Source organism: Haliaeetus leucocephalus, unplaced genomic scaffold (genome assembly GCF_000737465.1).
Source record: "Haliaeetus leucocephalus isolate CR32 unplaced genomic scaffold, Haliaeetus_leucocephalus-4.0 Scaffold556, whole genome shotgun sequence".
NCBI classification, from domain to species: domain Eukaryota; kingdom Metazoa; phylum Chordata; class Aves; order Accipitriformes; family Accipitridae; genus Haliaeetus; species Haliaeetus leucocephalus.
Genome location: NW_010972992.1, coordinates 3,143,704 through 3,211,412, shown reverse-complemented (window position 1 = coordinate 3,211,412; position 67,709 = coordinate 3,143,704). Strand labels below are relative to the sequence as shown.

Below are 67,709 nucleotides of genomic sequence, written 5' to 3'. Positions count from 1 at the left end.
GTGCGGCTCGAGCCGCGGTGCCCCGCCCCCCCGGCCCCCAACGGCCGTTAAGGGCCGCGCGGAAGGGAGCTCGCGGAGCCCGTAGCCCTGACAGGACGCGCCTGAGGGAGGCTGCCAGCGCCGGCAGGTCCTGCGCGAACCCTGAGGGGCTTCGCTGGCAGGACAGCGCGGTGCCGAAGGGTGTTTTGACAGTGATCTCAGGCGTCGGCGGGAGATGGAGGGACGGGCACCGGGCAGCGGCCGCTCGGCGGGAGCGGGAGTCTATCCCCCGGCGAGGCAACGTCCGAGGGCTGCGGCCAAGACCAACCGTCCCACAGGCGGGGTTGTTACCTACTGAGCAACCAAAATATTAAAAATTGCTAACATGTGGAATCTATTAGGACATTTAGAAGGAATTCACGTTCATTGTTTCACTTGAAATATAAAGGTTATAAAACTTAACGGCCACATGACAAAGAAGCTATATGAAACACTCCGAGATTTACAGAGCAACTGTTATGCTCTTTAGGCATGTGGGCTGAAAATTGCTTTACAATAGGCAACGCAACCTGTGGTTTGAGCGCTGAGGTTTTCTGGCAGTTTTCTTTTTTTTTGACCTTGCAGACTGGTATTCAGTTACCACAGCAGCTCCAAAGTAAAACAGAAACACAGCTTGTATCTTCTTTCAAGTATTTATTTCTTTTGTCCTGTTAACATCAAATAATGAAAGGAATTGTAAGGATTTTGAAGGGAGGATAAAAAGAATGAAAGCAGGAGAAAGGAAAAAAAAACCAACATAATGGCTTAATTTCTCACAGCATGTGCAGCGCAAATGAACAGTAAACACATACCACAGAAAAATGCAAACAAAGGCTACGTTTGCTAAAAGTTCCAAGGAAAAAACCATCGTGAGTGCCCCGAAGCAAACATTTCAGCGATTAAATCCTCAGAGCCTTTGCATTTCTAGGCCAATTTAGCACAGCAGATATCTTCCCCCTTCCCCCAAAACACACCTCGGCAAGCTAGCAGGGAGGAGCTAAAGGGCCAGGTTTTCAAGCCTTGTTTTGTTTTAAGGCATGGAAATGTTGCAATTGTGGCATTCAGAGGAAACTGTAATCTAATCTAACGGGTCAAGTACGAGTGTGAAAACCCGATTACAAATTTGCCACTAGGGTTTGTTAAGTAAGCAACAGTTCATGGGCAAACAGGGTATTTTGCTGTGCTTGTCAAATCTGGATCTTAGCAATGGCAGCACTTGCCTCTGAACCCTAGGCCAGGAACTTATGATCTAGGCTGCTATCATGCAAAGGCTTTAGGGTGACCCGAAGGGTTATAGCATCAGTGCAATCGTATATTGTCTCATTCTGTGACACCGAGCAAGACTGTACAAGTCTCTGTTTCACCCTTGCCCTATGTATATAATAGAAACTGAAATGCTCTGGTAGGGCAAGGTTTGCAAAGGTCTATGTCAAAATACTGTGCTTGCAGTTTTGATACGGGAGTTTCAAATCTATACTCCCAAGTCAGAGTGAAGAGGGAGAACATGAACATCAGGTGAGTTGAATTATGCTCAGCAGCAAGCACAACCTTTCTGCTAATGCACCTGTGTTCTCAGTGCATTCAGACATTCTGCTCTTTTTCTACGTTTGCTCACTTTCCAAATTTAAGTGGCAGTACAACTTTATTCCACTTGTGGTTTTATTTTCTTAAATGAAGTAGGGCTGAGTTTTGCAGCAAAACAAATCCCCAAAAATCATAATGCCACTCCCCTCATATGGAAGTATGCCATGCCCTGATGTCAGGAGGTCACTTTTATATTAATTAACTATTTCCAGGATCAGCACAGTGTGATTTTTTTCCCCTGATGATCTGAGGCTAAGAGAGAGGAATCCAGTGAAAGAAGCAAAACCAAACTGTGACAATTTTCTGCTATAAGTAAAAGCAAATGCACTTCTCAAGTACCCCAAGTTAGTTTTTTTCCCTTGAAAATGTTTATAAGCACGTTTTTGATCACAAGATTGGAATATGTCATGAGAACACATTCAAATATGCATTTGCATTAATATTGTTGCCAGAAGCCATCTCACAGTCATCATCAGACATACTGGAGCCCCTAGAAAGCTTTCTGTGGGATTGGAAGGCATCCAGCCAGGGGAAAGCAAAGCCACCATGTGATCTGGATGCCCAGTTCCACAGGAAAACTATACATTAATGAATGGCAAGCACTCAAAGTGGTAGTTATAGTGAATAGCTTGCAAGCAAATCATTGGCCGAGAACCATTAAGTATATAAAGTATTTGATAAATGAAAATTTGTAAGAAGTCTGTTTAAAAATAATCCACTGAAAGAAACCAGGCTAATTTTACAGCAAGAATTGCCCCTGTCAAACAGTACTGCTAGCTGTAATGAAGATCACTAGAACATGAGTTGCCCATCCAGCCTTAAAGCATATCCAACATGGTATGTACTTTATACTGCAAAAGGACCCTTTTAGGTATCATTAGAACAATCTATTTTAATATTCCTGAACGGTAAATTATCAGAAGAAATCAAACAGCAGTGCTGGGTACCCTGCAATTCAGGGTTTGCACCCTATTTCCATTTTTCAGACAGATGGAAAGGGTTCATGTGCTTTACTGTGTGTTTATTTTCTTTTTCAGTACTGATCTGTAAATGCCAGATCTACAGTTCAGTTCTTTGTCCCAGAAAGCAGGGATGTTGCACCTAAACCTACCATTGGCACTCTCTGGACTTTTCATGCATACACTGCCCATTTCAGCAAACCTTCCTTCTTTCATGGCTTGACTTCTAGCTTATGATTCTCTCCCCTTTAACCATGAAGTGACATTCTGGCCAACCACCACCTAACAGTCCTTCCCAGTTCAAATTCAAATCCTGTAGGTGTTAAAAAGAAAATGCAGTTATCAACTCGTTAGGCAGAACTAATGCTAGCTCTCTGGGCTTTTGGTACACTTAATGCTTTAAAGGAAGCTAATCTCTAAAATACTTAGGGCAGTTTGCAGTGTTAATGTTTAAGAAGGTGTGGACACAGGCAGGCACAGGTGAGAGACTGCCTGAAGGGAAGGCGCAGAGATGAATCAATCTGCATGCACAGCATTCTGGCTCAGAAACTCTCAAAACAGTCCTCCCCAACAGGAACAACTGGAAGACAGACAAAATGATGAAAAATGAAGGGATCAGCAAAAATCAGACCTAATATAAACCTAACTAAAATAAACTCAGCATGGCTCCTGTGGCTCATTCAAAAGAAGGTCTCCTCTGAGAGTTCATTTGCAAGAACTCAGTCCACTGAAGATAGAATATACCTTCCTCTATTGTGTGCTCTTAGGAGCCATTGGCAAATCTAACTGACAATATGAAGAGGTTTTTAAAGGGAAATACTGAAGATTGCAATGCTACCTACCAGATTGCATCATAGGAAATGTGACATCTCCAGCCAGAAAGTGTCAGTGCTCCTAAATACAGGGGTTAAGAGTTCCAAAGAGTTAAGATTATTTTCTTAATTGATGTAGGGAATGAGAGCTGTGGGAAGTACTTGTCTGAATTAAGAAACAAATTATAGTTTTTACATAAGAAATCTTACAATTCTGTAATTTGTTTGAACAGAGGGGCCGTGTATCAGGAAACCTATTTTTAAAACTGCAATGAAGATGCATTGACTCTGTATGCTTAAAACAATCAAAATGGGGTCAGAAGGCTCAATGCTATAGCCCTGTAAGGATGGAAGCAGTGCATTCTATTGAATGATTAAATGTAGTTGTTTGTACGTGACTACTTTGTTTTTTAATGTGTGTAGCAACTGTTGCTGCAGGACATCAAGACTTTTTTTAATAATTGTTTTTCTGTGTCAGCATCAGATCCCTCCTAAAGAAATTCAAGGCTATATTTCATTTGATTAATGTGCTTGTTAAACCTCAGCTATGCCAACAGGACAACAGAGAAGCTGAATTTTAGGGTTCAAAACTATTATAATAGTTGATGCGGGTGAAGAAGTTTTTTTGCAATAGCAGACAGTTGAGAAACATGGCAGGTCGCTAATACTGAATATTCAAGAATAGTAGAGTATTGAAAGTTATAGACTATTCAGCAACCAAAGCACACACAATATTGCTTGCTGGTGTCTCTCTTTACTGTCTTTTGCATAGCCCTTACAACAGTAACAAAATATTGCCCAGCTCTGCCAGTATTCTCCATGAATTTGCAGGCCTGATGGGAGTCCAGAAGAGACCCCAAGGTATTTTATTGCTCAGGAAAAGCAAGCCAGGCAATAGCTCACAAACCGATTTGTGATTCTGTTTAATCCTATTGCTGCTTTGAGTCAATCATATTCTTCCCATCTTATTTATTATTAACAAGGGGAAATGTGGCCTGAGACCTCAAGGAATCAGCCAGGAGATGCTGTGGCTTCTCTCTCTGGTACCTGAGGGAGTCTTCTCCATTCTCTAAGACTGACACTGAACCAAAGAATTGCTTTACTCTCTGATGGATGGATTTTTTTAAAAAAGTACTTATTTTACTACATTCAACAGTTGAGAGAGCTGAGACAATGAGCTTGTCACCTCTGCTATCACTTGTAATAGGCAAAGTTGCAGGGGGTAAAATGACCATGCAAGTGAACTGACTTTGCTATGGCATGTTTGCATGAAATCAGCATTCCCAGCAGACTTCAGGAAAAGAAACTGTGTGTTCAGATATCACTTGTTTTCCATTATGACCTTTTCCATCTTCTGTTAACGTTCTTCTGAGATGAGCCCTTTTTATTATAAACCTTATTCCATATGACAGCATTTTTCATATAGCCAAAATATTCCAGAGACCATATCACCCCTTCTCTCTCTGCATAAAGGCGCTAATAGTTGACTTGACTGGAAAAGAGAGCAATGAATTGCCTCCTTTTCTTACAGCTAATGTTAATACTGCAGTGTGCCAGAACAGTATCTGGGAATGCTTATCAGATCAATAGCAATGCCCAAAGCAGAAGCAGCAGTTGGTGGCTATGCTCCAAAGTGCCTAATGCTAAAAAACAAAGATGAAGAAGCATTTCAGTTCATGTATTCACGGTGCCCAATGTTTGCACATGGTGGCTTAAGGGAAGGAACCAGTCAGGGTTCAAATCTAAGGCAGGACTTCTGGGAGTCATGTAGGCTACTCTCAGGCACCTAAGGGCAACTACAGACCTCGCTGCAGTACTTGGTTTTGTACCAGCTATCACATGTCATCTCATTCTTTAATCTATTTTTTTCAAACCAGAAGTTTCAATCAGTTTGGTTAGTGATTATATGTACCACAGCTTTCCATGCAGTCTTCCTCTGTACTAGCGCACCGCAATAGTGATTTACTCAGGTAACCAATCTCAGTGGCAAACTGCCTCAGAAGACATAGAAAGTAGGAAGTAAATTTTGGAAGCCAGGGTCATTTTCATACAGAAGTCAGCAGGCTTCTGAGATGTCTAGATTTAAGGCATTGATATTTCAACAGTGTTCCTCTACATTAATTCCACATTGCTTGGGGAAGAAGATGCTTGGGGGAGATGTCAAACAGCAACTTTTCACTTTTGTATTCTTTTCATTACCATTTGACTAACATAAGACAGGGAAATGTCATGCCTAGGATGCCTGTCTGTGAAAAGCCTGTACAATACAGAAGCAACTTTTTCAGATAAACAAAATTCAAGTAAAAAAAATGCTTTTGCATAAATAAAAACCAGGAAATGGAACCACATCTACCTAGTAGCACTAGGTCAGCACGATTACTAACACTAGCCGGAGAACCACATGTCCTTGTAATACCTAGGCATGACGGACGACCTTTGTAGCTGGCTAGGAAAAAGTGAGCGGTGATTCAAACTGGCCCTTCCTTGTTTTTACATGCAGGGGTTGTTTTCCTTTCCTCTAAAAACAAGAGACAGCAAACAGAACTGGCGTATTGGGGTGTTCCGAGCCAGCAAGCTACAAAGTTAATGGACAGCTTTTTAGGGCATGGTGACCCATAGCAACGAGCAGAAGTAACAATACACTTCTTTTATCGACTTTGTATTTGGGTGGAAATCACATGCCTCTATTATTGTATAACTTCAGGAATATAAATAAGGTAGCATCTCGCCCATCTGTTTACGGCCACCACACTCCCCCTAACATTGCATTTATCCTCTATTTTGTTTTCTCATATACTTACTCTTCGGTCACTCTCAAGCTCAAATTAGAGTGCTTTCTTCCCTCATTTAAGGAGGAATTGTTCTTTTCTAGATCTATGCAGAAAAATCAGCATATACATTTGCCTTGATTTTTGTTCTGTATTAATATGTCACAATGCTCATAGCAAAGGTGAGCTTAAGGAACTAGTAATTTTGGACTCTGGGAAGGTGTGAAGATATAAATTGTCTCCTCAGAGGTCTACGCTTTTCAGTTGTATCCAGTCCACACAGGCTGGATCAGTATGTGTTTCTGCTGAAGCACCAGCTTGAGGGATCTGTTACAGAAACTCAAGAGGGTGTTATGTTTCAAGAAAAGATGACAGGAGCAGGGGGAACTCACTACCTTCTATGGTACCGGCAACATTCAAGTTGTGTCCTGTGTCTTCCATCTGTAGTCTCCAGGCTGGGGTACCTCAAACCCATCAAAACAGAGTCTGGTCTTCTGTCTTAACACATACCTTGCTGATCTGACTCTCCTCTAGAATACAGAAACAGTTGTTTCTGCTGAAGCTGTCAACTCCCTGAAGGTATAGAAGAAAGGTAGTGAGGTGATCTTAGTAGAATGGAGGGTGGGAAGAGGGGCAGTTTATCAGTCAGAAAAGTGACTGAATTGCCAGCTTCCCATAGGAAACACTGGATAAAAGAGAATGAGTAGCAGGGAGAAGGTGAAGGTCTGCTTTTCTTCATGTCTTTCTCTAAGTTAGTTGCTGAAATCTGTGAGAGGTGCCTGCCACTACTCACATCTCAAAATCTCCTTCAGAACAGCACTCTAACAAAGAGGATTCTATTCACTAGAAAATGTAACTGGTGCTTGTGACTGACTGGTTTCGCTTAGTCTCCAAACTCCAGCAGGCTGAGAAGCAGTACCAGCCTGAAGGATCTTAGCACCAGGGAGGTGAGAGCTACAAAGACAGTGCAGAACGTCCTGATTCTCAGGGGTGTTGGTTGTTCGGTGAAAAATGCAAAAGATTACATTTGACATAATCTTGCTTTACCCCCAAATTTATGAACAAGTGTTGTCAAAAAAGTGGCTGTCAGCTAGATTAAGTTTATTAAAGCCACATGAAGAAATAAAAACAAAATAGATGATCCAAGGTCACCCTGTATTCTTTTCTCAACAGTTGCATTTCAGCTAGAGGACAACGCTAGGCCAAATTAATGTCTGTAACAAACAAACAGATGTGTTCTCTTTGAAATAAATGCATGCACTTATGCTCTGCCTCCATTAAGTCTGTTACCAGGTTTTTATGAGATTTGGCAAGTGCAGTGTTATCTGTTAATATCTGAAGGTGGGAGTGTTCAGGGAGTTGTCTGGAAGGCTTGCAAGACTAGATCTGATCATATCCACCCACACTAATTAACACATTACATAAAAGTACAAGTTTCTCTTTGCAAACATCAGAATCACTTGCCCAGGCACTTTCTATGAAGTTCTAGAAGAACCATAGGGATGGACTCCGTCACTTTTTAACAACAGAACAATGGATGAGTAGGCAGGGCATAGTTCCCACTTTCAGGGCTCACTCCTTTTCTTCATCCTGCTGAAAGATTGCCATCAGCAGGGATATGGCTGGAAGGACCTTCTTAAAGTTCACTAAGGTTGCATGAGGGAACATGATTTTTTTTTTCCTCATCAAAAACAAACTGCAAAATCAAATACTGAACATAAGGAATCAGATTTACTTACAAAGGACTCCTCCTCTCCCTGCCCTGCCTCACTAATTCTGAAAATTACTTTGTGTGAACACCGGCCTCTGAAAACACCCGGTACTTAAAAATCCTCCCATTTAAATAGGGTTTTTTTCTGTCAGGAGAACCTATGTCCCAAAACAGCTAACACTTCTGTATCATTCAAGTTTTAAAACAGCAGCCATCTCCTGTATCAAAACAATAGTAAGGGATCTTCTACTTCTTCATAGATTGGAGCAAGTAAAACTAATTTCATATGAAACTTCTGTGACCTGCTCCTACAGCTTCACCTAGATTCCTCCAGCAGGATAATAAATATATACCCTGATTTCGATTTACTCCAGACCCTTTGTATGACATCTGGCTTCAAGATGGTGGCACTGAAAAGTGCAGTAATGACATTGGAAAACAGAAGGAAAAAAAATAATTGGGCAGTAGAAAGCAGGAGGTAGTGGAGAGAGCAGGGAAAACCAAAATTAAAATAAGTCAAAGGGCGGAAATTCCTTTGAGAAGGCCTTAGGCTTCAACAAAGCTTGTCGACATTTGCAGCACTTTAAGATTACCCAATACTAACCTTATGTGAAAAGGGACAGTAGACCTCAGCAGGCATTCCAGAGGAGCCCTTCTATAAAAAAAAAAGTCTTCAAATGTATCCATCCAAATTTGCAAGTAGCTCACTGGATGGAGAGCGCTCTAATCTCGCAACACTCACAAGAGAAGAAACTCTCTTACCCAACTCTTCTTACTATCTGAAAGGCAAAGTCAATGTTTTCCTCATTATTTTCTGTTTGCTGCATACCTCTCCCCCACTGTGACTGCTATTTGACCTGCTGTCCGCTCAGAGACCCTGAGGGAAAGAGAGAGGGAAGTTTGTGTGTGTGTGTGTGTGTACGAGAGGAGTGAGATGATGAGAGTCTCAGCTATGTTCTGACTTTTTTATATTCATTAGAAAGAAATCAACAGCACTTAGTATGTAAGACAACCTCTGAAGACAGGCAACATCTTTTATGCAGTGCAGGAAAAGAGCAGATTCATCTAAGCAACAGGATTGGGGGATGAGTGGGGACTTAGTTTCAATGTGTGTACTAGATTTTACCTCCCTTTTGCATTAGCATGTTATCAATTAATAGAGTCTCAACATAAAGGTTTAAATTAAGGGGGACACTGCAGGGTGCTCTCTTTCACCAATTCTGTTTGCCCTTGCATTTACAAGCCTGGCATGCGTGACTGTGATTAATGAGAAACTAGACAGGATTAGAGTGCATAAGGGGATGTACGTATAATCATCTCTTCCCCTCCCAAGCGTCTCTCGATAAATATTGTACCTTCAGTATTCCTGGCAGATCCTGGAAGGGGTTCTCCCCTCATTGCACTTGTGTTTTCAATGAACTGGGTTTCTTCTCAAAAAATTGACAAAAAATAAAGCTGAAAGCATCTATTAGGGTGGGCGTCAAAATCACAGAGATCAAAGTTTCTTTTCATCCTCTCCAGAGAGCCTCAGACATCTAGGAATTCAAAACAAAACTCCATTGTAAGAAACCTTTTCAAAGCTGGCACAGTGCTACAGCTTATATGTTCTGCACTCAGAAGGAAAGCACTGACCCAGATAGGAGAGCTCCTCAAAATACCCATGCAGGCAGAGGGGCTTGCATCAATGGCACTTTTGGCAATATCTTCCTCTTGAACTGCTCAAGAAGAGATTTATCTGCTAACTGCAGTATGGTTCAGACCTTCAGATTTTAACATTCACATCATTCCACCTAAGTAGTTGGTCTCCATTCTACATGGCAGAACCAAAGGGGTATTTCAAATACAGCTCACAGCTTTTCTGCTGTAACTCAGATCTCTTTTAGGAAATGATGTATTTCAGCATATGTTTTTTTTCCTCTTCTAAATTTTTGTATAGAACCTCTTGGTTTATGAACAAATACTGCTTTTCATTTCTATAGCATGTTCCATTTGAATTTACTGAGCTTTTGACAAACATTTAGGTAGTCAGACTTAAAACTTTTGAGGTAGGGAAACACTAGAAATATCTGCTTTGCAGGTCAGGGTGCACCTTGAAATTATGCAGTTTGCCCCAGGTCACACAGGACATCTATGGAAAAGCTCGCAATTCAAGTCAGAAGCCTTAAATTCACTCCTTTACTTTAACCACATGGCCTTCCTTGAGGCGCTTCATTCAGGAGGTGTTCTCCAGTTAGGCTTGCTACTTTCCTGTATTGCAATTATATTAATTCCTCTTTTAGTAGTGTTCCAATATGTTTCAACTACATTACTATGCCTAGTGCTGCACACTGCATCTGGCATAGGAATGCAGTGTTGCTCTTACTGGGCTGTCAAAGAGAGTATATCATTACAAAAATAAATAATGTCTAGCTGCTTCTGGCATTTCAGTCCAAGCAGTATTTATCACTTTTGGCTGATGAGTGCCTGATTCAATGCCCCTAAAAAACAATGGGTGTATCCCCAGTTGAATTCAACGTGCATTTAATCAGGTCTTTGCTAACTGTGCTTCCAAACTTCACATTTCATGAGCACTACAGCAATGTGTCTTCTATTTTTAGAGCATTATTTCACTTACTTCACTGTGCAGATAGATACAATGGATTTTCTCTGCATGGATTATGTCAGTGAATGTATGTTTGTACAAACAGGCTCTAGTTTTAGTTCTAGATTTAGTTCATCCCCAGTGTGATGCTGCCTACATGCGTGGCAATCTGGGATTAATGCTAAAAATATATATATATATTTTATCATAAATGAACAAAAATACTCAGAAAGACAATTAAATTTCATATATGAGTTCAGTGACAGAAACAATCTTCCACTATTCAAACTGTCTGCTCTTCTGACTGAGCATTCCTCTCCAGACTTCACAGGTGAAGTAAGACAGCTTTCTTGGGCCTAGCACAGTCCTTCCAGACAGAAGTCCTGGGTGGCCTTTAACAAAGAAAACACTGCTCCACAGTTGCTCCTTCCCTGATGTGAGTTGGGAGTAGCTTCATCAAGGGATGTAAAGTGAAGAAAGGGAAGGAAGCTTCCATTAAATGTCCATAACTTCTAGTTCTTCAAAGTATTTGTTGAGTTCCCCATTCAAAAAGATGAAATGAAACCAGTAGCAGTTTGTAATTGCATTCCTCTGAAGAGAGGGGATAAAGCAAGTATGGGGTGTGATGTACTGCCTCTCAGCTGAAACAGCCTACAGACACTTTAGAAACAAAAATTACATCTTAAAACTATGAGTAGATTTAACAATTGAACTCTAAAGAATTAAACATCATATAAACATTTCACACTTTTTGTTTTTCTTTCCAAGAGTCCATAGTCTAGTCATTCAATCCTGTGCAAAGGTCATGTTACTATGGATATGACCTGCAAGAAATGTGTTGCCTCAGAGCAGTGCAAGTCACATGAACAGGCTAAAAGCCAAGCCTGCTGATTCACAGTCTTGTCAGGATTTTCATACTTGTGTTGGTTTCACTGAAGAATAGTCCTTGCACCATCATCAAGTCTATGTTCGTCCTTTAAAAGTGTTCATGCAAGTGTAGCTTCCAGAAAACTTGTGGATTTCTTCAAGTGCTGCCTGAGGGAGAATGCTGCAGGAGAAGCAGAAAGAAAATAAGCAGATCAGACAAACCTCTTAGTCTATTCTAATAAGAGGATGTGTAAATATGTGTTTATGTACACACATACGTAAGTATACATATTCTCCAAAATCGTCTAGTGAGAGTGCACAGACAAAACATGTGTCAGTATCCTGCTGTGAGTAGGCCTAAAAGAAGAAAGTTATATCAAGTCACTCTTTACAGAAATATTTATCCAAAAAGGTCTGTAAAAACTGTAACTTGGAAGATACCATCTTGGTTTATTCCTCCCAAATATTGTGCAGAATCTTGTACTCTGAAATACACAAACTGAGTTCTCTGGTTAACTTGCCATGTATTTGTGCTAGGCATGTGGCCTCCTTATCATAAGGTATGGATATAGATCAATTTCCTGACAGCTACTGTAATGGAAAATAAATTATTAATTCTTACAATAACGCAGAAGGAGAACAGCCCTTTTTCAGTCTGTAGAATTTCTGGGAACTTTTGAGAGCATCCCAAATTTTACATACAGAGTGAAGCATTTATTGTGAACTATTTTTTCTTGTTCGAGATGCAGTATTGTAATTATTTTCCACAGAAATCTCATGGCCTTATTTCAGTACTTGACTGAAGTAGGTTTTCCAAAGGCTTTAGTGCAAACTCTCATGGAAACACAATTTCAAATGTCCCTTCTCTTTAGTTGTTTCAGGATATGAAGTTAGGACTTTCTTTTCTTAGGGACTTTAAAATTCCTGTCCTAATCATATGCAAAAATATTTTTTTAATAGTTTCATTGCTTTAACACAAGCAATGCTCTCTAAATACAGCTGTGATACCTTATTGTACAGTAATCCTTTATAATACAAAGCCCAGAGTCCAAAGAGTACTAAATCAAAATCAACTACACGCATATGTTAATTGTTAAGAAATTTTGTAGATACAAATACCAGTTCAGACCTCAGGAATCCAAATTTTGGGAGTGAAACTGGTTTCATAAAGGGGTTATACCCAGGGAAAGCACCTACAAAGGTAATCTCAGAAAGCTTTCTCCCTGTTGCTTCTATGACTATCTTTCACGGGAAGGAATGAACCAATCTGATCTTGGATATCGGGTTACAGTCAAACTGAGGTTCGCCTTGGTGGTCAGACACAGAGTACTGTAAGCCAGTCTTGCCTAACTGGCTAGGCTATTGCTGGGCAAAGGAAATACTTACCTTTTTAGGATGACAAGAACATGCATTGTCCATGGAAGGAGCAGGAAGGCTTGATTCATCTGAACAGCTTCTACGGTCCTCCTAGCCACTGTCTCTGGCTTGAGAGGAGGAAAAAGATTAGGGAACCTGAATAAATAAAGTAAAAAAATAAAATAATTATTTGTTAACCAAACTCCTTCTTTAAGATATCACTGTCCAAGTCCTGTTACTCACTAAGCTATCGCTGGTTACTGGCATTCAAACATGCCTCAAAGCAGGCTGGAAGAAGCAGAAAGCCCAGTTCCAACTAGTACTATTGGGTTAGCTAAATGGTTAAGAATGTACATGTTGGTGCCTTTAGGGGGAAGTGGCAGAGTGTATTCAGAACCTCCTTTGAGGGATTTTCTTAAACTGTATGCAAACCAATACCAAAATGCTGTCTTTTCCAGTGTTGGTGTTTCTCTTCTTCTTCTCTGTTGCTCTTTGCTTGATTCAAATTCTTGACAGGTGAAAGACAAGTATTTTCCCCCATTGCTTTTAATCCCAAACATAAGGCTTTTCCCAGCTCCAGCAATAGCTTGACACTGCATATTTTCTTGACTAAGAGAGCACAAACTATATTAATAGGTTATTTAGTCCATTGTAAAAGATTAATTTCGTCAGCCATTAGTCTTTGAATTTAGCTTGTTCTCTTAGACAGAGGCAAAAAGGAGGTACTGGTAGCTTTACTTCTGTAAGTGGCTGTCATTCCTTTCAGTGGGAAAAAATTAAGTATTGCAACAAATAAAGAAGGAATTTGTACTGTTAATTCTCAAGTAATTTGTAGACTGCTCCTTTTGAATGACCTCAATTTTTAGATTGCCTCCCTTCCCTCTCTGGTGGCTGCATATGGCCCAAATACACTCAGGGAAAAAATAGCTTTCAGTTTTCTCTGTAGAAGCAAATGTCTCACCCAGTACAGGCAGGCTGGATGAATATGCCAGCAAAGTGAGGGAACCAGTCTGATGAGTCCCAGGTGGCCTAGAGTGACCTTCTGTTCCCAGGCAGCCAAATGAGACATCAAATTCTCTTAACTAAATGAAGCATTAATTAGGAGTGTATTCTGATGATTCATTTAAAATGAGATGCTTTATTCTAGTTCCCCTGGACTGACCTGATTCTCATGCCCTGAAACATCTCTGTGCTCGTGTGGAAGGGCAGGACTGTTGTGGCATTCACTCCAGGACAGTCTAGCAGCCCCAAGGTCAGGCTCTCCATAAAGGCAAAGGACGAGGCTTTGGAGGTGCAATAGTCAATGGCACCAGGGATGGCTGACAAGGCCAGGACAGAGTTCAGGCAAACAATGTGTCCATTCTGCAACTCCAGCATCCTTGGCAGGAATGCTTTGGTGGTCTGAAGAACAACAGAGTTAAAAAAAAAAAAAGTTTGCTCAGCAGAGATATAGCAAAAACAATAGTAACTGAAAAAAATAAGGTGACGCAGAGACAACAAGCCAAACTGTGCTGTTCATTATGCAAGGAAAGAAATGGGAGAGTACCTTGTTGCTTTGTTATTTTCTGAAAGATTCTAAACAGGCCAGAAAAAAAAGTTTCTACTTTTTGGGTAAAAACAAAACAAAATCTTTCCTAGCACGTAAGTAAGCAGTACCCATGGATAAAGGCCATGAACAGAATGCTTTGTATGTTCTTAACCATGAAGCGGATAAAGTTCAACAAAGTGATAAAATCACAAGAAGTTATTTTTTTATTACTATTATCTAATTCAAAATGGAATGAGTTTCACACTAGCTTCCTTTCCTGAGCAAGGTGGTCTCATGCTCCTCTGATGTTCCATACACATCACTGTACAAAAAACTATCCTCTGTGAGCTCAGGCTTTCTCAAAAGAAATCAAGTGTTTTACTGGAAATCACAGAATGGGGATACAAGAGCGTCAAATACTGTGTTACTACTGGAAAAATGAGATTTTTTTAGACTTCCTTCCTCCGGCCTTTGCCCCTCACATTGTTTTTTCTGCCTCCTTTTCATGTCAGACTGATTTTACCAAGCATCATGTAGAAGGACCTACTAGCAGCCAAGTGTTTACTGGCTGTAATCTGTCACTCTCATTTCCAATTCTGAATACATGTGATACAAGAGCTTCTCTTACCCAGAACTGTCCCAGGGTGTTTATATGTTGTGATTTGAGCAGTGCATCATCATCGCTGTCCATCAGACTCTTACCATGGACCACAGCAGCATTGTTCACCAGGATAGTGATATCACCCACCTGCAAAAAAAGCAAATTACTTGTTACCACTAGTATCTCTCCTCACAAATCAGCAGTCACCACTGTATCTGAATATCTATTATTGCCTAAATACATTATTATTTTCATAGCTTTAGACATTTTTGCCTATAGGCCTTGTAATCCTTCCAGATCACTTAAAACAGGTAGCTAGGCTTTGTACAACATAATCTGGATGGTCACCCTTCTTTTTTCCCAATTTGCCAATGTAGTTTTTTTCTCATCAAATATGAGCTGTTGCTAAATTCTGCCCACAAACAGTGTTTCCACAGACACTAACCTTTTCCCTCACAGCTTTGGCTTGCTGATAGACCTCCTCTCGATTTCCTACATCACAAATGAAATAATAGCATTCCGTCCCCATCATCCTGATTTCCTCTGTGGTCTCCTTCAGGCATTTCTCAGTTCGACCCCACAGGATGATCTGCAGCAAGAAACTTTTGTTAGAGTCAAACCGCTTCTGCTTCAAATCTAAAATAATTAAAACATGCTTCTAACTTCAACAATTTGATGAATATCTTTGATGTGTTTTCACTGCCAGCCCTGTTGGATTGTTTCATTTAAGACTAACAATGATTTTTCTATTACATGAGGATGGGACTTGAGTATCATGGTGGTAGCTGTATCCCACTGCTGATACTCTCTTTACAGGTTCTTTACAAGCAACACAATAGCTAACACAAAAAAAATCAGATCTTTAGCCTAACATGACAAATATATGAAACACTTGTTTCATTAAATTTCAAATCTATCCCTGCTTTTGCTATACATACACACAGAGAAAGATAAATTTATTCTAAAATCACAGACCTTCCTGTATATCTGGTATGTTATCTACTTCTTGTTCTGTATTTGGAGATAGTATCTGCTCTGCAGTAAAACATTTTTTTTCAGCATATCATATGTAACTATTTACAATGCTGTTTGCAGGCCGGTGTCCTATGTGCATTTCAAACAAATGCTTCATCCTAATACAGACATTTAATGTTAGAAATTTCAAGCAAGAATTTATTTTGCAACTACTATATGCAAGATTTCACTTGCCACTCTCATTTAACACAGTAAAAATGATACAATAGTTCTTGTACAAAGAATAATTCTGAATTTCCATGGAAACAAAACATTCAAATCATAGAGCATGGATTTGATATATAATGAAGACATAACCAGCGCAACCCTATCTGTATTTCTACACCATCATGGAGGTCAGAAATAGAAATAAGTTGTAAAGTTACCAGGTTCATTAACTTTCATTGTGGGGCTTTATCCAGTATGATTCTTCCGAGTAAGCCAACAATATTTGTCTCAAATATGAAATGGGTGCTTCCACCACTGTCTTTCAAACATTAATCTACAGCTAAACAGATGAAATAAAAATATTTTTTTCCTAGTATATAACCTTATTTTCTATTTCTTTTAAGGCTACTGGAAGGAATATAATTTCATCTCTCTGTTACCTAAGACATCTATATATGAATCAATCTATCCTTTTTGCTCTTCAAGCTAAGTCTTCTCAGCATTCATCATGTTATGAATGGTGAGTCCCTTGTCATTCTATTCAAAAAATAAATTACTGAATGGAGCATGTTACTGAAATCAGCTGTCTGCTCTGTGAGTCAAACAGCAAGATCCAAAAGAGAAAGGAGAAAAGGTTGCTACTGCTCACAATTGCAACTGTGAGCACTGAAAATGCAAAATTACTATTTAGTACTAAAAAATAAATGAGGACATTCACATAGTCAAATGCAGGTTTACTCTGATCAGGGGACTGGGAAAATGGGCTTTGAAAATGGAAACAGCTTTGTTGCCCTCAGAACGGTGCTATTTCCAAGCAGTGGCCTTATCACTTGTGATCCAGGATTACGGTTGCTTCCCATACCACCGTATACTGAGTATGAATCTGACTGGTATAGTGATTTTTTAACGGTTAAAAATAAGTACACTTAAACTTCAAAGATTTAATAATCTTTGAGTTTTCCAAAAGTTGAAAGAACAGGAAAGAAAGGTCTAAATTATATCACTCAATTAACTTAGTAACAGCAAGATAAACATAAAAATTTAAGAGCTGCTGTATTCCCTCCCCACAACAAATCCCTTGCAGAGAGCTTTAACATGCTTATATTTAAGAAGTAGTTAAGCTTATCTCATAACTGGTACTAAAACTAATCTCTGGCAGGGTCAGAGAGCTCTTCCAGTGCGACTAAGCAAGGCTAAAATACAGAAGTACCTGGGTCCTCAACCATTTCCTAAATGAGTTAAATTTACAATTAATCCCATTTATAAATCATTGGCACATCTGTGAACATAAACACACACAGACTGACAGACTTATATTCTCAAAATCACCAAAGGACTAATGAGTTGGTTAACCAGAAACTTCAGAGCATGTATAAATATGCCAGAGCCATTTCATGGGAAATCTTATCTCAGGGGAAGTAATTTTCAAGGAAAAAGCTGTGACCAGACCTAAAAACTGTAAGAAAGCATATGGTTAAAAATGCGGCTTATATATTGGTCTGTCTTCAAAAGTCTCAGCATATCACCCTTGGCCATCAGGCTTTGGCATCTACACAAAGCTTGTAAAACTGATGGCTATTTACTCGCTTCTGAACTCAGAGCTAGACTGGATGATATTTCTTATGCCTACTCTGCAGACTTGAAGAGAAATCAAGAACATGTGAGAAATTTCACAAGCTTTCAGGAAATATTTACAAAATACCGTTCAACTATAAGCACACACACTTACTTGCTCCCTCTTTCACAACCTACATCTCTGTGGATAGGGGAGAAAAAAACACTACAAAATGTCAACTGTAAGCATCAAGTCTGATGCCCACAGAGTTTGTATCAGTGTGAACTTCAACCTCTTAGGAGGATTGGATCAGTCAAAAGCAGACACTAAAAAATTAACTGACAAGTTGAAGAGTGAGGGAAGGTAGGAGAGGAAGAGGAGAGAAAGAGAAATAAGGTGTCAGACAAGGGGAGTAAGGCAAGAGACTGACCTCACATACCTAGCACTCCAGGGTTTCGCACTGCTATTGCAAAATAAAAAGTAGATCCCCCACTCTTCACTTTAATCTGTTTCAAACATCCATACTCAACTGGGCAACTCATCCAACTCCTATTCCCAAGAGTTGCCACTGATGCATTGAATGTCAGGAAATATACATGGAAGAATAGTTAAGCAGAGGACGACCTGTCAAAGGAACATCTGTCTGTGATGCAACTCTTGGACATAACATTTTTTATGCCCCAACAGTTACTTTGGGACCTTTAATATCCTACAGGCAAGTCTTGCAAGGTGACCCCATTAAAATCTGGGCCATCTGGGGAAGACAGAATTTGCTGGTTATCCTGCTGACAGCATTAACTTCAGTACTGATTTTTTTCCATGGGAAGTTTTCATGTCCTTGATACTGTTCACACTCAGGTGAAGGCTTCAGCCTGCGTAAGAGAAAAGCAGTAAATAAAAGACCATTCTTTTGTGAGAGGTGAAAGTTCCCTAACGACACAGTGGGAAGTGAGGTTTCCTGCCATCATTTCTGCTACTTTTTACAGATGGATAAAACTCAAAACTCAATACAACATGCTTTTGGTCCAAATTCAAGCTTGACTGCTCCTACAAGATCATATGAGACTTTCAATTTCTCTCTTGCATCTGGCCAAATTAAATTGGCACAGGCTTCCCTCTGGCCTCCTAGGATATCAGATCTTACAAAGAGACAAGACTTTTAGTTGCTGCATTAGCCTCATAGTTGAGGCTTCTGTTGCTCCTGAACTCTGTCTTTACAGAGGGCTTTGGCTTTGTGTTTCTGTGTAGGCATTACTTCTCTCTTCTTGCTTGCAGCAGTTTCACCAATGTTTTTCTAGGTCCTTACTCTACTATTGCCTCCTGAGATGTCCTACAAACCTACGCATCAGTCCTCTGCTCTCCTGAATTCACCTCCTTCTGCAAAATCTGCGATTTGACAATTTGCTGCTTGGCACTTAAAAGGTTGTGTTATTTATAACATTCTCACTAAACCATTCAACTAGAGAGCTTAAGAGTCAGGGATAATCATGCATGTTCTCGATGCTCCTGAACAAAAACTTTTGCTCACTGTTGAACTGATAAACGATTGTGGGCCTGGGCCTGTGTTTTGCTGATGCCCCCTAAGCTCCAGTTAGTCTAAAGCTATGCAGTTGGCACTTCACTTCCCTTTATATGCAAACAAGCATGTAAGGAACTCTCATTTTGTTCTTCGCCTACTCAACATCAAGAAAGGCATCATTTAGCTTTGTCATTTAGCTTTCTCACGCCCTAGTTAGGATTTGAGGGCTCTGCATTTGTAAGGAGTCTAGATCTGCAGGTTAAGAAATGGTCTATTTCATTAGGAAGCACAATTTTCAAAAGGTAGACATGGGCCTCAGAGTCTGGTCTGTGTCCCTTTTCCTTTTTAAGTTTAATTCTAAATTGGCAATAAGTGTGTCCCAACTGGAGGCTAAGTACTGGAAGAATGACTCTTACAGACACAGAAGTTCCTGTCTGGGACAGAGGAAAATGCAGAGGAATAAAGGAGAAAAGAGACACGGTGTTCCTTATTACACAGCCTGTCAGGATGTTGCACAGCCACCTATTCACAGTAATTTAATGGTGGACAGAGGAATATTTAATTTGCGTTTTGGATCAGTTCTTGGACAGACAGTTTTCCATCCTGGAAAGAATCCAGCCCCTATTTCTTCTCCCCCTTCACCTCTCGTCATCCTCTCCAGCCTGTCCCTCCCTACTGCACTAGACACGCTCTCCTTTCAAAAAGTTACTGACCAGAAAATTGTCGAGGGCAACAGCCCAGTGAGGCGGTTAATCCCCGCTGTGGCAAGCCCGCTCCTGGAGGCTTCCTGCCCTGCGGTTACCTCTGGGTGACCCCAGTGGTTGGCAGTCAGGGAGGCAGGTGGAATGTTAAAGCAATCGCTGATGCTCCAGGCGGCTAGCGAGAGGAGGGGAGAGCCCGACAGCAGCAGGGTAGGAGTCTTCCTACCATGGGACATACAAAAGACTAGATTTATGATGACAGAGGAACTTTGCACGCCCTCCTCTTAATTAACTTTACAGTAGGCAAGGGCTGTGACATCACAGCTTAGTGCAGATTTTCCCAGGATTTATTCATGAGCAGATTTTTGCAAAACAAACTGTATCTCTAGATCTTCTCCCCTCTGGCAAGTCACAGAACTCCTTATCTGGCCTCAGGAAAATCATTTCAGCTAGAGTGGCAGGCTCAGTAAACGCTGCATCCTCCACTCCCAGAGGACTCATTTAACTCCGGACTTAATCTGCTAATGAGACATGCCCTGAGGTCGGAGGGGAGTCAAAAGGAAGGTTTTAGCTGCTGTTGCACTAAGGCAAGACTTTCTAACAGAGGCCTGCACTGGCTACTTGCCAAAAGCCCCAAACCTGCCTGCAGGTTTAAATCCTGATTTTCACCGTAACACAAGTGAGTAAGAGTTAGGCTTCTGACCACCACAAAATCAGATAAAGCCACTAATTTATATAAACTGGTTTAGATTGAAGCTGCTATCTACCAGAATATACACACATGAGCTATGCCTCCAGAGTCTTAGGTATATTACTGGTGCAGGAGATGAGGTTAGAGCTAATTTTACATCATTTACAAGGCTATTTAACTTGTTTGGCCCGATTTTATTGCTAGCACAATTCAAGAACAGCAGCAAAGGAATGTTGCCACTTTACATCGTCAATTAGTTTGGCACTATATCTTCAGCAAACCTGCTGTGCTAGACTTTATCCCTCTAGTGAACGAGACCAGTACTGGAAAGGTGTCCCACAACAAAAGCTTTCCCGAGACTGAACATGTGCCATTTCTTGACACTCCTCTTGGATTATCTGAGTTGTATTTTAGTACAGACTTGCTCACTCTTAGTCTTTTCCACCATGACAACATGCATTGTGATTAGCTTACATACAACTTCCATTCCAAAAGTTTCTGCACTTTACCATTCAGGAAGCAATTCTCTGTATCAATTTGAAGACACTGAAAGATTAAAGTGTTGCAGAGAGACACCAAAGTGCCCTTCCTGCCAGATCTCATTATTGCTGCCTCCACAAATCAACCACAACTCCTCGCCACAGATCAGCAGAGATAGGAAGTAGTTGGTAGGTCAACACATTTCATTCCCCCTTTCAACCTCCCTCCTAGTCCAGTGAAACAAAAGTTGCTCTGTTTGAGTTGGCATCTGTAATTGCACAGACTGCTACCTTTGTTCAAACAGAGAAAGCCTTTCTGCACCCAATACTGAAAGTTTCTGCATACTTTTAGGAAGTACAAAGTGTAGATAATCCACTGAAGTATGTCAGTCTTATCCCCGTATATTTACAAAGCCTGGTAGTACTAACAGTTGGTCCTCCGAAGAAACACATTCCAGTGTATCCCATAATCCTGGCAGTTTTGCATATCATGAGAACAGCAGGCTAAATCCTACAGCCTCAAAAGTGTTCATGTATTTTGCTTGTCAATGGCATAAGGGTTTTCTGCTCCACCCCTTCCCCTCTCTTGCCCCCAGGGCAAAGTCAGACAAGTTCTTTCAGGAGTTCTTCATGGGAGAGGCATGCTAAAGACAGATTACTGGAAGAGTGAAAGGTGTGGCCGTTCAGTGTGAAAAGGCAATCTTTGCGTTAGAAAGGAAAAAAGAACCTTTTGATGCCTGAAGTAGGTCAAAATACTTAACCCAGCCCCTTAGTGACACTTATATAAAAGTAAGCAAACAAAGCAGGCCAGTGGCAAAATCCTCTCAATTCCCACAGTGGAAGGCGAATAGCAAAGCTGCAAGGGATGGGTATAATGGGGGAATCAAGAAAGTAAGCCCATTTACCTATTTTACACACAAGCTTTTCTAGATTAGTATTCAGAAGTTATAAAGACATTAGACTGTAGGAATTTAATTTAAATTTAGTCCTGCCACCATGGTAAACACAAACACAGACTTCATTATAAACTGGTTTGAGTTAAGGCCAGGAGTAATAAACAGTTATGAGACTAAAAGTTAGGTCTAAAGCAACTTCAGAAGGAGACTAAAAGAGTGAATTCCAATTCCTTTAGTCTAGAGTCAGAACTTTTATTACTTTATATATTGACTTAGCACTCAATGGGATTAACATTATTCACCTAAACCACAGTCAATTCCAATTGTACCCCAATCGCCCCTTTTTTCCTCTGAAGGAAACAAAACAGCACCTAAAAAATCATAGAGTAGTATGTAAACACCTGTCTCCTCTTCAATAGAGGCCTTCCTTGGAAAGAAAATCTGTAATTTTCTGTCTGCATACAGGCATTTAAGACCAGCTCCCTCTAAAGAAGTGAACAAATGCCTACTGTTCTCACAGTCAGGACTATTTAAGGACAGGTGGCCCCATGCTGACTTTTTTCCAGTGGTTTTTCCAATTGCTTTCGTCTGCAACATGTACTGCGACTCCAGACTGCCTTGGGAGCAACACTTTTCAGCTCTGTTGTACAGAACAGTTGAGGAAGGGGAAGGGTTAGGGTTGTTTGCAAGAAGAGGTCACGCAGGAGTCAGCCTTTACAATCCTATTAACGCTGGGACAGGGTCAAATGGAGTGCACGTTCCAACAAAAGCACCAAGTGGCCACAAGCTGTCACCCTGCAAAGGTTCATGGAAGCATTTGTGGGGGAAAAACCGACAGATTTTTAATGGTGAATGTCTGCCACACCATGTGTTAGAACCGGCCTCTGCTCCAGGGAACCAAAGCACACAAAGAAATATCCAGCAATAAAATTCTCAGGCTGCAAAGCAGAAAAAAGTGGCATATCTGGGGGGTGGGGAGAGGGGTAAGTTTTTTAAAGTTACGTATTTGAGGTAAGGCTTTGTAGATATCTACCAACAGAAATATAATACTCCATCCTGTAAAAATAACTAGTGTGCTGCCGCCTCCACTTGCTTGGCATGCCACCCCTATAATCCAGATTCATATAAAAATGTGCGCAGAGATCTCAGGAAATTGTGGGGAGGGTAAATATGCAGGTGCAGAAAGCCCTTTCGTACTGCAAGCACAGCAGACAGGATGAAGGGATAGAAAGTCAGTAAACAACATTTCAAAGGAAAAAAAGAAATTACTGGATCTGCTTGACAGAAATGCCATGGTCCAACAGGGCAGTTCAACATAGTTGAAGGTTTGCTGTTTGCACGTTTTCCTTCCAAAATGCTGCATTATTAGTGGCAGGTTAAATGTTCATGTAACATAGTTAAACATTTACTGTGACAGAAAGTTATGTTGACACTGAACGGTAAGAGTGTTTGGTTTTGTAAAGCTAAAAACAATCAAAAGATTACAGGCTAATGTTAGAAGTAAGGGCCATGTGAAATTAAAAACATGGAGCCAACACAGTATTATTTCCATCACCTGAGTGGGTGAAAGTAACTCCTAAAATTGCCTGGTTCAACCAATAGTTTACTGAAAAGTCTGCTACTTCTTAACTAACGAAGTGGGAAAATCAGACCTAACATAAATTTTTGGAAAAGAAGAATTAAAGAACTACAAACGGGGTGCCAATAGAACTGGATTATTTTTTAGAGTTTTCCTTTATATTTATGAGATTAATTCTGTAACAGAGTGTGTAATCTTGAAATGCTGAGCAGATTTAACTTCTAGTGGAGAAGGCTAGCCCCTGCATCACCACCACCTTTGAGACAGCACTCAAGAGACTCCTAGGGCTAGACCCCTGCATAGTTTACAAAAGTATCAATTATGCTGGATTACCAGTTTAGAGTAAAAAATTGTCATCTTTAATTCAGAACATCTTCAGTTTTGCTTTAAGCTAAATCACTGAGTACTTCATCAGCACTTTACTTATTTTGGGGAATATATAAAATTCCACTACAAGCTCTATGAAAAATAATAAATACAATTTTATCAATCAGATGCTATACTCAAAAGGTAACTTAATTAGCCTTCTGACGCTGGACCGCTTCTGAACTTTGGCAGTAATCTATGATCACTGCTATGTGAACTGGAGCTAAGTTTACTCCACATTGTTATGTAGATCTGTGATATGTCATTATAGTCCTGTTACTAGTCAAGGGGACTTTGCATTTTGCTGTACTGTCACATTAGCAGAATCAAAAAAATAAGGCGGACAAAATGGGAAAAGTATTAGAAGCTCTGATGAATGAGGAAAGCCACAAGGAATGTTTACAAGCCAGAGGAAGACATAGGCAGACAGACAACCCCAGCTCTTGTAGGAACATCACAGAGAAGGAAGACTAGGGGAAGTGTTTAAATTTGTTAAACTGGAAGAAGGCTTGCAACAAAAACAGGCATGGAAACCTAAGGATAAATAATGTTTCTAACACTGTCATTACAAACTACCCTCCAGAAAGGCCTAAAATATGCTTCAGATCATCCATGTGCATAATATGAAGCAGCTCTTGACTGAAAAAATAATTTCTCCCATGAGGCTGCTGGAGAAGTACTGGGAATTAAAACAGCCTACATTAAATTCATATATAAACTGAACACTAGCAACAGCTCCAGACAAGCTCCCCTACAAGCCTCCTTTCTTTGCCTCCAGAAAAAGAGAACTGCTACCATTTTAAAACCATCTAAAAGCTGCCAAAAGGAGCTTTATTTGTAAGTATTTTAGTCAAAGAAATAAAGGATACTGCTTAGAAGAAATCTTTAATATTTAAATGCTTAACTGTTTTTTTATCTTTTAATGTACATTTCAAAACGTTATTTTTTAATGGTGGCTGTTGCTATGCAACAGGGCAGAATTTCTAAAATCTATTCATCTGTTGTACAAATGACAGTTTTCAGGACATATTTAACTCTCCCAGCCTATTAAGTCAAAGAAGGAGGATGGGAATCGGTGGATTGTAAACTCTCAGAGCATGCATCCCCCAAAGGGGTACAGCGTGGCTAAAAAGGGTCTTTCACCGATTATATCAATTTTTTCAATACACTGTTAAGATGAAGTAGCTACTCTGCCTATAAAAAAATGTGAAAACCAGCACAGCTCTAGTTAAATAAAATGATATCTAAATATAGAAACAAAAGTTAAGATCATTACTTTTATCCAGAAATGATCAAAGCAATTCTAATCAGATTCTGCTACAATGATACTTATTTAAACTAAAGGGACTGGTCAGGCAACCACAGATCAAACTCTAGCATATTAATATAAGTTACAGCTCCCTGGAAGTTACCATCCTTTGGATGTGATTGCCTATCACATGCATGCTTTTTAGGCCACTGCAATGCAAAATGAAGTTAGTTCACTTCAACATGAACATAAAAATCAATTAAGCTATCACAGAACATGAGATAAGCTTTACTTTCCAGTAAAATAAACTATATAAAGTAACCTGGTCAGTAACTAAGACTTAGCAGGGGCGACAGTAATATAATATTGAGGCACAATAATTCCTTAATATGTTCAAAGTCAGTAACAAGCACAGCTCTATGCCATAAGGGTTTTCTACCTACCAGTAGACTGCAGAGCATTGGGGATCTGTAAACTACTTCTGTGAAGTGTGTAATCTAGCCCTATAAAACAGGCCTATTTTTGGTTGACTCACATTCACTGTAGAACAATCTTTACTTCCACTGAAAAATATTTACAGGTACACAAAAAGACAAAAACAATTGAACTGATTGACATCATCTGCGGGAGTGCTGACTGACAGTCATCTCCATGTGCATCAGTAGGAAAAATGTAATGTATTGTTATTGCTGAAATCACACTTAGAAGCCTAGATCCTGAAACAAATAACATGACTTGGCCTAAATCTGTGAGTCAAAAGCACACCAGAAGTATTTTAACTGGTTTTACTGATTCTAGTGGCTAAAGAAGCCATTCTGACTTCATGTATGGCAGAATAGTCCATCCCAATTATACTGACTCCCTTTGAGATGGACCTTTTTTTCAATCTATAACCAGCATTCTGATTTAGTTGCACTAACAATTTCAATGACAACATAAAATACTATTCTTGTAATATTATTTCAATGGTTAAGAATTTTCTGTCTTTTATTTTCCCTTTTTACTCAGTCAGGAAGAGAAACTAAAATCACTTTATAGAAGCGAGATGCTTTTCTAAATTTCTGATTTTGCAAAAATGCTGGACTAAAATAAGATAATGACAGTGGTCAAACCCATCAGCATAGCACTTCCTCTGTGTGAGCAGTAAACAAGTGTAATGATGTCATTAGGGCTGGCTGACCCACTGATGAACTCTAGGCTGTAAAGGAGATGCAAGGTGCCAGATCACTACGCACACACTTCCCCCCCCCCCCCCGTTTGCATACATACACACAGGTCCTTACAGCATAAAAGGTGTCATAGAGCAATCTGCAACAGTTGCACATCATCATCTAGGGAAATGAAACCCTGAAAAGCTCCTTTGATGGCGAAACATTTTGCTTTTAAAGAGGCAAACCCTCTTGCTTCCATAAAGCACACATTCAAATATAAACACAACATAGACAATAGTCTCTAAGGGGCATGGATTAAAATCAAATAACAAGCAACACAAAGAACACTCTACAACATTGCACAATCAGCATATCTCAAAACCCAAAATCAATCAACTCAGCGCAGTGAGACAGGACTCCCATGTTTCCCAAGAGTCTTGGAAATGTTCTTACATCATTTCTGACAGCTCACTGTGGTCAGAGCCAGCCCTGTTCTATTACCACTTTGGGAAAGAAGTACTTGTACCAGCTGGATGTCTTTAATATTCTACTTGGAAGCATGACCTCTTCTCTTTAAGGCAGTAAGTTGAGTTTTGTCCTCACTGGTAAGTTTTTTTTTTAGGAGGTAGGGCACAGGGAATTTGAGTTTGTAGTCAACATAAAGCCAGGCTGCTGAAAGTGGATGTCAGGATTTCCCATTCCCTCTCCAAACTACCACAGCCCAGTCTCGCGCAGCAAGTGTACTGATCAGAGAGACAAGGTGTCTTTGTTTACTACTGGCAAGGAGATTAAAATGACAGATCTAAGACAAACACTAATTTAATCTTCATGTAGAAAATACCTGATTGTCCACTATTATTGTTGATCCGTTCTTTTTAAGGGCACGGAAAGGTGAACTGCACAGTGTCTTTACAACATCTTCCACTCCCATTAACTTATTTTAAGTCTAGTATATTTGAGGTTTTTCTTAAGGTCCAGTTAAAAGATTGTCTAACAATTTCTGCTTTCAGTTAAAGTGGTGCAAGTTTGTCCACTCGTCAGACATGGAGAATATCTTGAAAATGTAACTTGGGTGTATCCAGTGACTCAAAGGGCAAGAAGACAGAAAAAAAAATTATACTTACTTAAAATACCATGCTTTCTTTGAGTGGTAACTCCTGATTTCTTAACATAGGCCTAGCTTTACAGGAGATATTTGCTGCTCAGTGAAGCTTCTAAGAAAAATGAAATAAGATTTTGTTCCATGTCTGAAGTTTTCACTTTCTGATACAAGTCAGCACTCACAGAAACTTAGCTAGCAGTTTCAGTCCAGGAGTTACTGGGAAAGAGGACATATCTAAAAGACAAATACTACCTATCGATACAGCTACTGCAAGCTGATACCTGTGCTGACCGAGAGAAGGAACACTGACCGAATGAGAAGTAAGCTTGAACTCCATTTGCAGCTATTTTAAATGGCTGTTTCATTTAGATAAGGGATGAAATGTATTAGCCAGGTCATACCAACTGCCACCCCACCTTTACATAGACTCTAACTTTTGGCTAAAAATATGTCATACTACAGGATAATCACAGCCCAGAATCCTTCCTGGCATCATTTTTATACCATCTCAAAACATATATAATTTTATGTTGCTTAAGTGTACTTAGAGGTACAACTGCCACTGATTGCATACTGAGAGCCAGATCTATCTCATAGTCACATACATAAAGTATAACTGACTTAAGCAGGGCTGCATTTGTGCTTTCAAACGTATTTTATTGCCGTAAGTGGAGCACTGACACATTTGCTCAGGCAGTGTTAGACAACAGAAATCCCTACGTTAATCAAAACAAGTAAGCTCTGTAGCACTGTATTCAATAAATTGTAATTAAGAAGGTGGCAACATAAGGGTGGCTGTCCACAAAATCCTTTTGTAATTATGCATAGTTTATGGCTAAGCTAATAGGATGAACAATTTAGATTAGTTACAAACTCTGCCAAGGTACCCATCTATTCCCAAGTCTATTAATTAGAATCAATTTAATCCCCACTGGGATAAAGGTCAAACAACATGTATTTGACCCTTTTCTACTGGCGTCAGTGTTATCAGCCAATGGATCTGGCAGTGCCTGGGTCTGACTTGTTTGACTCTTCAGCATGCTGACATGATGCTTTGAAGAACAGTCTGGGCCCAGCTAAAAAGATATCTCTAATAATTTCTGCTTTATATTCCTGATAAGCACACAGGTTTAAAAATTCCCATGTTTGTTCTCTCTCGGTGGTCAGCTCTGAGGTTGTTGTTCTCCGTCTTTAAGATTTTTCCTTTTCAGTCTCCCTTTCCTACACAATACCAATGGTATTAGATTTGCATCTTCAATTCAGTCCAGAAATCAAAGTGAAAAATGAACATTAAAAACTAACTGACATTTGTTAATGGATTTTAAAACAAACACTCAAAATCAATAATCATTAGCCGACATTCCAAACTGTCCAGAAGGAAGGATACAGAATTTCTAAACACATGTCCAATTTTATGGGAAGGAAATAAAGAGAAATGTTGTCTTTTTTTCTTCTGCCCACAGTTCCTGTAGAATTAACTGGCTACTTCTGTGGAGTTCATCATCATCATCTATTTGTCCTAGTTCTTTTCTTGGAAAAATTATAATACCTTCATATCTCTCAGGTTACTATAAGGCTAAGTTCCTGGTCTTGGCTATGGTAGTATGATGTAAAATCAGCTTGTTCTTGATGTACTAACTTTGTGTATGTTCTCTTTGAATGTTGCTGATCTGTTTGAGGAATGTAATTCAGGGTCTATTCAGAGTTTTCTAAGTTCCACCTTCATATTTTTACTATCCACTGCATAGTATCACCCTATCAAGACAGGTTTAAATAAATCTTTGATTCCTTCTAAACTTTTTAGTCGGAATGCTTAGAAACGTATGCAGGGCTTATGGTCACTCTTAAGGCAAATTGCTGTGCCAGACTAATTAGACATCAGCTCAACAGCATCTTTAATTCATTTTGTAATGCAGTATAAACTGCCTATACATATAAGTGCTTCAGATGGAAATAGTTCTACAAATCTGAGACAACTTTTTCCTAGCTGGTGCCAAACTCATGACATAAATGCGACAGAAATACACAGCAGCACATTTACAAGTCACTGTAGGTGATGAAACCACGCAAATAAAATAGGGACGAAACACTTCAGATAAGTAAGGTGAAACATCATAGACCAAAACCATCTTGTCAGCCATGAAATTCAGAAAAGCAGCCTTTTTCTTTCTTTAGTACAAATAAGACTAAGATCACAGAATCACAGAACGGTTGAGGCTGGATGGGACCTCTGGAGGTCATCTGGTCCAACCCCCCTGCTCAAGATCATATACCTAGACTACTGCTTTGACCAGGTCAACTCTCATTTTGAATTTCACTGCCTCATCTTCAAGCTTTTCAGATCTAAGTTTCTGTATTCACTTTCAAGGCCGCTATCCCCATGTTCACATTTCATTTAGCATCAGATCTCCTATTGCAGCCCTTACCTCCCAGCATTAATTTTTAAAAAAACCTCTGTGTTTTCTACCACAGTCTGCACCTCTGTAAACATTCCCCAAAACTCTTTAGTGTTGCTCTTCAGATGCCACCTTAAAACCTCCATTGCTGTGATGCCTTTCCAAAAACTCAAAAATGGCTAAATGAGTGGTGCTGAAATCCCTTGCTCTACAATCCCCATCAGTACAGACTTCTGCTTGTCTTCAGCTGTTGCCTTTTGTTTTATATCTGCATTGTAAACCCTGAGGGTTTTTTCTGGTTTTTTTTTTCTGTTGTCCTTATACGGCATTAGTATCTTTATGTTAAATAATTTATGGTGCATGAGCGGGTTTCTGAGGCACTACAGCAATATTAATATATAACCTCATCTTTAAAACACCTCAAGATTTCTTACAGCATTAACACAGTCCTTATATTTTGTGGGAAGCCTCATTTAACTGTCTTGATGCTAGTCCTTAAGCATTTTAAAGCTGGATTTTGGTGTGCCAACAGAGCACAGTCTCACTGGGACAATATTTTCACATGACATCACTGTATCCTGATGTGAGATGTCTGCAAGTTTCACTTCTTGTTAACATTATTTATTCTCCTTACAACATACTCAGTAACAAAAGACAGGTATGTTCTAAATTATAAGCTAAAACAGCTCCAGCCAGAATGCTGCTTCACAGACATCAACAGATCTGATATCTGAAAAATTCTGGCTGGGCTTGCCAACCAGAGACACTTACTCAGCATGTTATTCAAACTGCTGGCCTTGGCACTAGCACACATAACAGGCTTAATGCCATCTAAGCCTGGGACTTGAAACAAGGGTTCTTCTGCCCATCCTTAAATTCAATCAACAAGGAAGTGAGTTGCCAACAGGAAGCCATTAAATAAAGTTGCTGTCAGTATATAATCTTTATAGAAAGAAAGCCTTTCTAGAGACCATAAAGCAACTCAATCAAATCTATGCTCTCATAGTTTACCAAAAGTTCAAAATTAATGTATTATTTTGCATGACATGGAAAAACATTCACTCCCCAACTCTTTTCACAGACTTCTGGTTACTGGTAAGTTATGACATGCTCTAATAGTTCACTGTAAGATTAACTGCTTAAATTTAAATAAGATTAAAGTAAGCATCACTAAATATATGCCTGAAATTGTTCAGTTCCTATGCTGGCTTTTTTTCAACCACGCACAACAGGAGAGATTAACTACCTAGAACCTGACATTTGCACTATGGGTAAATATTCTCATTGTACTGCAATATCTACAACACAGAAAATGCAAAATTTCCTTTTAAATTACATTATCTTTGTCACTTTGAGACATGTCAGATTGCCTTTTCAAAATGGCTAGTTACTTATTTGCATTTCTAAATTACTACACAGATATCCATTAGACCCATGGACTATATGTCATTCTGGTATCTCCGTAGGGCATAAAAAGCATTCAGGATGTGGACAGATGCCCTCTTGACAACATTGTCTTAGTACTGGAATCTAAAAATATATATGTAAATTTTACACTGAGCCTTTTAAAAATCACTATATACCAGGCCAACTCAACATCTGTTTGTGCAGTACATTTGCATACTGCATTTGCATTGGGTAAAGTACATCAGAACTGTGTCCATTCTTTTATAAACATAATTTGAAAGGCTTTATGATTTCATTATGTTAGATCATGGTGCCTGTTAAAAACAAGTACATGGTGATTAATCACATTCTATGGAAAACCAGTTCCTCTCAGCTCTGAAATTATGTAAATTTAAGTTAGCTCTTTGCCTTATATCAGAACTAATCTCCTCTGGGGTGACCAGATCAGGTCTATTCATGTTAAGAAAGAATTGCAAGATACATGTCAGAAATCAGTTATTACTTGCAGAATACAAGTGTCTTCCTGATGACTGGCCCAGCTGCAGTGGATTTAAAACCTGACAGACAGCAAGCAGAAGGACTTACTGAGTTTACTTCAGGTATGCTATTTCATCCCCTCCCCACTCCTCCAGCACATTATCAGAAATTACACGCCTTTGTACATGACAAAAGAAATGTTTTCAGGTTTGGAATACTACAGCCCATCTGGATGGAACTTTGTGGCAGATGAAAATTCCTGTGCGTTAAGAATTTGACGTCAGGTTCTTCTTTAGGGAAGAGCTAACTCTCAAATACAGTTTAATGAGAGTATTCTACAGGTTCTGAAAGTGAAATCAGAGATGAATGTTTGAGAATGATGAATATTTTAAAAGACATTTTAGATTAAGAACTCTTACTGAAATCCATGTGAGATATTAATAGGTTTTGCCCTACAACTTAAAAAAGGTCACAGCTCTGAATGACTTTTAGCATCAGTCTCAGTATTTTTCCCTCACTTCAGGAGATGAGTATTAATTTCATTTCCAGCTCTAGTCACAATGCAGTTATTCTTTTATCACATAGCATTGGTATATGTTATAAAGAAGTTTTTAAATGGTATATCCTAATTCATACAAACCAGGACAGTAATATGTCAACATGATTCATAAAGACCAAAGTGAAATATTCATGGAACTACAGATGCAGTTTGTGTGGATTATGTGGCAGGAGCATGCCATTGTAAAAACTCATTTCAAAACTTGCCAAATTTTCCATTACTGGGAATACAAGGCTAAATTCTAAGACCTGATACCATTTTTTACATAACTTCTCTGCAATACTCGCATCCTAAACACAATTTATAGCCTAAAGTCTCACGCAGCTAAAACTCTCCAATTACACAAGGCTCTCAAGCAGTCACTGGAACACTGAAGGAAACTGGCTCCAGATTTCAGCAGCAGAGTGGGCTTGCACAGCTCTCAACCCTTCCTCGGTGCTCCTTCCTCCACTGACTTCTTATTACCATCACAACTGTAACTGAACTGAAAGAGGATAGCATGCTCAGATGATAAGGTATCCCTAAATGAAGACATTGAGCTCTGAGTCTGAAAACGTTGTCAAAGTAGTGATGGAAAGAACAGTTGAGATTTCAGGGTTTGTTTTTTTCTTTGTAGCCTGAACAAAACCAGGAGTGATATAAGCAAAATGCAAACCAAAACAACAACAAAGAAAATCTCTGCTCAGTCTTCAAAACAAAATTTTTCAAGTAGTGCCTTCAGGATCTTTGTTCACTATCCCATAACAATCACTGTATTATTGTGTTTGTGGCATTCTATAGCTGCCCATCACATTGCCATCCTGTTAGAAGTACCTTGCAGACTTGCAGACATAATTGTCTAGACTCCACTGCTGACAGAGCGAGGTCATGGCTATCAAGCAGTACATTCCATGCAAGAGCAAAGTTTCCATTTCTTGTTTTTGTTGGTGATACCAGCTCCTTACCATCTAGTAAGGGCTCTTGTCTGTTCTGATATTCCAGACTGCTTACCTCATCCACTGCACAAGCATGCAAACCCTTTGAGTCGCAGTCTCCTGCAATACAGGAAGTGAATGTCCAGAGGACAAAACAGTGAAAGGAGAGATCTTTCAGTGTATTTACCAGGTCATTTCTTGCACAGTGATGAATGTGAAGAACTCTCAACAAGGTTAATAGGAATTGTTCAACTCTTCTCTGCAGTACTGTCACACTAGCACAAGGCCAGGGCTGCCCCTAACCCATTTGGTGTTTTGGGGACATCTCTCATGCCAAAACACCCTAATTCCCTGGAAGCCCTCTTGTTCATTCATCAATAGCTACAGTTACCAAAAAGGCAAACATATCACAGCTGGGAAGTGTGTGTGTGGAGCAAAATACAACAAAATATACATTGAAAGAAACTGAGATCACAGAAATTATCACAAAGGAACAATAGAAAAGCACTGCTGCCTAAGATTCCCTGTAGATATGCTACTGAAGATCCATACTGCTGAATTCTGAGCCCAGAGCCCTCAGTGTAAATAAAAAAACTAATGAAAATCAATGGCTTTTGACCAGCCTCCCAACAGAAAAGGCCTAAGAAACTCTTCCAAAGTCACTATCAGATAACCTTGAATACTAAAATACATACTAAAGTTGGGGATCTGTTTCTATCCTATAATTACATCTTTTTCAGTAACGTTTTTTAGGTTTTGGTGACTTTTAATAATGCAGAACGACTAAGAACCAAGCATCTCTTTCCTGTTCAATCAGACCTTAGATTAAATAATCTGTGAACAAAGTAAATACAAATTACAAGGAAAATTTTTAGACATCAAGGAAATGCCCTAAAAGAAAACCTAACAAAGAGCAAGACATAAAAATTACATACAAGAGACATACAAATCAAAACTTCATCACTGGAGATCATCAAAACCAGGGCTGGCAACTCTCTGGCAAAGGCACTATAATAGAAAATGCTGTAGGAAAAGCAAATGGCTTAGAGGAAACCAGAAGCATTTTCCAACTCTAACCACCGGTGAATGAACCCATTCAGCCCCTGCATCCCTTTGACTACTCACATCTGTATTTCCACACAAGAAATATTGTTCAAAGGGGCCAGTCTTCCCAATATTAACTTGATTATAGAGTATATTCTTTGCAAAACACCATTAAGCTTTGGAAGTGGATTTTTATTTCATAAGCATTAAATCATAAACTCATAAAAATCTCTCCTTCTCCTGTTTCATTAACACAGATATACTCTGCCATTTTGGCTAACCACAGAATATCAAAAGCTAAGAGCCTTAACAAAACTACCAATGTGTGAGACTGAGGCAGAGGTGATGCTCTACTGGTCAAATACTTTTAAGGTGTAGTCAAAATTCTCAAGAGTTAAAGCCAACAATAGTGAAAATTTTGAATTTTGCAAGCAACCAAGAAGGAACTAAAGCAAAAAAGTATGTTTCTCCAGCAATTCAGCTGCAGCAAAGTAACTCCTCAGCCAGCACTTCTGAATCTGGACACATCTCTGGGGAACAGCATGAAAGTTGAATTACAATACTTCAGTACTTCCGGGGAAAATTCAATGCTAGTCATCCCTCATAATAACACTAACATGTCCTGTATCATCTGTAAATCACTCTTTCTCTGCATACAAAATTTACATGCTTTTGGTTTTTTCCAGAAGTTCTACAGGAAGCATTTAAATACACAGTGCCTCCCATGACCAAGTAGTTTTTGAAAACTTCTACCCGAAAGTAAAATACAGTATGGATCCTTTGACCTCTTAGTATACACCTGAACAGGGATGATCTAATGATTCAAGTCTTTCATTGCCTAAAAATCACTGGTAGTCTTAATTAAAAAAAAAATAGAAGATACACACTTCCATAACTAAAAATACAACTGACACTTTGTCCCCTTATTGGCCGTTTCATCAGAGAAGCTAATGAACAACCATGAGAAAAGAAACATCACCTTAGAAGGAAATGTCTCCTAGACATTTACCTGTCCAAGTCATATTTGACGCACAATGGCAGAGCAATGGACTTAAAAGAATGGGGGGTAGAGGATGGGAATCAGGATGGATTTACATGATCATGCCCAAGAGACTTCCATTCTGTTGGATTGAGAATTTCAGTCTCCATACTCATCTATCAAGCAAAAGATGCTGTATTTCTATTTGCACAAACCCTTTTTTATTTCTTGCCATCTTCATAGCTTTAAATGCAAGATGAAATTTTACAGTAAAAAAGTTGCAGATGTGACAATTCGTAATCTTAGTGAGATACAACACTTGTCATCTTACGTGAAAACTGCTCAAATACATCTCATTTGTGATAAACAAAACCAAAACTGAAAATATAGAGTGTAAGATTATAAATCCAACCCAGTCTAATTATCAGAGGAAACTTCTTATGCTAAGTCTCAACTAACCTATCATTCAGAAGATTCTAATCTCAAAAATATGGTTATATATCGCCGCCTACCTCCAAAACTCTGCCACTATGTCTGTGTGCGCAAGCGCTGTGATGACTTTTTCAAGATATACTGCACACCCACTATTAGACTCTGAATCTGTATGTTATTGTTTCTGTTCACCTCTATGTAACACAGTGCTTGGCCTCAGAATTTCACGCCTTTAGTGGAAGTGCTTTTCTAAACTTGGAATATTGTGACCACGCCATCTAATAATCAGAATCTGTTAGAAATTATTAATTATGATCAATAATTAAAGCTTTGCATATAATTGTAAAAGAGTTAACTGTGTAAGAAGACAACAGAAAAGTAGAATAGTTAGTTTTCACAAGCCTTATTGAAAGATGACTTTCTAGCCACTTCAAGTCTTTTTTGTTTCTTTTTGATTGTCTACAGCAAAACATAAAATTGAAGAGTAGTGCCAAACAGAGATCTGGTATTCTACATGGAGACTGCATTACATTCACAAAGTTAGGGTTGAGCACAGAAGGCAGGAAAGAAATGAAATCTCAGAGCACAGGAAATGGAAACTACCACATCTAGGTAAAACTGTCATTAAGAATGTCAAGGCAGAAAAGAATAAGCCTACTTCAGAGTTGCAGGGAACATGTGCCAGTCCTGAAGGTAGAAAGGCAGTGCCACTACAGAGAGGATCAAAACTTGCTGAGTGCCATATTTGACTTACCGGATAGCAATGATATAACTGAAAGGAGAATCTAATTCAAATTCAGTAAAAGCAAAAACTGAAACACTTTGATGACAAACATGAAAAAAACCCATAAGGCAACCCCCCCCCCAAGTTCAAAATAATAACTAGCAACCACACAGCATTTCACAACATCATATGAGACAAGTACAAAGGTACCCACCAATTATTCTCATTTATTCTTTCCTTCTAAGATACATAGAGAGTTTATAGATAAGACATACAAATGAACTACAGTTTGTATCTGTTTACAGTAATTTCACCCTCAGCTCTATATCCTAAATAGCTCGCTCTCCTTTTGGCCCATGTCACCTGGTTCATTAGGGCTGACTGCCATTGTTCAGCTTCTAGCTTAACTGCAGCTGAGCAGCTCTTGAATTACTTGCAGAAGTGGTGGTACTTTAATACCAGAGCTTAGCATACAACCAGCCGGACTAAATAAATAATGAAGCATGGTATTCCAACAGATAATATAAATACACTTTCAGCAAATTGCTTGGGTCCAAAGGTCAGTCAACTTGTTTGCTCCGTCTCCAAGAATTTGTAAATCTCAACATGGTGTTTAAACACAAGCATATACAAACATCAAAGTTCAATGCTGACATATTTTACACCTCGAAGTTGTATGCCAAAATAGCTCTATACCACACATAGAAAACTGTAATGCATGTGTCAGGAAGTGACAAAACACTATCCCAAACTAAATGCAAATTTTTCTTTAAATATCCTCTCACTCTGTATTTTTCCTCTTCTTTATTCTCTATTTACTCTCATTCATCCTCTCTCACACAGGGAAGTATTTATGCAGCTGTCTAATTTCATGATTCCTCCCTCTCATTACCCATAAAGTGGGAGTTGAAACTTTAAATCTCAAGCCTCAGTTCAGGGTATGTGTGTTTGTATTGCAGACTGATTCACACATATCAAGATATGTGTACTTATGAAAACACAGCATTTCAAGGTAAACCACCAGTTCCTGAGCTAGAGAATGGACACACCAGCTACACTGGCATTTCTAGGATGTTGTGCAGACAGACAAGCCTCTCAGCCTCTCCCTCCTAAAGGAAACATGTGAACAATCCCACAGCTCCTATTCGTGTGGTGCTTTTCTTCCTTGCTGGGTTCTCATTCATCCTACCGTTGAACTGCTCTGGGCTGGCCAAAAGCAAAATACAAGGGACTTCAGAAGGCACAAGAAATTAATTTCGTGAATGGAAAACCATCGGGGTGAAAGTGAACTCTTCTCTCCACTTTCCCGAGAGAATGCATTATCAGCACCGAGAGCCAGAACCCTCCTGCACACACCATTTGCCCCTTTCTGAGTCAAGCCCCTCTCCTCAGGGGTGACACGAGTGGCAGCGGCACTCTGGCTGTCCCTAAGGAGAGCTACAGATGTGCTCAGCCGGGAAGGCTGGAGCCGGCAGTCAGCTGCCCCCCTCTCTTGTTTGTACGCAGTCCCAGCAACCAGAACTGCCAGGAAGCAGCCTAGTAAACAGAAAAGCAAGTGAGCACTAGCTTCAGGCATGGGAACCACATCGCTCTCCTCTCCCTGCCACAGGAAACCTGGGCTGGAGCAAAAACCTCTCCTTTGTCAGCAGAGGAGGATTCACGAGGGGCCCCCTTTCTCACTGTCACGTTTTCTCAGATGAGATGGGGACAGACAGGACGCAGGGAAGGAGTGGGCAACTTCTGAAATGTAAGTCAACGTAATGGCGCAGCACACCAGGGTTTGGCAAAATTAGTGCCCCTTCTCCGCTCTCACCTTTTCAAAGCGATCCCATCAATCCCACCTAGAGGCGAGGGAAAAGGCTTTTAAGTCTCCGAGTCGGAGGACTCCCCAGTAGAGCAGCAGGTGGGAGCTTCCTCCCCCCCTTCCCCTTCGTGCCGATGCTCACCTTTCTGGCTCCTCGTTTAGCAAACTCCCTGGCCAGATGGCGGCCGATCCCTCTGCCCCCTCCGGTGATGAGCACGTTCTCCCCGGACAGGTCTCGGAGCTTGGGCGGCAGCACCATGCACACGGCAGCTTTCACCACCAAATAAACCATCTGCACGGGGAAAAGCAGCAAAGCGCCCAGCCACTTCCAAATCATCCTCTTGTTCCAGGCAAGTCAGGAAGGCAAAATTCTCTTCCAACCCTTCACAGAGCCAAGTTAACAGAGAAAGAAAACCAATACCCTTCATGCACCCCCAGATGGGTGACAAGTCTTCAACCCCCTTCCAGAACTTGGGGGCAAAGAGATTCTTGGACTGGAAAAATCCTTCTCTCCCCCTAAAAAAAATTGGGGTAGGAGTAAAGTAGTGCAGAAGACCAAGTCACTCCCCTGTTTCTTGATCGGTGTCCTCTGGGATTGTCACATGCAGGTAAAACGGTTTCCTTGCTTTTTAACTGGAAAACAGTTTTTTTAAATTAAAAGAGAGAGAGAAAAAAGTAGAATTAAAAGTAACCATACATCCCTCTGCTTCAAAAACCGACATAAAAATCCAGTATCCAAATGGAAGGTTTTTATACTTGGAGAAATAAAATAAAGCAGCCTATGTCTCCAAATTTCAGCCTGCAGTGCCTTCCAGGCAGCTTATTTCTATTCTTAGACTCAGGAAATTGCTTAAATAAGACAGAATTGCCAGGACCTTCTTTTTAAGAAAGGCTCTATTCAGGGCAAGGTTGTTGTTTTTGTTTTAATATCTATAAATATCTATAGACGTTCTGTCCTGAGCCGGTTGCAAAGGTTGAGCTGATAACCGCCTCCTTCTGCCCCCTCTCCTGTTTTTTTCACTTGGAGTATCTGTGATCACAGAGCAGGAATTATGCCGTACACTATTTCAGCTCTGGCTCTTACTCATTTCTCCCTATTGCTCTCTCTGCCTATCACAGCCGCGGCGCTGGGGAGTTTTTATACCCCATTAAGCCTGATTGACAGTTAAAGTGTTGGGGAGATTTCACTACTGTTTCTGTGAGTGGCTGGCTTGGCTCTCCCCTCCCCCAGAGCTATCTCGGAGCCACCGCACATAAACTCACACATGCAGGCAGGCTGAGCCGTACGCTCGCTTCTGAGCTGCAGCGCGCAAGTCGGGGCTTGCTGCGTGCCACGTTGGGCTTGCAGCTGCAGCTGAAGAACACTGTAACCGAGCCAGGCAACCCCTGCCTCCTCCCTAACGTACACACACCAGAAAAGAAGGTGCTGTGGTCTGACTTGAGCCCAGGAAAAAGCAGTTCCAGGAACAGCCGGGGTTAAGGCTGAGTTCAAGGGAGCTATCTCTGCCTTACGGAGCTCTGGCACAGAACTGCTTGCCCGGGATAAGCTGGCGTGGAGGGGAAAACTTCTTTCAGCCCTAGATTGCCAGGCTGAATCCAGCCTAGGCTGATAATCGTCAAAATCTATTACCGTTGGAGTGATGGTTTTATGGACAATGTGACAACGCGTGGATTTTCCAAGCTGGAAGATGCTTGCATTGCTGAAAACTGTTGATTTAGTAGTGGGGCAATAAAAAAGGCAGGCTCTGAATGAAGGAGGGAGACTCACTTGCTCACGACAAAGGGTGGTTTTTTTCCTCTCCTTTTCCAAGATTTTTTCGTCTGGTTATGAAGGCATAGTTGCAACACAAGAAGGTCTCCATAGCACTTTAAACTATGTTGTAACAGGAGAAAGGGCAAATTGTACTGTAACTAGGTCCCCCGACTTGGTTGTTTGCACTGCTAAGCATTAGGCAGGTAAGTTATGTTCTCAATTGCACTGATTAAGCATTTCTGAGGAGGATCTAACTGCACATTTGAACGGAGAGCTGTTCATACACAGTTAGTTGTGGCAGCAATCACAAATAACCTAATATACAAAGCTTTGAGGATGTCAGAAGATGCTCCGGGATGTCAAACCTCACATTGCTATCTTCACGGCTGAGCTGGAAAGAACTTCGTTTTTATGACTATCTATCACTAAGAATGTGCCAAAATGAATCCAATCCCGCACGTTAATTCAGGAGGTCTGGATCTATATCCACTATCCTGGGAAGCCATCTAGTGGTAAAAACTAGAATTACTGAAAAATGTCAAATTCGAAAGACATTCTCAAACTTCTTTACATCTGTAGTTACTAAAGCACCACTGCAATGCAATTGTATGAGTCTAAGCCTCTATACGTAGGTAGCCAAGTTATATTACCCAACCAACAGAAGTGAGTTAGGACGCTGAATCCCTTTGAAAATAAATTCAGTTTTATGCTTTGGAATCAAACAGGTATTTTTTGTGAACGAGCATTGTTCAAAGTGGCCATATGGTAACAGAGTGTTCAGGGGTTACTTGTTTGCAAAAAGAAGAACAAACCAGTTTCTGGCACCACCCACATTTAAAACCTGTATCACACATAGTTTTTTTAACACAAAATATGAACAATATCTAAATCCTTCAGTTTCAGCTCTGTTAAAAGTTCCACATAAGTTTTCAGAAAAAAAGAAAATAAAATTTAGAGAGAAACTTGCAGAGTTCTTACCTTTAAATGCCAGGTTACCTCATATGAAAGAAGCCATATGACTATCACTGCATCATCATTAAGTGTCAGGAGAGGTTTTTGGAGAGAAGAAGATGAAGCATTCTAACCCGAAACTGTAAGTCTGTACATATTGTCAGAATCGGGTGGTATTCCCTAACGTAGCTGCATCTGAAAGAACCAGAGCTCAGAGAATTTCCACTGCTGCTTGGCAGCATTTAGCACCTGTGTGTGTTTTTACAGAAATGGAGCTGGGGGAGGCACCTGGCATTACAATTTTCCTCTCAGTCCAAAAACTCTGAAGGGGAGAGAGAAATTACACAGAGAGCCTAGTGTCTGGTTTAAACAAGAATGACTCAGTGTCTGGACTGGTAACAAATATAACAACTTTCTGGTATGGAAATAAGGAGCAGTGTTAAAAATGAAAGGATATGAAGTTCATCAAAATAAATTTGATTTTTTCATTCCTGAGTTCAGTCTCTTTATGCATAAATCACCACAGACACATTTAAAATAGAAAAGCCAGCAATATTACACAGTTAACCTATTCAGATTTCAAAACAAATTAATTATTAATTTAAAACATTTGTAGGTCCTTTGACACCAGTGGGAATGGAATAATCTTGTGAATATTGATTTCATGTATCTGTTTCCAGCTTGAATAATATTCCAAATTGTATTGGAAGTGGGTTTTTTTCATTCATTATGATTTCAGTTTATTGATCGATGTGCAAAGTTGCTACCAAATTTGGAGTGGGAGTAAAAAGACAGTTCTAAATATTTAAAATTTTCCTAGCCTGCTCTTCAAATTTCATGAAAGTATAAACTATTTTACTTCTTTACTACTTTACTTTAGATTTACCTTGAAGCAGTGAAAAGCAGTAGTTACTACATAGTACAAATGTACAAAAGCAAGAAGCAAAAGCAGGCTTCCAGTAAAACTGAAGTACTGCATTTTGCCTGTAATAAATATGGTGAAAAATATATGCAAGTTATTTTAAAATATTTCACCTAATTCAAACAAAAAGCCAAATAGCTTTGAATTCTACACATACCACATAGAACACTGAGAACAGCTGAGGTTTGTCCCTTTTAATTGCAGTTCCACTCTGAAAAGTGGCAAAAAAGTAGTATTCTGGGATTTCATCTGATTGTTGTATAGTAACCATTGCACTCTTTTTTGGCAAGAGGTCTTTTTCCAAACTATCACCTTTACAAAACCAACATGTGCTTTTGTTCAAAAAGTTCATCTCTGTTAGTGAAACCCCCTAAACTATACCTTCACATAGGTTTGACTATCCAAACTGCTTTTAGTAAATATCTGTAGGTGCAAAGAGACACTTAGTACATACCTTTGTTGATGGTAACAAGGATCTGTGACATCACAGCAGTTGTTCCTAATTAGAAGTTAAAAGTTGTCCCCAAGTGAATCCCTTCCATGTTTCTACTCAGAAGTCCTTAATCAGTGCACTGGAGCATTCAGTAAGCAGGCCTGTTAATTTGTAAAATTGCATCAGTTGCTAATGCTATCACTTAGCTGCAGAATTAAATTTGCATTTTGGATAGTTGCATAATAATGAACTATTTGTTTCCTATACAGACACTCACAACAAAGCATAAATTGCAAAAAAAACCCCAACAACTTGGTTTAAGCCATTTTCATGGCACTTTAAACTATGTTTTATTCCAGTTTGCAACAAGAGCAAGAAGGTAGTCATGTAATACATCTCAGTGGTAACTCATTCAGTTTTGGCTTCTGCATCTCTGTTTAAATTTCTGGGTTTGTACTTCTTCACAGAACTGTAAAGGAAGATGGCTTTAATATGGTTTTACGAATCTATTCTGAATTAATAGGTTTAAGTTTAGATCATCCCTGAATGAATGACCCATTCCTGGGACCATAGCTCAAAAGATGCGTTTATACTTTCTGAATATTTAACCACAGTAATACCGAACTGTAATAGCCCAGGTTAAAACTAAACCTGTTGTTCATATTTAGGCTAGCTAATGTAAAGGTAGGTTAGGAAGGCCTATAGTAACTGAAACCCAGCTTCTGGATTGTAGTTAGTGTGGATTTACTCATACTCTCAATGAGAGTCACAGAAACCTACTTTTTCTTACTTGCCCTATCTTGAAGGAAAAAACAGCAGTGAAAAAGCAACATTTACCTCCAAAACAAGTTTATATACTACACACATCACTTGCATAACAAAGGTCTATTTTTGCAGAACAATGTTACACGGACCTATGAAGAGGCTGAGGCAGAGTGTCTGAATGCTTAGATCTTCATGTTGCACCTAGGTATATTGGCAGAACTCTAAATTTGTTCACAGAGCCTTTGCAGCCAAGTTCCTAGCAAACTTGGAAGTCTGTGCAAATGAAGTTGCTAAACTGCAAGAACTTTTGAAAGGAAAAAGGAGCTAGAAATTAAAAGCATGCTCAAGGCATGTCTGAAAACTATTTGGGCTAACAATTCTGTGTTTTCAACTTAAAAAAATCCACCCAAATATATAGAGTACATTGGTAAGCAGATGTGAAAGAACTGGGAACACAGAACAGCACTGTTACACAATGGAAAGTCTGTGTTACTAGGGTGTCAAGTAATACCAGTTTTTTACATCAGTGCAGGGTTCTTGACCACGGACAATCTATCACGATCACAGATTAAAACTAAACCTCCTTTAAAAAAGGAAAACCTTTTGCCAAGTTGATCTGGTTTTTGTTACATGAAGTACTGCTGTCAGATTTGGATAAATCAAGAGCTAAATTTTTGTGCTTCTTGAGTTCATTCTTCCCTTGAGTTCACATTTTCCATTTGAAATGTGTCCCAGTAGTTCTATGATTTCACACTGTCCTTCTATATGCTATTAAGTATTAAGAGTCTGATACTGTTGCCTTGTAAGTGGAGTTTTGCCACGGACTAAGCTCAAAGGGAGCAGGTTTCTGTTTAACTTCCAGCCTTGACAGAAAACAGTCTGTGTCCAGCCTTGTGCAAAAAGCTACATTTGGACATCTTACTGCTTTCCCAGGGTCTCACAACAAATCAGTATCACGAATAAAGATATAACAAACGTCTTTCTGAGTAATTCTAAACTCTAGATGACAACCCTTTCTAGATTCAATATGTGTAAAAATAATTGTCTTTATAAGCAGAAGTACAGTGCACGTAGGTGCTACTGGGAATTCAGATTAAGGGATAGCAACATCAAGACTGTGGTATTTCTTTCAGTTGCTTAGTCATTTTAGTACATGTTAGATTTTGTCATTTGTACTAACTGCCCTTCTTTTTTCTCACCTATCTTTAATTAGAAGCCAAATCTGTCTCAATCTGTTAGCCTGCTTCTTCATATTGGAAGAGCGAACAGTGAAAAAGTACCACATATGAACAGGAATGGAGACTACATTTTGTTAAACTGATTGACTCATCTTATGTTCTCTTTAGTACATTTACCTCACTTTTACGCCAGTCAATATTTACCATTCCTTCTGGCTAATTCCTCAGTCCTGACAAAACTTCTACACAAGGAACTAGGGAGACAGAAGAATTAAGTCTGTAAGGCCCTCAAAATTAGAGAAGCTTATTGTTTCAAGAGTCTAAACTGAAATCCTACTAAACCAATGTGATGCAGATTTTGACAACAACAGAATAGTAGGCTAATGCCTGTAGTAAGTTTGCACTGGCAGCTTGTAAACAAGCTTAGGAAAAGATCTCTAGATAAAATGTTCCCTGAATCCTTTCTAACAATGTCTTTTTAAAAGAATTTATTACATGCAGCTATAATTTCTTTCCAGAGCTAGTGGTTCACTAGTATATACAGAGGTGAAATAATTCAAGTCCTCTAACTGTCATAAGCTTCTTCAAACTTGACAATTCTAGAAAGGAAACCAAAAATAGAAGGAATGTTAGGAAGAGAATGCTGTTGTCAACGGCAAACTTTTTTGGTTGGAAGGCTAGGATGGATCAGCATTAGGTGTATGAATTGATGTGGGGGGAAAAGATCACATTATAAATTGATGATGGGAAAATAAGATCTCTGGAGAGATGCAGCTGAGCTAAGAGACCACACAGAGGGATGCTGGGTTCTTCATTCAAACAGAACCCACAGGATTTTCGATGACGGTCTGAGCAAAGATAAGGTTTGGATTTTTAGTAATTTATCTGGATATTTTTAGAACTTTACCCACTGTTAGCAGAAAGTCAGTTTGCTCATTCTTGCTGAATCACTACCATTACCCCTACGAATTGGTATCACTAATCTTTTTAAGGGAAGAGCAGCTCTGGAGGAGGACGTTGGAGTAAATGATACATGAGGTAAACACCACAGGGCTTCCAAAGGCCAACTGATCCTTTAACTCATTTATGGGGACTGCTGGTTTTTAAAAAGTTATTTTATCTTTCCTGATATGCATAAGGACACAGGGCAGTGAGGATCAGCTGATCCTTTGGAGGAAGAAAGATCCATTATAACAGTAGCATGCACAAACCCAGATGTCTCCTAGAAGCTGACCTGTAAAATAATTAACATAAATGCTTTTTCAGAACACTCATCCCTGCCCTCCAATTAAACTTTGTCCAACAGTGTTTGATCAAAAAAAATCCCCTAACCAACCAACCAACCCCAAAGTCCAAGAACCCCTCTTCACAGGACTCCTACCTCCCCTCCAATCTCTCATTAGATGCTTGGTTGCTGGTCTGAAAGTCTATTAATTTTAGGATGGATTAGTAAAACTCATTAAACCCCAACCTAGATATTCCTTCTCGGAATATAAAAGTAGCCTTAATTTTTGCTTTAATTTTTGCTGGCTGGGCATGAGAAGCTGAAAAATCCTTGACTTAGTCTTAAACACTACTTGGCAACAGCTGAAAATGTCGGTGTGTTATCAACGTTATTCTCATACTAAATCCAAAACATAACACTAGGAAGAAACTACTAGAAGCTACTAGGAAGAAAATTAACTCTATCCCAGCTGAAACCAGGACACAGGGAAAACAAAGATCAGCACTAAGCAAAAAGCCTTAGAATCATACTTCAGACCTATTCCAAGAGCAGAACCAATCCAGTTCCTGAACATGGAGACTGGAGTTCAGCATTACCAGTTGTTCATGGGTTCTTAAGTAGGGGTAATATCTTTCATTACACTAACTAGTACATTTGCAAAAAACCACACATAGCTTTTCAGGCCCATAAAGGAGGATACAATTAAACCAGATAAAAAATAAAGTTAATTTGCAATTTTGGAATATACAAAATAATGACATTTCCTGGACGTGAGTCTTCTATGTATTAACTTTGACCACGCTAAATAAAGTTGTAATAGCTGGTGTTTGTATCCTTCTAGCATTTGGCAGCCTTATCTGTAGGAGGAGGGTGGAGGAATTTTCGTATGCAAATTACTTCTCTGTGGAGTCAGTCTGGAGTACATAAATATTGACAGAATCATATCAAACAGTTCTCTAATAAATTATTCCCACCAAAGAAAAATTGAATCCTTTTATGCTCTGGCTTTAATAGCAGGAATTCTAGTTGCTTTTGTATTACAGGTTTTAACTGCAACTTGTAATTCCTTCAAGGCAGAGATTCCTCCTGATGTTGACCAGCCATCAAAGCTCCGCTTGTATCATTGCATATACACTCTGATGGAAATTCTGGTGACTTTATCATGCTCTGTGATATTGTGATTTTCAGGAAAGGAAAAACTTGAGGAGAACTATGAAGATATGCATCTAAATATTGCAACTATGTGTAATGGGAACCACACAGTAACACAGATTTAAAGATAAATGCCGAAGTTTGATTTGGTATTCTATTACTGTACCTAAAAGCAGCCAGTATGAGGTGAGTTCTTTTAAATACTGAGATATGCATTCTTATGCCACAACTGTAATTTGATTGCCTTCTAAAATGACATGATTGGTCCTGTGGACGACAGGAGGGCTGTGGATATCTTTTACATGAATAATAATAACGAAACCTTCTGTATCTCAAGTCACTGATATATTTAAGGTAATTTCCTAAATTTTGAACTATCTGCAGTAATTTTCTTACCCGTGATTCTGTTCTTATTTCTGCAGTGACTGAATTACTGTGTCTTAGTTAAATATCATAGAATCATGTAGGTTGGAAGGCACCTCCAGAATTCATCTAATCTAACCTCCCGGCCAAAGCAGGTTCAGCTAGATCTGTTATCACTTATTATTTAAGTCAGACTCACTGTGCTGTGTGATTTGCCACCAGAGAAAAAAACAGCTTTTGCCCAAAAAGCTTTCAAAGAAGGCAACAGGAGCACATAAGAGCAGCCTAAGCCCTGATGCACCTGGCACATAACACGTCAAAAGAAAGCCTGCAGGAAAATCACAGAGTGGTTTCATAAATGTTTGTACAGAGCTCATCTCAAGTAAAGGTATTCTCTAACCCTCTAGTTATACATAATGAATGTAGTAAATAAGGCCCACATCCTGAAAGGTGATTTGGGGCACTATAATCTATTAAAGAATGATGTGGGTTGCTTGAACTTACATAGCAGCATTCACCAAATCCAGTAATTGTCCCTGGTTCTCCAATGGCCTAGGCCCCATGTACCTTTCTGTATTACCTGGCATGACAGAAGAGTCTGCTGTCCTTACATATCTCACACTGCTTTTCATGTTAAGCTATATATAAACTTAATATAATAATATGACTGTATGTTATTAATTTCTCTACGTTTGTATACTTGGTTGGATGAAAAGATTCTTTCAGATGATTCTTTTTACCTGCTTCTACAGCTTCTAAGTGGCTGTTATGCAATAGTACATATTCTATCCTCATTATGTTCCAGAAATTTCACCTTCCTTTTTCTGGATGGTTTTAAAGATGCATTTCACCATTTGCTATGCATTGAGTCCATTCAATACCTAATTTTCTTTCAAAAACCTTTAGACATCTGCTGGTACTTTTGGTGAATTTCTAGGTTTATGCTTATACTCACAGAAGTGGCCCTCGCAGTGAGGACTTCACAGGTTTCTTATAAAGTGCACGATGCTTTGTGCATTGCACATGTGTAATGAACATATCCTCCTTGTTCTGATGAATGCTGCTCTTCTTGTGCCAGTGTGTGTCTGTTTGTACTGTATGTTGCAGTAAAGACCTCTTTTTTCTGCAATACAGGACAGTCTTTTTCTCCTTTCTTCCACCTTACTTGTGATAAGTCTTAGAAAAGCTGCATCAACAGTTAAATGTGTACCTTCTACAGCATAGGTGTCATACATATGATGCTCCTGCTGCATCTATCCACATACTCTGTCATAAAGAAATCATGACAGTCTCAAATGGAAGAGATGAGAGAAAGCCTCCTAGCTCACATCCTAGCTTTTGTTTTAATCTATTCACACAGATCTGCAGTTAGACTAACTGTGCATATTGCACTGTGATATAAAGATTTGATGATAATTATTTCGGCTGGCAAAACATAATACTTCAAAGTGACTGACAGAAAGACTGTCTAATGTAGTCTTAAAGTCCATGAAACTCAAATTGAATGGTTTTTGCTAGTTGGTATGTGATTTCGTAACTATTTTTAAAGTAAAAATCTGGTCCCCATATGATCTTCTACATAAAAAGCCAGTTTGTGCCAGAATTTAGGTGTTCCAGCAAATAGTTTTTCAACGACCCTATTTCACAAGAAAAGGTATGCTGACATGCTGATCTGGGTCCTCTTTTTCTAACACATATATGCATTTTAGAACCTGGCTTACATAATATGTTTCATCTACTAACACTGATCACATCTGTCTAGAAATAGTCATACCTTTTATTTTTTGAGTGTATCATTATTGGTTCTGAAGTATTTTGTAACTATTGAGCAAGAAGTTTTTCAACAGAATACATACCAAATTCTCCATTCTCCTTCATGACAGTGTTTTCCCTGAATTTGAAGATGCCTCTGTGACATCAGGAGCTCCTAAGATAAGGAAATGACAGACGATATTTAGATAGAATGCTCTGATACCAAGTTTACCTATACATTACTATCTGTCATCTGAAAGCTCTGTAAAAACTCAGGAATGTTAGAAAGTACAGATGAGATTAAATAATCAGGGTATGGCAATTCTGCCAACTTCAACCATTCGAAAATCATAACTCTAACAAAAAGACTGGCTTAAGAGTCATGAGAGTTTTTGAAAACTGCTGTTTGGGGAAGGTTATATTGACCCTGTGGTTTCTGCCACGATTGCCTTGGCTCTTATATTCATCTTCCCCTTTGCCATACCTAAAAATGTGTGTTTTCAAATGTAAGGCAAGTACTATATCTATCCATTTGTCTCTAGAAACTGGGACTTAAAACACCCCAAGCACTGCTGGCAGTTGTGGCACAGAGTGTTATGAAAAAACTCCAGATCATCTCTGGGTTCCCATCTTTGTTTCTAAATGTTTTTCTCTCTCCTCCATAAGCCATTATGGTGGTTTCTTTTATTACTCCTCACCCAACTTGTTTATTGCAGCCTGGTCTAGGTTACTAGTAAGAAAGAATCTGTGTTGTTTGAGAAAGGCCTTGGTGAGGAACTGGGTGTTGCAACACACTTGAACTACGTGAGATTTGGTTTCATATATAAATGAGAGCTGGGATCATGCACCTAAGAAAGTTCTGCCTCTTTGTCTTCCTCTGGCATTCTTTCACAACAAAATTACTATTTAAGGCCAATATTTGAATTTAAGGCCAGATATACGAGGCTAGAAAGAACAATTTACAAAAGCATAGCTGGCCATTAGTTTATAAATTATTGATACAGCAGTGTACACAGAGACTTCTGTTGCTCAGAAGAGAACAATACAGTTTGCAGATTGCTTGTGATGATTATCATCATTCCAGAAGAATGAATTATAATAATCCATAAGGGCAATTAAGTCACCATTTAATGGGAAGGGAAATGTTGTCCCTAGCAGGAAATGCATCCGTTACAACGTGTTCAAAATAAAGGAGGATTCCAGTGTGATTTTCAGGCTGTCTTAATTATCAGCAGTTGACTGGCCTTGGATAAGAAAATGTTTTGACACATTTAACAAACCTCCCCTGTCTTCAGAATATTGGTTTTTCCTGATTAGATGTAAGAAACTGACTGCAGAGCCATTTCATGAATACCTGTGAGGTCTTGATAAAGGCAACAGTTTCACTGATGGAGAAGGAGATAAGATTCAGAACCATTTTCATCAGTTCTTCGTGTAGGCCAGCAGCCCTTCATTATTGATTATAGGCACTAATGATTTTCTTAAAGCTTGTTCTACCTGACCCTGTGGCACGGATATGACCCAAGACAGTAAGTTACTGGCTATTGCACACAAACTGGAATGAGTCTTTTTCTTCCAGTATACTAAATGCTGTCATGATAGGGACATTTTCATCTCACCTAACCTTAAATACTTTAACTGAGGCATCTGAAGTACACAGCCTCCCTTTATAATCAATGGAGATGAACAGACATATCCAGAGCATGATTTAACACACCAGAAATTGGAACCATCCTCAAGAAATGCCTCTTTCTCTTCACTGATTAGAAAAGGAGCCTCAGGCCCCATGACTCCTAACTTCCACACCTAAGCAAATGCCTGATGTTACCTGTGGTAAATGCAGATCACAGAAATTAGAAGGTATTTATATAATATATTTCATGGAACAAGTATTACAACATTCTTCCAGACATAAGGGTACCTCAAATCATGAAGATGTACAGTTTCACTTCATAACTGAAATCACAAAGCCACTAAAGTTATTTGTGGTAATCCTATGAAGCAGCAAATAACCAATATAATTATCCCAAATATAGTATACAAAAAGGTAACTTGTGGCCTTTATAGAGTGGGAAGACTTAAATTCCCTACACTAATTTTTCATTTTTCCTGTTATATCTATCTAGGCAAAGAATTTAGAAAGTTTGGGTATCTTTGAGGAGCACATACTTATAAGGCTGATTGGTGATGGACTGCCAGCATGCAGGGATTCAAAGCTCTTCATAAAGGATCTGCATTTTGATGAGGTGCCAGTGAGGATTTACCTCCCAAGACTACCATCTGCAAGCAAACGGAGAGAAGTCATCTTCTTCCATGGAGGATGTGGGATGTTTGGAAGCATCAGTAAGGAACTGAAGGAGAAAATATGATTATTTAGGATTGTTAACTATATATTTTTAAAAACTCTCCTGAACCTAAGAAGTGACTGAAGTTTAGTTTGAGATTGAGAGACAGAAAGCACTTAATGTTTACTTTTTAAACTCTCTAATCAGCCCTTGTTTAGTATCTAAATAATTTTTTATAGGACATAGCACTCTTTACGGCATATATATTCCTTACAGCAAGTAGTGCTGCTGAAGAGATAAATTCTTTTTTTTCCCTGAAAACCTGACAGAAGTTATTAACACCTGCATTCTTTCCTTTGATGTCTAACTGCAGCATGTTTATTGGGACTCCCATAGACAGTGTTCATGGCAATTCATGTGGCCTATAGGAGCCATTTTAAAACCTGAGTCCATGACACATGTACTTTAGCTATGTTGTCTTTTTTTTTCCAGCTTAATTTATTAGAGAAAGCAGATAATTGCGAACATGTAATTTTAAAAGTTCTAAAAGATACTCTTTCTACAGGCAGTAGACATGCACACATATTAAATGGTGTTAGCATTCTGTAATTGAAAGAACATATCATTGAGTAAATACCGGTAAACCAAATCTTCTAAATACAGCAAATTCAGAATTAAGGTTCAAGGAAAACTCAATGTATCCTTAAATACATTAAGAGAGGCATACTTCTGCAATCTTACCATGGAATAATTATATAATTAGACAATTTACTTAACACAATTTGGATGCCTTAGATTTCTGCCTGAATTAGCCACACAGAAATATAATGATTTGACAGGGTGCATACCATATGCACCCTTCATTCTTCAGAGGATAGTCAAATCTCTCCTTCAAATCCAAAATTCATTTAGACTTAGCTATGGTACTACAATTAGCATTTCCACAGCAAAATGGTATGACATGCCTCAGCCAGTCTCAGACTCACAGTTACTTAAAATAACGTAATAAGCTTTTACAAAGATCTCAAGCTATTTTATCCCTTACAATCACTCTAAGCAATTGCGTATAATAATCATAGAATGGTTTGGGTTGGAAGGGATCTTAAAGATCATCTAGTCCAACCCACTTTCCACTAGACCAGGTTGCTCAAAGCCCCATCCAACCTGACTTTGAACACTTCCAGTGATGAGGCATCCTGTTCTGGGCAACCTGTTCTATTGTCTCACCACCCTCACCATAAAAAATGTCTTCCTTATATCCAATCTAATACTAACCTCTGTCAGTTTAAAACCATTACCCCTTGTCTAATAGTAATAATCATAATAATAGTACTTTATTTTAATTACAGATCAACAACCTCCCTAAATGTAGGAACTTTACAGTGCGTCTTGGTGATCAAAAGTCTAGATCATTTTTACCCTAGAGAAAATTTGGGTAGCTCACTAAATAGGCAAGGGGCCCACACTCAATCATGGCAATATCTCATAAAAACGTAAGGGATGATATTGCTTCAAGTATTCTAATACATTAATTACATTAACAGCATTTGTTCTTCAGGAAGTCATGAAAGAATATGCTGGTACATAGCCAAAAAATCTGATTCAGTGGTTGCATCTGTTGGGTAAGTGAGCTCCACCCAATGTTACTCCCAGAATTAGATCGTTCTGCTGCTTTCCTCCCTACTTCCCCCACTGCCCTGAACCATGCCCATTCTGTACTTACATTACTTTGAATATAAGAAAAGAAACTGAGCTCTAGTGCTGTCTACCCCTGTGCTGTTGATATGTGTGAGCAACCATGTGCCAAGAAATGACAATGAGAAATACCTGATACAGATTTATAAAGGTACAAAAGTAATATGTATGCCAGCTATTTTCAGAGGAACAAAGAGGTTTGTTTGTTTTACATCATTATCACCACAAAAATAATTGCCTTTGTTTGATAATAAGGAATTATAAGCTGTTTTCCCAATTTCAGGTCTTAATATTTAGGGGGCTTGGGGGATGATTTTAAAGAGTAAATAGTAAGTCTAAAATTTAGTTGGGTTTTTTTTAAATTGCATGGACCACTGCTTGCTTTTAAAGATGTTTTGCTTAAGGAAGATAGTTGATGGTATGCAGAAACTTAAGTTTCCAACAGATTATTCCATGAAAAAAAATCATTACTAAATAATTTTATTAAGTTGGGAGGAATTGGTTTTGAGAATGAATTGCATATTCTGTATCTTGTCCGGGTAAGTCACGATGCATTTAAAGTGACCCTGAAATAAGATATTGATATCCTTTTACTCCCTGGTTATTAGGCTGCTTACTTTATGAATCCATTGAATTAATTTCACAGAATAGTGAAAGAACAGAAAAGCAGAAGCAGTGTGCCTCAGCAAACAGTGAAGGGTTAAGAGAGAATGGCTGCAATGTTAACTTTGTAGTATTTATCTTTTCCTTATTAAACTTAATCTTCTCCAGAAAGCCCTAAGACTATGAATACAGAGAATAAAGAACAATGGCTGTTAAAAATGTAGTCTCAAAGTAGTCTTATATGTCATTGGAATCAAATTACAACACTTTAATTTGACTGGGTATCTGTCTGTTATGCCTGCCTTGCTTTTTATCATATGAAAGTTGTTAGTTAAGAAATAAACAAATAAATTGTTACTTTAACATCACTCCCCTGTAATTCTCTTGTTCCAATTAGTAAAATAAATTAGAGAGATGTCTGCAGGAAGCTATTTTGTCACCACAGTACATTTACTGTATGGTGTTTTATAATACAATATATTATTAAATTATTCTTTTTATATTAAAATGTAACAGTAATATACAATACTGTACTATAATATAATAATGCAATGATCAGTGTCCCCAGTGTTAAAAAGCTCAGGAGCCAGAACTTGGTTGGATCTTGTGGGTAAGCAGGATTGACTCATAGCTATTCACACATGCAAGGTCAGTCCAAATGAGAGAATTCCAGACTTCCCTGCTGGCATGAACTTTGATCCCAGGCAGGGGCACTCAGATCAGGAACTAAGTAAATGTGTGGCTTTGTATAACGCGGGTGATTTGACTGCACTACTCATGGCCTCATGCTCTTAAATGACGCTAGAATAAACCTCAATGATCAGTGGTCTCTGTATTTTGACAGAAATAGGAGGGGAAGCTGTTCTGGTTTGCTTCAGCATGCAAAACTTTAAATAAGTAATACTGGTTTTGCTGAGTTTTTGCAAATGCATGGGATGCATTGAAGATGACACATTCAAGCAATTTACAAATCTATGTATTTGTAATAATAGCTGTCTTTTGTACATTTCAGGTTATCATTTATTTCCTGAGCGTAAGTATCCAGCCCAAACTTTGGACTGTGTCACTGCTACTGTACACTTTCTGAAGACTGCAGAAAACTACGGGGTGGATCCTGATAGCATTACTGTTTGTGGGGACAGTGCAGGGGGCACTTTTACTGCTAGTGTTTGCCAAGCACTGGTAAATATAGGACTTACCCCAAAGATACATGCCCAGGTACAGATCTATCCACTTCTCCAAGCATTGAACTTTAATCTGCCATCTCACCAGAAAAATCCTTTCATTGCCTTCTTGTCCCAGGAATGTACAGTCCGTTTTATTCTGAAGTACTTGAATAAGGATTGCTCTATGAATGAAGCTATTTTGGCAGGTTCTCATGTTCCCAAGAGTATGAATTTGAAATACAGGAAATGGATAAACCCAGATCTTATCACAAAGATATTTAAACTGGGCTATAAACCACCATTACCGACTTCATTTTTACCTCAAGTCCATGAAGAAATGAACTGTTTGAGACAAGACTTTCCCCACTGTTAGCAGAAGAGGCTGGGTTTTGCTGCCTACCTGATACCTGTATAATAACCTGTAACCATGATGTGCTCAGAGATCATGGATTGTTGTACAAGAAACTCTTAAAGTGTGACTTGGCACCACATGGAAGAGGCTTTTTTGGTTATGGTATTTCCTCTTTTCCACCACCAAGTAAAATGGCAAACCACGCTGTAGACTTTATAAAAGGCTATTAAAATGTTTTCTTGAATACCATGAACTAGGATGCAGACAGAGTGTATTTCAATTAACTATTTACTAACTATTTGTACATTAGAATCTAGGCAAGAAATAATAAGATTTGCATAGTCTGCTGAATTCTGATTTTCAATTGCTCCTACTTGGGAACATGATGTATTTTTCATCTTTTTTTTTTTCTTTTTTTTAAACCCATTAATTGGTATGCTTGTTTTGCTGTTCTCTTCTTACATTGTAAGAATTTTTGTTCTATTTTTCCATCAAAGAATAAAAACTTACCACAGCAAAAAAAATTTCAAAGCATGCAATATATGAGTAATCAGCAATATGCATATGCATATCCATGTAATACACATAAAATCAGCATGGCAGCACACATAAAAAGCTCCCCCCAACACCTCTGGAGATTGAAGATACTGTCAGTACTTCTGAGATGAGTAGTAATCATCATCAGGCTATGTGTATAGGCAACCAGTAGCTTTGGACTTGGTTGTCCAAATCTGAAGGAGGGAACTGGGTGTACTTACAAATCTGATTTTAAAGGGAAATGGCTGACACAGAAGGGAGGTACAGAAATGTGAGCTGTACGAGATGACTCCCTGTAAGTATCCGAGACTGACAACACAGATGCAGTGAGGGAGAACTGCACAAACATAACTGAATGTCCTCTATATTCTGTAAAGTTCCTTTCTGAGAAGCATTTGGTTGTATTCAGGGAAGACAGAGACATAGTGGTTTTTGACTTTTTGTAATCAGATAAATAATCAACTTGTTTACTCAGAATTTGGGGATAAAGTATGTAAACAGCATGAAAGCTGCCAAAATAATTTCTATGAATATCCAAAACATGAAGATAAAAAAATCTCAGCTCAATTGTCACATTGCTTATTAGGACAGATCCACCTTTGCTAAACGCAGATGCCAAGGTAATTGCCATTGCATGTCAAAATAGCTGGCCATGCAATGCCTAGGAATTGTAAAGTATTTAATCATTGTTATGCAACCACCTTGCACTTGTAATATCTATGCGCACACAAGTGTGGAAAGAGGGTAGCATACATATCTTCGTTCTCCACCAGCCAAACTGTGAGTAGGAAGAAAATGGTGGCTTAAATTCTTTGCGTTGTCACCAAATTAATTAAATACGGTGACAAGTTAGCAGTTACAAATCTCTGGAGCAAGAAGATGTTACTTGTGAATTCTTGTTCTTCAGCCCCTTTCAGCAAAATGAAATTACATCTCTTCATGCTCTGTTGACACAACAGATATTTTGTTTTATTTTTCTTATTGCAGGTATTAGCAATTTACTCTTCAAGCAAAGAAATTCTTCCAGGAGTAAATAATATGATAAAGTTCCAAATGTTCCGCTGTTTGAGAATTACAGGATTTGCCTTGGTTATGCAACACGATGTGAAATTGGGGATTCATTTTAGATTCTGATCTCAAGATGAAGGTTGGCTTATGAGCTTACATGTTGGTAGCTGAAGCTAGGCCAGTAGAGTCAGTATCTGCTGTAAAAGCTATGCAAAAAGCTGGATAATATTTGAGCAGTTAATCCATGCCTGTTCTGCCACGGCTGTACTGTTATCTGTACATGAGCAAGCTGGCTTAAAGTTAGTTTGGGTATGACTTCATGAACTTCAGTCAAACCTGTAAGCATCATTATTCTTATCTTTATTTAAGATCATTTTTATTCATGTATCACTCTTCTTTGCATCTTCTGTACCAGGCTTCTTCTTTTGATGATTCTTTGCAGGTACAGAGATGGAAGTGCCAGAACTAAGGATGTCCATACAATTCCACCTTGTATGTTTTAAGTTATGAGATGATCACATACTATTTTACACACTTCTCATTCAGTGCAGCATATATTTTACTCCTTGTCAGTTCAGCAAACCAATACTTGTTTTCTTTCCATTATTCAGCCTCTGGACTTATGCCTCATTTATGGGCCAAGGTCCAAACTCTACATTGATCTACTCCTAAGATTATTCCATGGTTCTTTATCTGTAGGTCTTAATTTACTATAAATATTAATTAATTAATCTTTATAATGTCAGCAGAATTATTAGCTCTCTTGAACACATGCATTTTAATTTGTATTGAGGGCTATAACCATGGTAGTGCAGATGGATAAGTAGAGAACAGCAAGTGCTGAAACAATGAACTCCTTTTTTAGTAGCGACTCCCGTATTTCCTAAAATTTAGAAAGTTGCAAGATCTAATTGTCTCCATGGAACTTCCTGTCCTCTAATTTATTTTAATTAATTACAGTTCTGCTGTGTGTCTTGCACTACTAAGGTAGAATGTTTGTTCATTTGAAGACGTTTTATAGTTTCCAAAGCGTGGAATTAGTTTTCAAGTACTTAAAACACAATCAATGACAAACTTGCAGTGCACCTACAGAATTATGCACACCAATGTCTTTCCACAAGGAATTATGCATACAGAGAAATACAAACAGATACAAGTGTGCACACACAAGTTACCACACAAAATAAGCCATTAACAGATCTTGTCAGTGCTCTGCATGCAAGCTAATGGCAGTACGTTGGTGAGGACTTGAGTAGGCTAGTTCAGTTTTCAAGTTCAGACTTCAAGCACCAGATGGCTGTCACGCTCTGCAGAACTCACAAGGAGCTTCTCCAGTCAAGCAGCACCTTCTCTCCAGAACATTTCCTAGTATCTGAGTACAGGCATCCATTCACACTTGGTGTGTCTGAATCTAAGCAGGTGAGTACCTAGTTGCCACTGAATCAGCACCATGATTCAGAGACAGGCAGAGAGTTCTTGGGACCACCTGTAGACTACGTGAGGGAATATTTCATATCTGTTGCAACTGGCTCAGCCTCTGTCTTCCCTAGCACGTGCAGCTACGCAACAGAGAAAAAGCTTAAGGATGCCAGCCCAGTATTGACACGATTTCAGGCACTGACATTTAGCTCTTCACTGGAAATGACTAAGAAAGGGAGTTCCTGGGGTAGGAGAAAATGTGATTTTGGCCTCAGAGGCCAATTCCTCTGGTCTATCTCACAGGAGCAAGAGAGAAGTTTAAAAAATCAGAAGCTAGAGAAAGCATACATTTGAAAGACTATTTAGGGAATGGTTCTCCATCCTGGGATTCAAGCAAGCTTGTAAATTGCTGAGTCTACGCTTATAAAACATTAAGTATTACTCTGTGTACCTGCAATGCCAAAGTAAAAAACCCAATTTATTACTTCAGGAACCAACTAGTTTGTTTCTTCTACAGCTGATACCAGATTCCAGCACATCCAGTCTTTATGTGGAGCCTCTGGGGTTGGTGGGGGTGCTGTGACGTCTGGACCTAGTTAACATGTCCAAAAGAGTCCAAGACCTACCAGCTGTTGGTAAACTGGCTACCGTAAGGACTGGCGCTAAAAAGATTCAGAAAACAAACGAACAATTTGTGGTGGTAAGGACCTTAGTACAAAGGATCTGTCAGAAGTGTCGGAAGACTTCTTAGATTCCCAGAGGGGCCAAATCTGATAAGCATGCTTAGACCACACCTAACTCATTGGGACAGCACAATTTAGCACAAAGCTGATTACTTTCACTATTAAACACTAAAGAAGGGAGCTGCAACCATGTTTTGTGTAACAGTATTTCCTAATGATCTTGATCCTATGCACCTTGGTCCTGATGGGTCTGAATTTACCACTTCCATTTGCCGAGAGAGAGTGCCCCAATTACCAGGCAATGTGCCTTTCACCAACATCCCTTATGGAGCTGGGTGACTGTATCAAGTGCCACAAGGAAGAATATATAAAAAGGAACCTGATTTTATACTGGGCATGTAAACAACCTGCCGGCAAGGGAGTGAGAGGGAGCGGGGATACTAGGAAATGGAAGTCCGCAAAGACTTGTTGAGTAAAATGAGAAACAGTTTGGGCAGAGGAAGCAGAAGACAGAATCAGCTGCTTCTCTGAGAGTGTATCACCAGACTCTAAAATGAAGTTCCTTCCAGTTTATTCTAAAGAATTAACAAACAGTTTCTAAAGTCAAGAATCAAGTCTGAGGTCATCTTTTCTATGCAGGTCATGGATTGTGCATTCTAAAGCTCTGGGGTTCTCTGCATTTACATTTCATTTTAATATACATCTCAAGGTCAGCTTATCATTTGCTTTTTTTTTTTTTTTTTTTTTTTAAGGAAAAACTTTACATGCTCATTTTAGCCACACTGCTATTTTACAGAGTGAGAATCTGTTGCCTTCACGGTTTGAGCAGACTGGTAAAAAGACACTGTTCCCAAAGGTGACATCATAGGAGCTGAAAAACCTTTGCTTTACAGATTTTTTGTTTCAGGTTAAATCTTATCGCTAATGATCTGTGTACTGAAAAATAGGTTAGTTCCAGAGGAAGGCACAGATCCTAAAGCTCACCACAGAGTACACAGAAAAGAGCAGGCTGCTGATGCCTAGTCATTGCTACTAGCACTGAAACCATGAAGTTCAAGTCTAGTTTTCATCAGCTGGAATAGTATTTCTACCTGGAATGACTCCTGTAAGTAATATATTCATGAGAAGACAGAGACTGCAGTACTGTGAGGCTCAACTAAGACGCCCTTAAAAAAACAAACACCAAACAAACATGACAGGTGGTACAGGCTTTCACCTGCTGGAGAAAAGCCATCAAGGAGGATGAAGCAAGATGCAAAGCATTGCCACTTCAGGCTGCAGCTGCTTCTGGTTCCATTAGACTCAAAGATGCAATGGCATAGCAGTGTCCAAAATCAGTCATCAAAGGCGATGAAATGTGTTTGTGACACTGAAACCTTGATTTCACTAAAACTCTGAAGAAGTAAGGTGTGGAGGCACAATAAATCAAGAAACTGAGCAGCTCTGAAGATGATTACTCAAAAATCCTGTTCTGTGGGAACTCACAGGAACTCAGAAATAATAGAGACTTGACTGTATTCAAGAAATAGGAAGAGACATAGTAAGTTTTTGTCTTCTCATAACATTGACGCTACAAATGATATATCAAGCACTGGTTCTGTGGTGATGGGCACAGACTCAAAACATGTTAGCTGCAAATAGGAAAAACTGCTTACGCAAGCCTCTCCCACGACTAATTGTTACTGTCTATTTAATTGTATGGTTTGATTGCCACATGCTTTCATCTTCCGATTGGCATTTTTAAAAGCTGGATGATGGGATATAAAGAGAATTGCTAATCCTGTGCCTTTACCTTCAGAAATCCATCAAAAGTCAGAGGGGGAAGGAAGCCACCGCTGGTTCTTCCATTTGACTCCTAACAGTACAGTGAGATGGAACTCCTCCTGGTGATTTTTCTTGCTGTTTTGACTGTTTTTGTGGCAATGGCATTCTATTATTAACACCCCAAGGCAGAAATCCCTCATGGATTTAGTCAGCGCCAAAAGCTTTACAGTTTTCATCACGTCCTGAACTTCCTGTTTGGTCTGGTAAGTAAAACTTGATTAAAGCTGGAGTTTGTTAGAGGGGTAATGCATTGGTGAGCTTTTTTTAGAATCAATGTTTAAATATATTGCAAATATGCAACTGTATTAATTTGGTGATGTGAGCACCACTGCAGATCCCTTCAGCTCAGCTGGGTATAACAGACTCTACTGCTTGCTATACAGCACCAAAGGTAACAATACGGAAAAATAAAATTCTGCAGACTGTGTAATTCCCATTTTTTTCTGATGGCCTATCTTTTAGCTTTTTAATCCTGTTGCCTCAATGCAGTGCTGGAAGGCTTAAGAAGCTTACTGCACTGTGTATGTGGAACTTCTCTGCTCTGTATAACACAGTGCTTATTTAGAGAATGAGCAACTAAATGATGTCCGTGATCTCAGTTCTCTTCTACAACTGTATGACTCTACTGAGCCATCTGAAAGACAGCTGCCACATTCATCATCTTTTGCCTTTCAATATGACTTTCTTTTTTGAGATAGTACACATAATATTAAAGCTGTCTTTCTGTGTCACTGTTTTTGGCACATTTTTGATCCTCCCTTGTTTTTCATCCTTGTTTCTCTTCAAAACTAAAATGAGACTTCCAGTTGCCCATCTGTTTCATCAGTTATCTTTTCCTGAATTAATTGTTGCCTCTGTCACTTTAAAAACACTTTTCCTGTGACACCTAAATCAAGATTCTTTTCTTTTAGTGTTTTATATTGTGAAAAAAACCTTCAGTTTCCTTGGCTTATGCATTACATTTCACTTTGATTCCATGTTCTAATGTTATAATTTCTTCCTCCTTTTCCCTGTTACATTGCTTATTAAGTTTTGTTTGAAGTCAGCCAGTAAGCTCCTAAGAATGTGACTCATGTCTCTTGAGAAGTGCCCCACCCAGGCCTGAACACTGCTACAATAGTAAAGCAATGCAATAAAATAGGATAGTAATAGAAGTCAAATTAAATTTTCTTACATCTACTGTACAATGTGCGGACTTCCACATTTTCAAAACACTGTATGAATACTCTTTATCCATCAGACAAAGTTTTATCTTTGTGTAATTCATACGTAAAAAGCTAAACTGCAGAATGTAGAAATTTACTGATTGATGTAGTTTTTAACTTCTGATCTTATAATTTTATATCCTTTCTGCTGGCCAGTGAGAGGCCAAGCAAAAGCACTGTACCACATCACCTCAAAGGAGCAGAAAGATTAAGAATATTAATGTATAGTTATACAAAAGTTTAAGTGCAAGTGAAGTCCCAGTCATGTAGCAACTCTTGGTATTGCTGTTAGGCCAATTACTTATGGTAAAGTAGCCAAATCCTTTCAAGGGATGACAACCCATGATGTTAAAACTACAGGAAAAATTAAAGTTTACTAGCATATCCAGTCTTCAACTGGGACAAATGATGCATGTGAAGCCACTGAAGACAAACCACTTTGAAGTAGTTGTGCCCAATCTAACAGATTTTATGAAGTAATGTCTGCATTCACCTATGAGGATATACTTAAATAAAACCAGCTACATCTTAATGTTAATAAAACTTCTTCGCTGAAAAATCTATTAACTCATCCTTTATTTTTTCACCTAATATTCAGTCTATAAGAAGAAAAATTGACATTATCAGTAAAGCTAAACAATAGCCAGGGGACTTATGACTGATTCTGTCTGGGAAATTGAGGGGCTGACTAAATTATGCTACCTACTGTGTTAATAGCTCTGTAAGCTTCTTGCACCCAGTTTATTCTAGTAGTGATTTAGGTAGAAGGGCTGGCAAAAAGTGCAATTCAGATGAGCTCTGGGGTGTACACGGTAGGTCTTTGTACCTGTGTAAAGAGAACAAAGGACCCTAACACCACAGATAGCACAGCTGTCGCATCCCTCCCACAGACATTACTATATGCATGCTGCTGTAGACCCTCGTCTTTTGCTTGAACATGTATCTAAGCTAACTCAGCTCTTACACAGCTTTTCTCCTGGTGCATAGAAATCTCCATGCCAGTGGTTGCCAGAGGAAATCAGTTTTTCAGTATTTCACTGTGAATGCCAGACACTGTTGCACTTAGTATGACTGCACAGGCTGAGTTAGACAACACTTCAAATGAGGTCACAGTTCTCTAGTCCCATACTTTGTCTTATGCTACGTGTAAGTCTTTATTAATTTTCAAGCTGTCATGTCAGCTATAGTGTTAGAAGATCCTTAATACATAACCAAACTGTCCAATTATTGTCTACAAATTATACTACTAAGCAGTCACACTTATTTACAAATGTCAAAATGTAGGTCATGTTTGACTGACTTTGGGTAATCACCTCCAAAAGAACAAGTTTTATGAAGATCCTGAAAGTAATAAAGAAATCAGTGATCCATAGTCTAGCTAGACTCTTAAGTGTACCTTTATGTACACACAGCCCAGTCTTGCGCTGTCATGCAAGTGATCACTTTTTTCCAGAAACTGTACACCAAAACCCAATACCTCACTATGAGGGAGCATATATACTAAAAAAAAAAAAAAAAAGACTTGAGTCAGAAAACAAAGCAAAAATGCAAATTCTGCTCATTCCTGTAGAACTTCTATTCACAGGAGCTGTACAATTTAAAACAATACAATTAAAAACAACAACAGAAGATTAAAATTTAATTTGCATATTAACAGAAGTAACTATGAAGATTATGCATGATGATACTAATTACAGATGTCTGCCATAAGTGTACGTTGTTGCAGGTAATTCATAGAAGATATTCACAGCTAACAGTGAAGTGACTAAGAGGAATATACATAAATGCCAATCTCTATGAAAGTTGACCCGTGAAACTACTGCAGGTTTAACGAAAATGAGATGTCGGACTGCCAACACTGTAGTTGACGGGGACTCCTATTTATTTTTTTTTAGTATTTCCAAGACAAAGATGATCTCTGTATTATATACAAACAATACAGCTAATTACAGGTTTAACCTTTGCTGTTACAAAAGTATTAGTGTGAGGAAAGAAAATACCAGAGGGAATTGGGATTAAAAAAACAAATTATTTTCCCATGGTCATCATACAGGAGTTCTTTAGAAGGAATTGGTATGAGACTAAAACTTGGCCACAAGATGATCCTTCTTGCATATGGGATCAGCTCCTCAAATGGCCTAAAATAGGATACCAACATCAAATTTAACAGGACCACGTTATTGAGCCACATGAGGTCTGGGAAATGTGAGGTGAAAGCCACAAGACTTATTGTGGGTTTTTAAGATACATTCAGCATATACCTTTGTATGTGCAATTATTTTTGAAATACATACACATGAATCACAGCAACACAAGAAATTAAATTACTCATTAGAGAAGTCTACTGCTGAAGAAGAAAAGTACAAAATTTAATCCAATATAGTGGAAATACAGCGATACTGCCTCATATTTTGCATCTTGAGCAGGAAGAGACTAGAGCAGACTACAACTGAAAACAGCTTAAAGACATGGAGATGCAATGAAGTAGACTAGCTTAGAGTGACATAAGAATCTTCAGCCTGAGTGTTTAAGTAAGAATCACTAAGCTGTGAGAGGATCAAGCTAAGGTTCAAAGCTATTCTTGTTCAGGAGGCCAGCTGTGGTAGATGCTACAGAGTTTTTTTTCTGCAAGTTAAAAAGTAGTTTCAGCTGGGAAACTAAAGTATTAGCCACATTTCTTCATCCAAAGTTAAAGTTTAAAATGCTGTAACTACTCTCTCCTTATTTTGTTCAGGCACATGGCTACTTAAACACCTGACAAGTTGAAGTATTTGACACCTTCTCTTATCTACTATTAATAGTTTGATTTTTTTCCTACTGATAAAAACTAAGCCAGAATTTCACCACTGAATAATGAAATAATTTGAAAACCACCATGCTCTCATCTAACATTTCTAATATAATCTAGAAATTACCACCAAAGCTAACCCTATATTCTGCTAGATAGTACTATTTTTGCCAGAGATGTACAATGGTATTAATGAGCCAAGTTACTGTGCTTCTGTGAAAGCAACTCTCAGGCAGGCCTTGCTTTTGGGGAAGCATGGACACAAGGCAGCTATGGAAGGTAAGTTCATCCATTCCTGTCAAATCTACTGCTCTTCGAATTTCAAATTTTGGTAAGTATTACATTACAATGAAGATGTATCCAAATCATCATCATAACTGGCCACTTCATCATAAGAACCATCAGGAGACAAAGTCTGAATTGACCATGGAATTTTAAATTTTTCATGATCAATCTCCACGTAAGATGGAAATTTGCACTAATTTGTCATTTCTTTCCCTTTATTAACGGACAAAACTTTTGGGAAAAGTAGGTATCACCTCAGAGGTCTATTTCCTCAGGACTGTAATGGATGGAATACCACCATTAAAAGATAAATGTTTTTTATCAAAGACTTAAGGTTTGAAAGGTTAAAGTAAGAACTTACCAGCCAAAAATATCAACCACTGGCCAAAGAAGAGGAATCCTTTATTTTCACGGAGGAGTTGGACAGTTTGGAAGCATTTGTAAGTAATATAAATAATATGAGCTATAGCTACAAATACTATGTAGTTTCTGATCTGATACAGTATTTCTTAAATGACAAGAAGAGTTAGTAGGTTAAGCATTATAAATAACAAAATTAATTTCAGGAGAGCAGAATAATTTTATTTACAGGCAGTAGGCATATTGTCTTTATACAGGTCGTGTATCTAGAACTTTTACTCTCTGATCATCTATTATAACTGTTTTCTTCCCTCTTCTCCTTGATGCTTACGAGAAAAGTTGAAAATCTCATCAGAATTTTATTTCTTATTTTAAAAAGAACCCAATTTGTGTTCGCATGCGTGTGCAAGCTTCTGTGTATGTGTATATACTGCTGTGTGTCTTTACAGTGGCAAAACAAGGAAAAAAATACATTTGGGCATTTGAAATGGAAAGGCATAAGAGATTAGATGGTGGCTCATGCACAAGAAAAATTCTTGTGCTAGATTTAGCAGGGGTTTTTTGTGTTTGTTTATATTTTAAAATAACTTCTCATCTTCAATACCACTTTAGAAGTGGCAGCAGTGGTGCTTTCTATTAACTAACTTTTCAAAGGGGAGACTGAAACAATGCATTGGTGTAAGTTCCAGGTTTCTTACTGCCAAGAAGATTGCCACAGATGTAATGAAATTTTGAGCAATGTCCAGATTAGGCCATGCCACAATAAGAGAATTACAGTGTAGCATTAATCACAGAATAGAGACAAGAATTTCAGAATATTTTCATTCAACTTATTTTTAAAGCACATTACAATTCCATTGAAATATTTTGTTTTACAAGGGCCTATGAAAGAACATGCCGCTATTTCGCTAGAAAAAGCAATTCAGTGGTTGTGTCTGTTGGGTAAGCGGAGTCAATCCGTCAATCCAGACACACAATATGAGAGCCATTTGTGCCTCCTTCTAGGTTTGTAAGTCTTTAATGTGTAGTCACCGCAAGCCAAGTTCCTTGTAAAGTGCATGCAGTACTTACATTTAATGATCACATGTGTTTCACCAGCACTCATTACTCTTAGGAAGAATTAGTCAACTAATCCCTACTTGCTTATTTCCAAATAAAAACCATTATAATAATTTTATAGTTTGTAGCCACCACTAAGAGGTGAGAATGTTTTTGTTTCCTAAAGCCATATCCAAGCCAACTTAGGTTGAAAGCCAACACTGTGTTTGAAGTCTAACTATTTCTGTTAAAAGCGCAGTTGCCCAGACTACTAAATACTTATTTTACTAGTAGTTCTGAAGAACTAGGGGGGGGGTATCCACATTTAACTTGCAATCAACCTGAGATGAACATTCACAATATTTTTCTGATGAACTGTAATGCATTTTTAAAAGAACCAGTTTCTAAAAGGTCAGGAAAAGAGTTGATGTCTCTGCAATTGATTAAAATTGCACTAATTACTATTTACATGCTAAAATACTTGAAGAACCATTAACTCTTATTGATTCTGTTTATAAAGAATTCAGCTTATACAAAGCCACTGAAAACCTTCATATTTTCATTATAAATTTTCTGTGCTCGTATTCTCTAACAATTTGTTGGGAAATGTTCACTTCAGTTTCTAACTAGAATTGCTGATAACTGATTCATACATATCTGCCTTGCCACCTAGTTCTACCATAACTCAGCATGTGCCTTCAGTCACCTAAAAGATAGCTAGAGGTATTTTGCAATGATAGAATAGTGTACTGACTCCCCCAAACATTAACAATAGTAGAAAATAATACATAAAAAGCAATAATTATTATCAAGTCTATTGCTGTAATTATAATCTCAGAATATTTTCCTATCTCAGAAAGAAACATATGAATGAAAAGACAACGGGACCATTCACCGTTTAACATAGATATGACTATGTTAAAACACTTTCACTACTATTCAGGTATCGCTTAGCTCCTGAGCATCCATATCCAACCCAGTTTACAGATTGTCTAACTGCCATCATACACTTTATGAGGACTGCACAAGATTATGGAGTAGACCCTTCTCGCATTATCATCTGTGGAGATAGTAGTGAAGGTACACTCACTGCTGCTGTTGCCCAAGCACTGGTGAACAGAAGAGATCTAAAGCTGAGAGCACAAATCCTAATATATCCTTTTCTCTAGTGTGTGGACTTTAATTTGCTTTCTTATCAGCAGAATGAGAGAGTCCCCATTTTGTTAAAGGAATGAACCCTTGCTCTTGGTTTGAAGTAACTTAATAAAGACTTGTCAATCATGGAAGCAATATCTAAAGGTTGTCATATTCCAGAAGATTTGCAACTGAAGTATCAGAAATGGGTGAGTCCTGACTACATCCCTCATGAGTTTAGGAGGCTACAAACCAAGTACAACACATCCATTCTCAAAAGAAGTCTATACACTGATCAAGCCTATGCTTTACACTGTTTTTGCACCACTGCTAGCTGAAGACTGTTATTGCTTGACTTCCTGAGGCTTTAATTTTGACATGTGAATTTGATATACTTAGAGATGATGGGCTGCTGTACAAGAAACAATTAGAGGATCATGGTGCAAAAGTGACCTGGTGCCATCTGCAAGATGGATTCCATGGAACAGTATTTTTAGCTCTTTGTCATAGCATTCCAATCTGGAAATAAAGGCCTGGAAAACATAGTAGATTTTCTAAGATTGATGTAAATTCCATTTCTTGCTTTCCTTTCCTGATTCCTATCCCTCCTTCCTTGCAAAGATTTTTTAAAAACACCCTCAACTTTCCTTTTCTTAAATCATCCTCTTAAATTTCTGCATTGCATGTCTTCTTTTTACCCAATAAATTGATTTGGTGATGGCTTTTACTTCATTTTCTCTTATGACAGGCAAAATCAGGTGAACATACCTTTCTTTCCTCTACCACCTCTTCAGAGTTTTCTCCTGTACCCATAAAAGATCTGGTCCCCATGGCAACTGTTT

General features: G+C 38.8%; 2 protein-coding genes and 1 pseudogene across 2 annotated transcripts; 2 read left to right on the top strand and 1 right to left on the bottom strand.

Moving 5' to 3' along the window:
- Positions 1–10,134: 10,134 nt before the first annotated feature.
- DHRS3 (dehydrogenase/reductase (SDR family) member 3) lies at positions 10,135–39,322 on the bottom strand. Its single transcript, XM_010577295.1, has 7 exons — positions 39,255–39,322; positions 38,134–38,624; positions 15,231–15,374; positions 14,813–14,932; positions 13,819–14,057; positions 12,687–12,812; positions 10,135–11,481 (listed from the first exon to the last, which is right to left on the bottom strand). The coding sequence occupies exons 2-7, from the start codon at positions 38,326–38,328 to the stop codon at positions 11,397–11,399; spliced, it is 909 nt and encodes a 302-aa protein (XP_010575597.1). The 5' UTR covers positions 38,329–38,624; positions 39,255–39,322; the 3' UTR covers positions 10,135–11,396.
- A 5,511-nt stretch (positions 39,323–44,833) lies between these two features.
- LOC104838013 (arylacetamide deacetylase-like 4) lies at positions 44,834–54,816 on the top strand. Its single transcript, XM_010577519.1, is given in 8 exon segments — positions 44,834–44,839; positions 46,292–46,369; positions 50,612–50,828; positions 52,329–52,392; positions 54,061–54,569; positions 54,572–54,707; positions 54,709–54,731; positions 54,734–54,816. Coding segments are annotated over 8 exon segments (1,116 nt in total).
- Positions 54,817–64,305: 9,489 nt separating this feature from the next.
- Positions 64,306–67,436, top strand: LOC104838012 (annotated as a pseudogene).
- Positions 67,437–67,709: the final 273 nt, after the last annotated feature.

Bases quoted from the DNA above. Each gene is read 5' to 3' on its own strand.
- DHRS3 (XM_010577295.1), bottom strand. From the start codon at position 38,328: ATGATTTGGAAGTGGCTGGGCGCTTTGCTGCTTTTCCCCGTGCAGATG. The intron at 14,058-14,812 runs GTAAGAGAAGCT...GTTGTTCTTCAG, and splicing joins ACACCCTGGGACAGTTCTGG to ACCACCAAAGCATTCCTGCC. The intron at 11,482-12,686 runs GTAAGTATTTCC...CTTCTCCTGCAG, and splicing joins GTTCTTGTCATCCTAAAAAG to CATTCTCCCTCAGGCAGCAC.